The sequence below is a fragment of the Antechinus flavipes genome, chromosome 1 (assembly GCF_016432865.1).
Source record: "Antechinus flavipes isolate AdamAnt ecotype Samford, QLD, Australia chromosome 1, AdamAnt_v2, whole genome shotgun sequence".
Lineage (NCBI taxonomy): Eukaryota > Metazoa > Chordata > Mammalia > Dasyuromorphia > Dasyuridae > Antechinus > Antechinus flavipes.
The window spans coordinates 666767570-666839658 of record NC_067398.1 but is presented as its reverse complement, the minus strand read 5'-3'; the positions used below and the strand labels follow the sequence as shown (position 1 = coordinate 666839658).

The following is a 72089-nucleotide window of genomic DNA, read 5'->3' as shown; positions in this document are numbered from 1 at the left end:
TTTGTTTTGTTCTGTTTTGCTTTTTAACTTTTCTTTGTATCCCTAGCACTTAGCATTGTGATAGGCACAAAGGTGCTTAATAATGCTTATTGGCTTGATTTCCTACTTTTCAGAGAGTCATTCTTTGTAATGAAAACTTTTTTTAAAGAAAAAGAAAAAAATCAGCTCAACCAATGAATACAAGAAAATTATATTATATGTCATCTACACTCAGTGACTCTCATCTCAACAAAGAAATGGAGGAAAATGTCCTTTTCTATTTTTTCTGGAGAAGATCTTATTTTTTGGTAATTTTTCAGCATTCACATTTGATTATTTTAAGGTTGCTATTTTTCCATTTGTATTGTAGCAATTTTAATATAATTTTCCTAGCTTATTTTACTCATTCATATGGGTGTCATAAAAGTCTTTCCAGGAATCTCTGTATTCTTTGTTTTTTACAGTACAGTAATAGTCCATTGCATTCATGTTCTATCATTTGTTTATCTTATGTGGTATTTGCAATATCAGTAGGAAGTTACTTAAAAGATCCTTGTTAATTGGTGCTAGAGAAATGATTCAGTAAAGATTAGATTTTATGATCTTTCAAGTTCACTAAATGGAGGATATTCTGTAACTTTTCTAAGTGGGGACCTAGAAATTGAAATTACTCATAATTATACTGATAAAGAGTGACCAAAGATGCATTCTCACCTAACTCATAGAATAATAAAATGTCAGACATGAAATGATCCTTGAAAATAATCTTATTTTTCCTACATTTTATTTAATTAATTTTAATTTTTCCTTGATCTTATACTTTGAAATGATGAGGGGAGCCCCAAAACTCTCTCACTCTCTCTCTCTCGGACTTTGAGGGAATACTTGAGAAACTCCTTGAACTCTTCCTTGAGAGACCTGCCATAAGGAATCAAGATAAAGTGGTTTCATTCTGTTATCTGGGTGGAACTAGTTGAGTCCAGAACCATTCCTACTTAGCCAGAGCTGGAGATCTAGGTTTCCACCTCTATTGAGTTGGAGATTACTCCAGGGACACTCATTCACATGGAAAATTTCTATTCAATTTCTGAATTCTCTGTCTGATTTCAACTCAAACTGCCCCACCTCAGCCTCTAGCCAAAGTTTTTTTCTTTCTTTCTTTCTTTCTTTCTTTCTTTCTTTCTTTCTTTCTTTCTTTCTTTCTTTCTTTCTTTCTTTCTTTCTTTCTTTCTTCTTTCTTTCTTTCTTTCTTTCTTTCTTTTTTTCTTTTTTTTTGTTGAATGTAGTTTTTATTTTTTTTTATTATTTTTTTAAAATAACTTTTTATTGACAGAACCCATACCAGAGTAATTTTTTACAGCATTATCCCTTGCACTCACTTCTGTTCCGATTTTCCCCCTCCCTCCCTCCACCCCTCCTCCAAATGGCAAGCAGTCCTTTACATGTTAAATAGATTACAGTATATTCTAGATACAATATATGTGTACAGAACCGAAAAGTTTTTTTGTTGCACAGGGAGAATTGGATTCAGAAGGTATAAATAACCCAGGAAGAAAAACAAAAATGCAAGCAGTTTATATTCATTTCCCAGTGTTCTTTCTCTGGGTGTAGCTGCTTCTGTCCATCCTTGATCAATTGAAATTGAATTAGCTCTCTTTATTGAAGAGAGCCGCTTCCATCAGAATACATCCTCAAACAGTATCATTGTTGAGGTATATAATGATCTCCTGGTTCTGCTCATTTCACTTAGCATCAGTTCATGTAAGTCTCATCAGTCCTCTCTGTATTCATCTTGCTGGTCATTCCTTACAGAGCAATAATATTCCATAACGTTCATATACTACAATTTACTCAAACATTCTCCAATTGATAGGCATCCATTCATTTTCCAGCTTCTAGCCACTACAAACAGGGCTGCCACAAACAATTTGGCACATACAGGTCCTTTTCCCTTCTTTAGTATCTCTTTGTAGAAACACTGCTGGATCAAAGGATATGCACAGCTTGATAACTTTTTGAGCATAGTTCCAAATTGCTCTCCAGAATGGCTGGATGTGTTTACAATTCCACCAACAATGTATCAGTGTCTCTGTTTTCCCAGATCCCCTCCAACATTTTGCATTATCTTTCCCTGTCATTCTAGCCAATCTGACAGGTGTGTAGTGGTATCTCAGAGTTGTCTTAATTTGCATTTCTCTGATTAGTAATGATTTGGAGCATATTTTCATATGGCTATAAATAGTTTTAATTTCTTTGTCTGAAAATTGTCTGTTCATATCCTTTGACCATTTATCAATTGGAGAGTGTCTAGCCAAAGTTTCAATTATAAAAAGACGCAACTTGGGATTCATTCCTTGCAGAGAGGGCAAAAGCAGCAATCATGCCAGGCCAAGGGACCTTCCGTGGCATAGCTAACTGCAGGGACTCTCTGCCCACTGAAATGACATTCTCTTTTTCAGCATTAACCTCTATCTCTCTCTCTCATCCAATTTCCCTAACAGGACCTTACCTCTCTTTACCTCTCTGTTGGGATTTCTCTGCTAGTGCTTTACTTCTCTGTCAGGACTTTGCCACTAAGTAAGTCAGTCTGCAAAAGCTGACTTCTCAGTGCTAATAAACTTCTTTTGCCAATCTAACTTTTTGGGTTCGTAAATTAATTTACAAAGGACCTGTGCTAACCAGAAGGGATTCCCACAACTTTCTGCCCTGCATTGAACCTCATCATTTTTGGTTCCCTGACTGGGAGTCGAGGGGAGCTGAATCTCATAATTTTCACTTTAATTTCTAGTTTTAATCTTTTATTCATTAAGATTTCCCTCGAAAGTAAGAGAAAACCCTAAATACTTCATTTTGCTTCTGGTTCTGTTTCTGATCTTCAGAACTTTCCTAGTGACTCAACTGCTCTCTCTCCGTGGAGCTTCCTTCAGAATATTTGGCTTTTTTTCCCTAGGAGATCACTCTGCTCCTGCCATCATCATCCTATTAGTAAGTGCCTTCTAAAATCTATAGTGATCAAGACTAGCAAGGCTTCATTATCCTTCCAGTTGTGTTTCTTACTCTCAGAATGTGGCCAAATGCTCCCCTCTTCCCCCCAAGCAGATATACTCACTAGTCTTTTGCCTCCTTTTTATGCTTTGCTTCCCACATGAGTACTGAAATTGTTCTCCTCTGATTCCTTTTTCTGATCACACTCTATTAGCATTCCACTTCTTCCTCTTCCTTCTTATACCAAAACCTGTACTTCATCTACATTGACAAGACAAACTCTCAGGTGTTCTTAAATCTGTTAATCTTTAAACTCTTTTAACAATTTTTCTTTAATCTCCTTTATCTTTAAACCATCAAAATCTACTAAGATGTTTTTAGCAATTCAGGTTTTTTTCTTTTTATCCTAATCTCCTACTGAAAATTTAAAGTGGGAGTTAGTATTGCTTACTGGTACAGAGAGTTTGTCATTAATGTCTCAAGTATGAAACTTTATTAATATTCCCCTGCATACTTAATTCTTTTCATTCTTTCTGGATGTCTGCATTTTCCCTTTAGAAATATTTCAAGGTTGCAAAATCTACAAACAACACTAAACATGATAAAAGAAAAAGATTTTCCTGCATTTTCTAAGAAACAAAACCACCAATATAAAGACATACTTGTTTGCCTTATTGCCTACTGAAAGAAAAAAATCTTTTAATTTGCCATAAATATTTCATCAGTAAAGAATTCCTTCAGTTAAAGATTAACCAGCATTTTCTTTGAAGTTTTTATAAAAGATTATTGTCCAGGGAATCAGAGTTCTAATTCAACCAGCTTTGGCTTGTCAAATCCTGTAATGGGGTGGAAGTAGGAAATCTGAAATGTGTTAAGAAATAAAGTTTGAGCTTCTAATTAATTAATTTATTAAGTAGTGTATATTAATTGCATAACAGATTGAGACTAGATTTTCTTCCCCTTGTCACTGGACCTAAATATAAAGGGAGATGGAATTTTATGCATATATAACAATAAACAGGATAAAAAATAGGACATATAATTAGATAATCTGATTTTTCATTTAAGGAAAGATGAGGGTCTTTCTGAATTGAGAGGGGGAAAGTAAACATGATATTCCCAGAAATCAGAGAAAAAAGTGTCTTAATACCCTCCAAGTATCTCTTTTCAATCAAACACATGGAAACAATAACTGATTGATACAGCATGGGGCTAGTTTTCACATGAGACATATATATGGTTTGAGATGTATGATGGTGAGAAAATTATCAATTTTGGGATCTGACTAGGTTTCTGATCAGCACAACCCATGTCCTTAGAGAAGCATGTCTGAGCAATAGGGACAGGTGGTTGAGCTTCTCAGTCTTACAGGGTTAGGTTTAAATAACGTAGAAACATTTCCCTACAATTCCCCTAATTGAATACAATTTCCTCATAAGACAGAAATTGGGCTATATGTATAATTAAATAGAGAGAAAACTGAACTCGATCCAGAATTGAGTCATAAAGTAGTATTTCTTGTTCAATTCCCATAATTCTCTCGTAAAAAAAGCACTTGAACCAGGAATCCTGAGATTAGTTCCAGTTCTCTCTTCTTCATGTCATAAGATCAAGAAGGGAATTGATTGACTTCATGTGACCCTAGAGAAGACTCACTGAAAATCTTCTCCCACAGCACTGGAGTTGTTATCTAAGATACAGGGACCAAAGTTCAGGAACATTTCTCAAAGTCTTAGAGTAAATCCTGGTTTCCTAGTGATGAGCATTCTCAAGGCTTTTTTCATGTCCTTGTTCCTTAGGCTATAGATGAATGGGTTCAGCATGGGGGTGACTACTGTGTACATCACAGCTGCTGCTGTATCTTTTTGGGTTATATTGGTGGATGTGGGGATGAAATACACCCCAATAATTGTCCCATAGAAGAGACAGACCACAGTGAGGTGGGATCCACAGGTGGAGAAAACTTTCTTCTTCCCACTCATAGAGGAGATCTTCATTACAGCCATGAAAATGTGTGCATAGGAAATGAGGATTCCAATGAAGGGGAGAATTGTTGTAAGTCCTCCCAATGTATAGACAATCAAGTCATTGATGAAGGTATCTGAACAGGCCAACTTTAGCAGGAAACTGAGGTCACAGAAAAAATGAGGGATTTCATTGTGGTCACAGAATGACAATTGAGTCAGCAAGATAGTGTGTGTCAGGGAATTAGTATAAGCCCAGAACCAAGAAACTAATACTAGAAAGATACAGACCTTTGGAGTCATGATAGTGCTGTAGTGCAGTGGGGCACAAATAGCCACATAGCGGTCATAAGCCATGGTGGCAAGGAGGACAGTATCAATCCCTCCAAACCAAATGAAGAAGAATGCTTGTGACAGGCACCCAGAATAAGGGATTGTTCTGTTTTTGGATATGTGGTTGTGCAACATCTTGGGAATGGTGGTGGAGGTGAAGCAGATGTCAACTAGGGACAAGTTACTGAGGAAGAAGTACATGGGGGTGTGAAGGTGGGGGTCAAAGCTAATAGCCAGAATGATGAGCAAGTTCCCTAGTCCTGTGATTAAGTACATAAGGAAGAACAGGCAGAACAGGAGCATTTGTTGTTCTGGCTGGTCTGAAAGGCCCAGGAGTATGAACTCTGAGATTGCAGACTGATTTCCTCCTTCCATGTGTCTGTTTGAAGCAAATATAGAAAAAATGAAATAATTTACATTATCGCCCTCATAACTGATTTAAAAGTTTGTGCTGAATAAAATCAGTAAAAACAGAATTAGAATAGAAATGAAAGAGTAGGTTACTATGAAATGTCACTATTTATAGTCTGAGAGCTAAAGTAAACAAAAAATTAATAGCAATATATTGACTATCTCCAAATGATACATCAGAAGATATGAACAAAAAGTTTTCAGGAGTATTATAAGCCATTAATGATCTCATGTAAACATGCTATAAATAAATACAAGAGATAGAAATGCAAATGAAATGAACTCTGACATTCTGAAAGTTGGCAGAGACCAGCAAAAACAGGCATGGTCAGTAGTGGAGAGATGTGAAAACAAGGATGAGAAAGCATTGTTAGTGGGATGTGTTTCAAACATGGTTGTTTTCAATTTGGAATCATGTAAGGAAAAGGGTAAGAAAAGGTAAAATTATGAAGAGATTTGAATACCAAAGAGTTTATACACGTTGCTGGCTATAATAGGAGGCCTCTGGAACTAATTGATCGGGGGATGTCATTGTCATATTTGTACTTTACAGAAATAACATTGGTGAGAATAGTACACATTCCAGCAGCTTTGCTCTGTGTATGATATTAATTAATTATTTTTCTTTATCCAAAATCAATATTCAATCTGAAGGGATGAATTCAGAAGTGATTGTAATGTTAATATTGTTATCTCTCTATCTTTCTATGTATACAATCCATTCATCCACCCATATATATATGCATATATATGTATATATATACGCATATATATACATATATATATATATACATATATATATATATTTAGAAAATTGTTTTCAAGTCCCATTTTATAAAGTTTACCATGGACATACAAAATCTTTAAGGCCCTGTTGGGTTCTCAAAGACTTAGTGTGCAGAGTGAACACTCTAATATTTTCAAGGTGAAAAAACTTCAATTGTAAGAAAGAAATTCTTAAAGTTTAAACAGTTCTGATGAGGTAGAAATGAGGTATATGTCTGAGGAGACCAAAAATGGTTCATGGGGAATTCATTAAATACCTCAGATTTTTAAAAGATCTGCTTAGAAGATGGAAAAAGGGTAGGGTATAGTTATTGAGTACAAAAGTATGTATCAGTTCCATAAGATTTTTGTTAGAAATGCTGATGCTTAGAATAAGTTGACCATAATGGTGTCATTCAAGAATAAAAAAGATTTTTTGAAGTCTTTTTTTGGAGAAGAAATTCAAAGAAGGAATTGGATGGCTATTCAGAGTGGATAGAATGATGGAAAATGAAGGATAGAGAAAAGGAAGAACTAATGAAATACATGATTTTTTTTCTCTTTCTGGCAAATTGCATGATCTTTAGTTAAGGAATTGGTTCTGTAGACTAGAAGAAACATTGTTAAAATGGAGCTAAAAGTTAAGAGAAGTGAGAGCAACTGGATGCCCTTAGTTAATTTCCTAGTGATCAGATTTGGATGAACTACATCCCAGGATTTGAAAATCCCTTGAGCATGTGATTATAGAACCACTAGAATTGATATTTGTGAAATTGTGGAGAATGGGAGAGATAACACAGAACTAGATTAAAAAAAAGTTCTGCTCATCAAATTAAGGAAGAAGATAGATTTTGAACACTAATGGATTTTGACCTTAACTTTAATTCCTCATCAAATTCTTAGGCGTGATTGAATAGGTGACTTATGAACATTCTGGAAGAGATGTTCTGAACTCATCAGAACTATTTAAACCTTAAGAATTTCATTCCTACAATTGAAGCTTTCCCATCTTGGAACTATCACTATTCACTCTGCTCACTGAGTCTTTGAGAACCCATCAGTGCCTTAAAGAGCATTTTGTGTGTCCATGGTAAACTTTATAAAATGTGCCTTGAAAACAACTTTTGGGAAAAAATATGTGTATATATATTTGTGTGTGCATGTGTATGTGCACATAAGTGTGTATGTATGTGTGTGTGTGTATGTATATAACATTAACTTAACACTACAGTCACTTCTGAATTTTGGAAGAGGGGTAGTACTCATTTAAGAGAGAGCCTAACTTCATGAACAATTCAGATCAAACTAAGCTCTAAATTTTTTGATTATATTAATAGGCAGACATATCATGCTACAGCTGCAAACTCAGAGTACCTAGGTATCATTAAAGGATTCAAAAAGTCTCTCTTGCTCTCATAGTGGACACTAGGAGAGTTGTTGACTAGATGACGGTACAATGTCATTATTTAGTTTTGGATGTGATGATCTCCCAAATGCTAAAAATGTCAAAATTTCAGTGGCTCCATAAAGTTTATCTTTTTAGGTTTAATCTTTTAAGAGATTTTTGAATCCTGATTCTGTCATCAGTAATTCTCTGAAATGTCTTATTATCCCTCAAATTGGTAAGTGTATCACCTCTGAGTTCATCTAATTGACAATAAACCAGGACATATTGTCAAGTATGTTGTAAAAAGGATTCCTTATAAAGGATAGATTAGACTACATGATTTCTTTGGAATACCCCCCTCTGAGCTTCTAATAGTGAACCCCATATCAATTGGGAAGAACCTGGATATCTTAGAATGGATGATTACTTGTATGGATATTGGAGGAGCTTCTTGCTTTAGAAAGGGGCTAGTTTATGGCCTTTAATGTTTCTCACACATCTGAGAAGCTTTAATAATAGAATCATTGCTCCAATATAACTTTGAAATGTGAGCAAGAGACTTTGCATCCTGAGATTCTGTTAATAGATATGAGATATCTTGTTTTACTTGGTTTCAAAACAACTCTAGGGTTAGTACTCCTGTGTTACTTTAGGTATTATAATCCCCATCTTACTTATGAGAAAATGACATTAAGAGGGTATGTAATTTTCTTCTCTAAAATAAGGTTTCTTAACATTTCTTGTATTTTAGTTTTTTTTTAAAGCAGTAAAATGAAGTCTTTGGATCCTTTTCATAATAAGGTTTTTTAATAAATCAAATAATTGAATATAATGCTAAATTTCAATTAGTGAAAATAAATATGCATTTTCTATTCAGGTTTAGAGTTGCCTTTGAACCTGCCCATGGATGCCTAGGTTAAAAATCCCTGCTATAAACACCTCACAATTTTGTCCTTTCTCCATTCACACACAGAGTTTCTATCCTGATTCAGATTCTCATTTCTTTTCTTTTCTGGTTTCTCTGATTCTAGTCTTTAGGAATTATTATTCCTAAAATGCCCATTTATTCATATCACTATTCTCTTAAAATAACCAATGGCTTAATTTCCCCATGACTGTGTCATCCAGTGAAAATAACCAATTGCTTTCTGTTTTCACTGGATGACACAGTCATGGGGAAATTATGTGGGGTAAGAATGTAAGATAAGATTTGAATTCATATTGTCCTGATTCCAAGCCCAGTGCTCCATTCACTATCAGTTGCATCTGTAAAGGTGCATTAGTCATGGCTCCATCGCCAATAAGTCTCTGAGGATTTGAATTCAGTCTTAGCAGTTTAAAGTCCAGCATTCTCTTTATTTTACTATATCAACTATAATAAGATCCTTTGAGTTGCAATGGTGGCATTCTTTCATTGCTTCCTCAAGATAATACACATGAGACAATTTTTGGATCATTAAGTTGGGATGAGATATGCTGGAAAAGTGAAAATCCCAATTGAAAATTATAAAAGGACAATTTCCCTGTTCCTGTACAGAAATTCTACTCTTCTCTAAAGCTTCATTTAGGGAAATAAAGACAAAATTGTGTCATGGAAAAAGATATGTATTATACATGAAAAGTAGATTTGAGCCCCAGATCTTAAAGGCTATGAGAACCAGATCAATTCATTTTTGCACATGATATTTGAGATGCTTTAAGGAACTGGTATCTAGGTCCTTTCCATGGTTGGTATTCTATTATATAAGTTTCTATCCACCTTTGATATTCAGTTTTAGAACATTTTTAAAGTACTTTCAAAATTATTAGAGATCAGTGTCCTCTGTACTTGCTGTCCTTCTCTCTGCTTTTTCTTTAATTTGTGTCTCTTTTAGGTTTCCTATTTTCCATTCTCAAGTCTCAGACCATGCTCTTAGATGCCTTCTATTTCTGTTCTTTGTTTTAAAGTTCCTTTCTGATCTAAATCCTTTGACTTTTGATTCAGTCCCATCATAAAATCTTTTACCTCATTTCTCCAACTAACAATTTTCTCACATATTGAATTCCATGTCCTTGTCTTCCTATGGTTAAGTCAGATCCAGCTCCTTTATGTCCAGAATTTCTGCAAATTCTGAATAGGGATGGCAATGGTTCATTTCATGCTAATCTTCCTTTCTATTACCAGAAGAGGGGGAAACAACTTGATTTTGGCATTTTATTCCTTAAAGGAATTTCTTAAAGAAAGAAATGATCACATTCCTTCATAAAGGAAATTAATAGCAAAGCACACATGATATGTATTTTTCACATTTCAGTGTCACATTTTCTGATTGCTCTTTCTGACGTGTATGATCCCTTATAATTTTTCTTTGGGGGCAGCTACATGGTGTAGTGGATAAAGAGCAGTGTCTGGAGGAAGGAAGACATCTTCCTGAATTCAATATAGCCTCAGATACTTACTGTATGAACCTGGGCAAGTCACTTATCCCTTTTTGTTTTAGTTTCCTCATTTGTAAAATAAGTAGGAGAAGAAAATGGCAAACCACTCCAGTATCTCTATCAAGAAAGCCCAAAATGGGATCCTGGAAAAGTAGAAATGACTGAATTCCAATATAACAACAACAATTTCCCCTTCTTTGTCCCTTTATATTGGCTATGTTTGTTGCCTAGAATGTTTTAACTCTTCCCTTCTTCCTCTTGGAATCCCTGGTTTCCTTCCAAACTCAGCTCAAACCAATTTTTACTTGCAGTTTTTCTTGATGGTCTCATCAGCAAATATTTTACTCTTTCCCAGATAATGGATGTTCATTTTGAAATTATTCTGTATATATATATATATATTTATATATGTAATTCTGCCTTCTGAGTCAGAATGGAAACTCCTTGAGGTAGGGGCCTTTTGATGTTTCTCTTCATATCTCCATCACTCAGCACACAGAAGCTGGCACACCATAACTTCTTAATAAATGTTGATTGATTCTAAGTCATCTTTCATTTTGAATATTTGTGTTTTATATTCTAAAGTCCCTTCTACTATCTGGGTGGCCCAGTACATAGGCAATTAGGTCTGGAGATAAAAAGATCTGACTTCAAATATAGACTCTGACCCTTTCTGACTGTGTGATGCTGGACAAGTCACCACTTCTGTCTCAGTTTCTTTGTTATAAAAAGAAGAAAATGACAACACTTACCTCAAAAGTTTCTTATGACAATTAAAGGAGATTCTATTTGTAAAGTGCTAGCACAGTGCCTGTCACATAGTAGATGTTATGGAAATGATTATTGCCTTCCATCTCCCATCTTACTCAACATTTGAAAATTTATATGCTAGTTTTTCTGAAATCTGACATTGTGTCTTCTTTGTCATAATATCCTTCTAATTTTGAACATATCTTTTAAGATACTATCTAGCCCTATGCCTCTCTGATGTTCTAGGTTTTAAATTATCTTTCATCTTGAATGTTTTATATTCCTTAAAATAGAAATCTTGATGTCTTTTCATTCTAATTTTTTTCTAAGTTCTTTCTCATGTGACATTCTATGGTCTATGTAGTCTTTTAGTTGTCCTTCTTTGTTCTTAAATCCTTTTTAGGATTAAATTTCTATGATTTCATGTTACTCAGTCACAACACTGTTTTGAGTGAGATTTCTTCCTTGAAATAAACAGTAAGTGCCGACTATAGATCTTCCTACTTGATTGTTTGGTCTCAGGTTTTTGTTTTGTTCCTGACTCAGCTTCCTTACCTCACCTGGTCTCCTCACAGCTCAGAGTTTCAATCAGGGAGCTAGCTCAAGCTGGGGATTGTTGCAGATGCAAGAGATATTGAGATTTTGGAGGAGGTTGTGTGCATGAAAATAGGCTTCAGCTCTATGTCCAAGGATGGGTGTATGAGGAATATTGTAGGTACTTTTCCAGGAAGTCCCTAGACTGAAGGATCTAATTCCCAGAGCTCCTTATTAGAGAGAAATGTAGAAGTAATTGTCCATTCTCTAGATCAGCCCCTTAGCACTGAAGCTTGTTTGAGGGAAGAAGTTGGCCCAAATTCAATGTATTTTCACAACACTGCTGTTAGAAATATAGAGATCTCTCTGTATTTTTAGATCATTTCTGAAGAAGAACCATTGGATTTCAGAGGCTAGAACATAATCACTGCATAATCACTGTGGTTACCCTTCCATCTTGGTACTTTTGTAATTCTTTTCATTTTCTGTGCAGCATTGATTTTCTTTTGGTGCATTCCTTTAGCAGCTTTAAGCAGGTGTGGCCAGTTAGTGTTGCCTGTTTTCTATTGATCCTGAGTCATGGTTCTTGTGCCTCTGATAATTTTCCAGAAGGTGGAAATAGTTCCTTTTCATAGAGGACTAGATCTCCATCTTGAGTCCATGATAGCCTTTCCAGACTTAAAATATAACTTCTGCCAATGAATGACTCAGCTTTTGTGTTGAGTTCTGTGACTTCTGAGTTGAAATGCATAAATTCTTCTGGGTTGGCAAAAAGTCCAGGAGAAATGATGTCCTCTAGTGTCTTCTAAGTGTTGTCTCTCCCCATTTTTGTTTTATCTTAGGGGAACTTTCATGTTTGATATCTGCTGTGTGATTTCTAAGTAAATGTTTCACTATAAACATGGAGCCTGAGTTAACAGCCCATATATAGAACTCTGCTTTTGTATTATAAACAGATAAATTTCCAGTTGTGCTTCTTTGTTTGTGTTTATATACATCAAGTGATAATTTCACTACATCCATTGTGTGGAAGCTTGGTAAAAAATAAAACTAGTGCTGATATATTTAGTATTGAATGCCTTTTTCACTGTCATAGTTTTTCATGTAACAAATGGGTTGATACAGCACTGATGACCAAAAATCAAAGTGGATAAACCTACTAAATCTTAGCAAGAATCAAGGCAGAGTTACCACACTGTATTAGTGGTCAAGATATTCTTCATCTTAATGCACTTCTTGGATAAAAAGGCAGTTTTGTTTAACAATGTCCTTGGTGGAGCAATAAAATGATTAGTTTTTTTTAAATCAAATTCTGGATCCTTTAGTATACATTTTTTTCCTTGTGATAAAATGGACATTATGCCCAAAGTATGAGGGCTATCTTGAGAAAACGTCCTTGTGCCATCAGTTGAAGTGTAAGCAGATTGAGGCACTTTTCCCTGGATGTCTTTGTTATCTGAAAAAAAAAAGTTAACCAACTAGAAAAGAAGATAGAGAGTCTGAAAGAAAAATGGAATTCTTTGAAAATTATAATTGGGCAAGAGGAAGCCAGTGAAGCTACAAAGAAACCAAGAAATAACAAAACAAAATATAAAGAATGAAAAAATAGAACATAATGTAAGACATCCTAAAAGAAAAACAATTGATATAGAGAACAGATTAAAAGGAGAAAATATAAGAATAATTGTAGTACCTCAAAGCTGTGACCAAAAAAAAAAAAAAGAACCTTCATACAACAATACAAGAAAATTGTCTTGGAGTGATAGAACATGAAGGGAAAGTAGAAATAGAAAATATCCACTGATCACCACATCAAAGAGCTCTTTTGTGGAAAACACATAGGAATATTAATGCCCAATTTAGAAACCCTCAGATCAAAGAAAAACATTTGCGAGAAATGAGAAAAACCAATTATAATTGTACAGTATTTATCAGCAGTCACAATAAAAAGTTATAGATTCTAGAATCATATATACTGGCAATCAAAAGAACTAGGCCTATGCCAAAAATATCATATCCAGCAAAATTAAACATAATATGGAATGGAAAAAATGGATATTCAATAAACTTTCAGATTTTAAGGACTTTCTCTCAATCAAACCCAAACTTAATTAAAAAATTAATATCTAAGAGCCAATAACAAAGATTAATTTCAAGGAATTTAGCTTGGACAAATTTTAAAGTTTTTTACATGGAAATGTATACCATATGTTTAAGACTGACATCAGTAATTGGGTAGCTCAAAAGAAAGATTGGGGCAGAGTTGAGTATGCTCTGCCTCTAAAAAAGCATATCTGTCTATGAGTAGATAAAAATAGTAATTATGTTATACAAATGAGATTCAGGAAGACTAGACACAGAGGCATTAGAAGGGGAGGGAGGATTCATTGCTCTGAAAACCTATTAACAACGGGATAAATAGGCAACACTTCATATATACCATGAAGTTATAGCACCCTCCAAAAATTTATAAATAAAAAAAGGAGAGAGGGTGAAGCAAGAGGTGGGGGATGAAGACAAGGTAGAATACATTGGTATTCCTGGGCTGAATTTTTAAAGTTAAGCTATAGAATGATCTTTTCAGTGGCTTTTTGACAACTGTACTCTTCAATCACTCTTTTCCCTGTAGGCATTGGGCACTTGTTAGGATTCTTACAAGGTGGTAAGTAGGTTGTCTAATTTTAGCATCGTGCTTAGGAGTTGTTCACTAATGTATTTAGTATTCATTGGAGTTCTACAAGATTCACAAGTCCAGGAGATTCACAAGTCCAGGAGATTCACAAGTTCAGTGGAGGAGATTCACAAGTCACAGCTCCCACAATCCCACTCTCAGAGGAAGAGTCAACCTTTGAGTTCACATCTCTAAAAGAGCATATAAAAGGACAAGCCTCAGCCAGGAGTCAGTGGGGAATTCGGAAGAAGAGAACCTGAAGCTGGAAGAGGCAGAGGACTGTCAACAGGAGCTCTTGGAACCAAGGATAGAGATAGGTCTCTAAGAAAGCTAACTGGGCTATTTTGGAAGAGACAATAAAGCACTGAATTTTTAACAATTGGCTGCATTTGAGGTGATTATTACACTGAACTGAACCTAAGGCTGCCTCCAGAAGCCCCCAAGAAACCTGCTCACAGAGAACATTATATTTTAGAGAAGAGAACATTACAGGCGCCTGACTCAGCAACTCCATAATTTAAAAGATACTTGCCAAGGTTGAAAAAATTCATTTCTAAGGATCACTTGATGATCATTCAGTGAAGGAATTAGGGATATTTGGAAGAAGACAGTGAAAGAATTGAGGTTCATTTCAGTGCAGTTTCATGGTTAGTCAGGCATTACCTGACTGAGTCCACAAGAGTTGGCAAAATGCCAAGAATTATCCCTTTCCTTTAATTGCCTTCATTGCTTGAGGTTAATTGTTTTGGTGTTGTCTGTCTCCTCAACAGAGACATTGCTTCATTTCATTTGAGGTCATATTCTAAAGGAAAAAAATTACCTTTCTCCACAGGAGGAGAGTGAACCTCTTCCGAGAAGTGGGTTGAAGAATGTATATAATGCATGATATGTTAGTTATTGAATATAGTTTTATTTTTATACAGTAAAATAATTTGTTAGCAATGCAAAATGATAGTATCATATCATAGTATGTTGTTATTACTAGAAGTAGTTGAGATATTAAAATTTACTCTATCCCTCCTTAAAAGTCTGTTTTGTTTCTGGTCACTGCCTTCTTTTATGAACTTTGCCTCTTATCATCTTTTCCTTTTCCAATGTATTATATGTTCTACATGGCCAAGGATGAGTAATCAGTCAAAAGTGATGACTTTTTTTGTATATGTTTTTCCATATGATAGAATGTAAGTTCCTTGAAGATAGGGATACAATTTCATTTTTTGTGTCAGTTTCCATGCCACTTACAAAAACTTGACATACATTAAGTAATAAATGATTAGTAAATGCTTGTTGAATGAATGAATTATTGATTGGTGCTGTTTCAGAGATTTCTGCTACACTATGCATTATATCACATTCTCCAAAGTACTTGAAAGTACTTTTGTTATTCTATGTAGCCCCAGAGAAATTAAATAATTTTCCCACAGCTAGAAGTAATTAAAAGAGCACTTTATCCTACATTGTAGAATTATACAATGTCAAGAATGAAAGAGACCTTTAAGCTTCTTAACATTTTCCCATTTGTGGCCCCTTTTCACCAGAGAAATTTTTATGTGACTTTGGCTATATGGACATATAAAATGAGTGTCCAAATCAAAGTTACTCATCATAAATTATAATTTAATGATCCCCACATTCAGTAATGTGCTCCCTTATGGATTTGTGACTCACAGTTTAAAAAACTTTGATCTAAACTATATCTCATTGTATTTGTTTTAAAATTTTATTGACAATTTTTTCTTAATTTTACTTACTGAATATATCTGTTTTTTTTCCAGCAAATAATCTTTTGCAAAAAAAGGAAAATAAAAAGAAAGAGAACAAAGTTGTTTAGCAAAATCAATCAATCCATCAACTGACAATATGTCCACTACCATATAATCATAAGCCCTCACCTCCACAAAGCAAAGAGAAAGGTATGTTTTCTCAAATATTTTCAGCTCCAAGATTGTTCATTAGAATTACACATCTTTAGGTGGGGCAGCTAGATGGCACAGTGGGTAGAGCACCTGAAGTCAGGAGGACCTGAGTTCAAATCTGATCTCAGATACAATACTTCCTAGCTATGTGACCCTGGGTAAGATATTTAACCCCAATTGCCTCAGCAAAAAAAAAAAAAGAAAAAAGAAAAAAGACAATTACACATTCTTCTTCCCTTCCCTTTTTTTGGTTGTTTCAATTTACATTATTGTAGTTATTGTGTTTATTTTTCTTTTCTTCAGTTTACTTCATTCTGATGAGTTCCTATAATTTTTCCCGTGCTTCTCTGAATTTTCTTGATATTTATCACTTTGTAAAAGGCAGCAATATTTTGTACTTCCTAACAGATTTCCTACTATAGAGAGCATATTCTAAGTGGGAAGTGTACGTCTTCCCTAATTTGTTACACTGATTTATCTTTTTCTTTTCATCAGTGCCAAATAGTTTTATTCATTAACACTTCATGAGTCTAGATTTCCTATTCCCCATTCATTGATATATTTTTAAAATAGAATTTTATTCTTGCATTCTGCTTTTCTATGAACTCAATTTCCTCCATGTCTCAAATTATTACAATAGCCATTCAGTTGTCAAACTGATCTTCCTAAAGCATTGATCTGACCATGGCACTCCCTTATAATTTATTTTGGCTTCCTATTGCTTTCAGGATCAAATATCAAATCCTATTTGGTATTCATAGCCCTTTATAACTCACTTCATTATTTTATCACTATAATGGTGCCAGTCTTCTTGCTTTTCTTCACATAAAATGCTTCAATTCCAAACTGAACATTTTTACTAGTTATTTCCTATTCCATTGTCTCCTTTTTCATCCCTACTCCTGGATTCCTTTGAGTCTTGAAGCAACAATCTCACTCTGTGGAACTGGGTGCTAGACTCCCCTCCCTTTACCCAAATTGACTACTCAGAGGCATATCCAGATACAAATAGAAAGCTTTTATTTAGTTCTTGTAAGAAGTGGTCCAAGCACATCAACTGGACAGTCCACATGGTGTATGGAACATGGCAGAAGTAGAGAATGGATTATATAGCAGAAAATACGTGGGTAAACACCCCTTTTCTATTGCTTTTTAAATTCATTATATGGATTGAAAAGGAAGTAGCCTTTGACCAATGGTCAACAATGCTGTCTACTTCTTGGAGGTCATGTGACTTTCTGAAGCTTAGATCTAGGGTTTGATCTTTTCTGCCCTAGAATCCTCTGAAAATAGGGATCATGTGGCTTCCTGAATTTAGGCCTAAGATCTGATCTAGTCTGAGAAATCTTCACCTATCCCATTCAAGCCCTCCTCTTTAGTTCATACTTTTGAAGATTTCTAGTACCAATTCTGATATATTTCTTCCATTGGGACATCCTTGTTATCTAGGCCTTTAGAATTGTCCCTCTCTTCAGTATCAACTGTAATCTACCGTCTATCATTTACAACCTGTACAGGGACATTATTGAATAAGTATGGGAAGAGTCCAGTGCAGGTATTATTTGAGACCTTTCTCTGTAAGGACACACAGTTGAAAGCATTGGCTCACTGTCTCCCTTAACAATGAATGAAAGACATGTCCAACATAAATTTAGGATAACCTTGATGAAGAATGCATGTAAGAGGAACAAGCCATCACTACTATGTTATTTATTACTCTATTATGATAAATACATTGTTACTCAGTTACTGCTGTTTATGCCTCTGTTATGATAAATATATTGTTATTATCAGTTACTGTTGTTCATGACTCTTTTATGATAGATACATTGTTAGTTAATGTCAAACTGAAGTGTTGAATTATGGTCTAAGCATTACCCCTGCAATGTACATAGTGCCACCTGGAAATAGCTAGTGTTAACACAACACTAGCTTAAAGAGTACATAAAGTCTGGCTCTCAAATTTATAAATGAAAATTGCTTCACAGATTTTCCACGTGGCTCATGCATATTCATCACACATATATTTCTCAATAGTCATTGGAGCTGGATTCCAACAAGAACCAACACTCGCATTAGTGGAAGCTTTTGCAAGATCATTTTAGCTAAGAGATCTTGAGCTATTCTAGTGAGTAGTTGCATCCTGCAAGATAAGCAAGCTGGTAATAGGATAATGCTGCTTAAGGCAATGAGTAGGTCCCAGAGCCCTTGTTTCCACCAACTCCCAACATTTGTTTTGGAAACCCTGTCATCATAGACCAATAGATTGGTATCTGGCAGCCAGTGTTATCCATGGAACTACAGCACTGTTGAGGCCTGGTGGCCTCCCACCATTCCCACCTCAAGCAGTCCAGATCCAAATTAACTTGTGACAAAGGGATGAAGGTCTCATCTTCTGGAACTGTTTCAGGCTGATAAGGGGCATAGACCTGACCCTGCCTAGTGGGGTCTAGACTGAGGAGGGGAGACCATGACTGAAGGTGGCATCAGCAGCTTCCAGGGGATGCTGAGTGTTAGAATCAGGTCTCAGGTGATTTCAGGTTGACCAGGTAGTTGGAATTTCATGGCTTGGAGTCTGGAAGAAACAACTCTCACAAATAGATTAAAAATGTAAGGACTGAAAATGAGCAATAAATAAATAAACAAATGAACAAACAAACAACAAAAGTGGAGTTAGTATGGGGATTACTAGGGACAATAACCAGGAACCCCACCCAGAGGAAGACAGAGGAATTCATAATTCCCTTATGAATATCTCACATCCAGGCAGTTTTTCCTAGAATAAATACCAAAAAACATTTTTCCCAAATTTTTGCTTTTGTTTTCTCAAAGGAGTAAGGACAATGAGTGGAACAGTGTGGTGCTATACAGTAAAAGGAATGCTCAGGTGGTCTGAAATGCAAACATCATAAAGTTTAAAAGGTTTTTAAAAAACTGTTAGGTAGAGAGGATAACATGAAGATTGGAGTTAATAATTAATCTTAAGTGGTTATTATCTTCTTTCTCATAAGGGAAGACTTTGACCCTATTAGTAAAGGTGTCGACAAAAAGCAAAAGCAGTTTGAAGTCCCTGAAAGGGAGCATATGTGTAAAATCCATCTGTCAGTCCTTCTCTAAGTATGTACTCCTCCTCTACACGGACTTCAGGCTGGAGGAGTTTAACAACTCCTTTAGGATTTACTTGGACACAAACTGGGCAGACCTTTCAGATCTGTTAAATTGTTTCTCCTAGCTTTTGACTACTGAAAATAGGATTCTCAAGTCATTGGAGAGTATTTATTTTCCAAATGAACAGCTTGATGTAGGCCAAAGAGAAATTTCCACTGGCTAACCTCTGGCATTAGAAGTTGGCTTGAATGTGTTTGGAACCACCCAGAAGGAGAAAGGCTGTACTCCCTTTCTTTAACAAGGGCTTGTTCCTGGGAGCTATATGAGGGAGTACAGGAGTTGGGAGATGGGAAATTAACAGTGCCATGGTCAGGGGCAAACAGGCAGCAGCACGGGCAACTGAATCTACAAGCCTGTTTCTCTTGACTTGAAGTGAATCACTCTTCTGTTGTTCTTTACAAAACATAACAGAAACCTTTCTAGATTCAGGGATGCTTACAGTAGTTGTTCCCTTGAATACTTAATGGAGGAATATTTGTCTGTCTAAAGAAATAAACAAATAAATCCCCCTTCACCCTCCCTTCCCCCCACGAATGTGCAAAACATGAAAGGCAGTATAGATATTCGCTCCCATTCCTTTCCCTAATTCTAAAGCTCTGGTGAGGGGAAAAATGCTCTGAACCTGGTGGAGAATTAGAATCTTCAATGATTGGTCTATGGTGAGCTTAGAGGTTTCCTAAATTATAAAGACTATGGCAGCTACTGCTCAAGGTAGGAGGGTCACCCCAAAGACACCAAGTTTATTTGAGAAGTAGTAAAAGGCTTTAAGTAGAGTTAAGGCTGGAGAAGAGGTCATTTTAACTTTCAAGATATTAAAAAACCTTGGCCTAATCAGGGCCTTGATTAAAATCATTGAGGTCTTTGGCAATAATCAAATTTAGATATCCATATTCTCAACAGCCATGCCCGGGAAAGTATGCAGTTGTTTCTTTCAGGAAGGATCTGGGAGTGATAACTTTGCTTCCTCTATGCAGTGAACAAAAGGTAGATGGGAGTTAATTCATGGCCCAAATACTTAATAGACTGACAGGCAGAGTGGGCCACTTGCTCTAATTATAGGAATTTTTTATAAGAGGAAAAAGCAGGGACATGATTATAATAGTGTCAAAACTGATTTTTCAGGATCTCAGCCTGAGAGCACATACATAATAGGAGAAAGCATCCTTAGCTCTGTTTGACAAACCTTCAGTAACAATTTCACCTCATAGTCAGATTCAGGAATAATCAGGTGGGAAAAAAAGAAACAGAACTGGAAAATTGGCTCAGAAGGATTTCACCTTAAGCAAAGGCTCAGATTCTCCTCTCAGATCTTGCCTAGGAAAAAAAAAACCCACCTGTGACAGTTCAGGAAGTCATCCCCCTGAGGAACTTATGGTATTTCTCTCAAATGGTGGATTGCTGACTTAATGATCCATCAGACATACTCAAATTCAAAACTCAAAAGAATATCAATTACAGTCCCAAAAGATTTTATCTCTAATAGCAAATTCTACTTATCACAGCTTATGGTTAGATACATTATTTTAGAAGTCTATCAGAACTTACACACATAGGAGAGTTTGTTTAACATATTTTTCTTCTCTTTTTCTTGAGTTTAAACTCATTGTGGTGCAAAGGATCAACCATTAAACAAGCTTATAGATTCTTAGTAAATACATTCCTTGTTTAGGAACTACATATCCTAAACAGGCTCACTTCTCAGGGCTGATAACCTTGCTTACCCTGATGGTAGTAGGGTTAAATAAGCTGAAAATTGAAAGGTGGAAAATTTATTTAATTCTACTAATCCAGTTTTATAATGCTTTATAAATATCCAAGATCTTAATTATTTTCACTTTTGCTAGAAAATTAAGAGGAAATTGCGGCTAAGACTATTTGCCTTTTACTTAGGGACATTGCATGGAAGAAGATTGTTTTGAAGAGGGTTGTGGCCCTTTAAGAAACTCTATTTCCTATTGATTTGTGATTCCTTTCAGATTGATCTGTGATTCCTTTCAGATTCCCAGCTTTTCCTGGCTGAGGCATATCAGTCCAAAGAAGCCTTTGATTCACAAATCCTGGTCAAAAGCACCCCTTTGAATTCCGATAAGAGATTCTGGCTTGTCTCAGCCCCAACCAGATCTGAACCAACTTGGGCTCTCTCAGCCCCCATTGGTTCTGATTTGCTCTGGTTGTCCCAGATGTCTGGTCAGAATGGGAGCTGACTTTTGGGTTTCCCAACCCCATCAAGACAAGCAATATAATGAGCTTCCATCAACTAAGGTTTTTGCAGATGGACTTCAATGGCTTACTCAGCTAGTTCTGCCCACTGAGAACTGCATTCTCAGTGAAAAACTCCATTTTCCATAGATCTGCCCACTGGAATAATATTCTTTTCCAGTGCCATCCTTTCTTTATCCTCACCTATTTCCCTAACCAGTTTTTATGCTTCCAATCCTCATAATAAACCTTTTTTTTTTTTTTTTATCAATCTAGGTTTTTGGGTCTGTAAATTCCTTTATAGAGAACCTCTGTGCTGCTAGAAGAGAGTCCCCAAAACTCCCTATCCTTGTGCTGAATCCCAAGAGGTTTCAGGGGAGCCAAACATCTTCATTTGGTTCCCTGAATCCTGAACCTGCCACTAGACCTTATCATTTAACTCCCTGACCACCAGAACCCTAATTTCATTGTGAAATTCCCTAAATCTAAACCTCATCATTTGGTTCCCTGACCAAGTCCCTGAAAAATAGACATCAGTTTCATCCTCACATAAAACAGCAATATCTCATTATTTTAGCTTTCTTTTTATAATTTGGTAATTCATATTTTAGATTTTTGTTCCAGAAGATGTGGGTTTGGGCTGCTCCTTCTCCTTTCCCTTTTGGGGAAAGAAGCTCCAGTTTAATGATTTATGATCCTGTAAATTACAGAGCCAACTTCTTGATTGGATCCCCAAGTCTGTCAGGGTCATTCCTATTAAGCAGTCACCCAGAATGCTCCTCCTCTGTGCCATTTGTCAGGACTTCTTTCTAAAAGCTTACTAGGTGCCACTCCTTTCCTTGAATCACCACGCATGATCCTAGGATCTTATTCACTCTTAGGCTAGCCCAAGGGTACAGGCAGTGCTTATACAAAGTACCTACCCCTGGATCATGCAGGCATAAGTTAGCTGACTGTTCTCTTGCCTTCAGACTTCTTTGGTGACTTTACTTCTGCTTTCTATTTTTATAGAGTGCCTCAGGCCCATACTTCACAGAGAGGGAGGCTGGGAGTCTGATCTCAAGGATGGTTGGACACAGTTTCTCAACTGGTGCCAGCCCTCATATCAGAACTCCCAATTGTCTCTCTGGGAAGTCACCCAATCCTGGATGAGCCCCCATAAACTGTGTGGCATGGGATCCTAGAACCCCCTTACCCAAAAAGACTACTCAGAGGCATTAGAAGATACAAACAAAAAGCATTTATTCAGTTCTCACAAGAAGTGGTCCAAGTACATCAATTGGACAGTGCAGCAAGGTGTGTGGCAAATGGCAGAAACAGAGAATGGACTACATAGCAGAAAAAAAAATGAGGGTACACTCCCATCTGTTCCTGTTGATTTTTAAATTCATTGGATGGACTAAAAGTAAGTAATCATTGACCAACGCTCAACAATGCTATCTATTTTCTGGGAGTCACATGACTTCCTGCAATTTAGTCTTAGGGTCAGACAGTCTGAGAAATCTTTATCTGTCCCATTTACCACTGTCTGCAAGAGTCCTGCCCTGTTCTTTCTTAATGCTGGTGCTTCCCTCCTGCTGATTATTTGCAATTCATTCTTTTAATATATTTTGCTTATCTATGATTGGTTGCATGTTAGAATATGATTTTAGACCCTATTTGATTGTGAGTTTCTTAAAAGAAGTGACTGACTGTTTTTTTTTTTTTTTGCCATTCTTTGTGTCCATAGCACTTAACATAATGTTAAGCACATAGGTGCTTAATAAATGCTTGTTGACTTAACTTGACTTTCCTTCTCTCAGAGAGTCATCCCTTATAATAAAGGTGTTTTTTTAAGAGAAAGAGAAAAAAAATCAGCACAACCAATCAATACAAGAAAATTATTTATATTATGTGCCATCTTTCACACCCATTGAACCTGAACCTCATTAAAGAAGTGGGCAAAAATATCTTTTGCGTTTTTCTTGGAGTTGATTTTGTTCTTTTTGTGATTTCTCAGCATCCATTTTTGATTATTTTGAGGTTTTATTTTTCCCATTCACATTGCTGTAGCAATTTGAATATTGTTTCCTTATCTTGTTTTCATTATATATTTGTTCATATAAGCATTTACTGGCATTTCTGTATTCATTGCTTCTTACAATACAGTAATATTCCATTATAATCATTTCTCAGTTTATTGAGTATGTGGTACATACTGTACATATGGCATTTAAGAGATATCATTAATTGGTGCTCTCTTTTTCATTGTCTCTTATCATCCAGATGCATTCTGCCACTATTTCCCTTTCCATTGCTCTCTTATATGATGAAGTGACCCTTTGCCTTGACAAAGTCAACCCCTTTATGTGCATAAGAAATTCCATTCCAACCCTTCTTTATTAGAATATTTCTCTCTCTACCATCCTTGCTCTTTAACTTATCTTCAAGCTTTCTATGTCTATTAGGTCATTAAAAAATTCTTGTTTCCTGATGCCTGGAAAACAAAAATTTTTTTTTGATGAAATCAATCAATATACTTATGATTTCATCTATCTACAATATTCCACAACCAAAATATTCCATTTTTATAAAGAAGAGAGGGTGGTAGATTTCCCTAATTCTTTCTTTCTTTTTTTAAAAAGGTTTTTATTTTCAAAATATATGCGTAGATACTTTTTAGCTTTCATCCTTACAAAACCTTGTGTTCCAATTTTTTCTCCCTTTCTTCTCTCCAACCCCTTCCATTAGGTGTTAGATATTCCAATATATGTTAAAGACGTGCAGTTCTTCTATATGTTTTCATAATTATTATGCTGCACAAGAAAAATCAGATCAAAAAGAAAAAAAATGAGAAAGAAAACCAAAAGAAGAAACAACAACAAAAAGTGAAAATACTATGTTGTGATTCATGCTCAGTTCCCACAGTCCTCTCTCTGGGTACAAATGGTTTCCACTTCTTTCTTATAATTACACAAAATTCAGGTTTCCCACCCTCATTTACATGATTAGAATAAGTATATATTATTCTCTTGCTTCTACTTTGCTCTGCATTACTTCTTAAGAGGCTTCCTATATTTGGCTAAACTCTTTAGTATCAGCTTTTTTTAGAGCAGCATAGAAAATAGATGACTATGTCTTGAAATCAGGAAAGCTGGGGTTCAAGGTCGCCTCTTACAATGGAGACTATTTAGTGATCCAGGAAAGGAAGCCTGTAAGTTGCAGAATTTCATTTTGTCTAGGTCTATAAAGTAGACACTCTGTAGTTGCTCCTTCATTTCTCAGATGAAGAAACGGAGGCACAGGAAACTGGGTGATTGCTCATTAAGAAGTAGATAGAACAAGGAGAAGCAAAGCTCCTATGACCTTTTTTTTTTTTTTTTTTTTTTTTTTATCTCAGTACATCACTACTTGTGTAGGTAAGAAGTGAGCAACTAGTTTATTAATTACACTTGGGAAGTTTTATTGAAAATTTATTAAATCATTGGATAGTTATTTGAGACACAGGCAGCCAGACCCAGCAGATGTCTACAGTCAGAGGCAGAGATATGGTTTTCTGCTGAAAAGCATTCTCAAGGCTCTTTTCATATCATTGTTCCTTACACTGTAAATGAAAGGGTTCAGCATGGGGGTGACTATAGTGTACATCACAGCTGATGCAGTGTCCTTTTGGGCTGTGTGGGTGGATGTGGGGTTGAAGTACACTCCAATGACTGTTCCATAGAAGAGACAGACCACAGCAAGGTGGGACCCACAAGTGTTGAAAGCTTTCTTTTTCCCATGAGTGGATGGGATCTTCAGCACATTAATGAAAATTCACATGTAGGAGATGAGGATGTAGATAAAGGGTATAACAGCTGTCAGACTTCCTACTGTGTAGACCAACAAGTCATTGAGTAAGGTATCTGAGCAGGCCAATTTTGTGATCATACTGAGTTCACAGAAGAAATGAAGGATTTCATTGTGGCCACAGAATGAAAGCCGGGTCAGAGAGACAGTATGAATCAGGGCAGCAATATAGGCCACAAACCAGCACACTGCTATTAGAGAGGCACAGACTTTTTGGGTCATGATCATGGTGTAGTGTAATGGGGCACAGATGGCCACATAACGGTCATAGGCCATGGAAGCAAGGATGACACTATCTATTCCTCCAAACCCTATGAAGAAGAACATTTGTGTCAGACACCCAACATAAGAAATTGCTTTATTTCCAGATACGTAGTTAACTAACATCTTGGGGATAGTGGTGGATGTGAAGCAGATGTCAACGAGGGACAGATTGGTAAGGAAGAAGTACATGGGAGTGTGAAGATGAGAGTCAATTCTAATTGCTAGAATGATGAGCAGGTTCCATAGCACTGTGATCAGGTACATAACCAGGAATAGGAAAAATAGAAGTCTCTCCTGTTCAGGCTTGTTTGAAAGGCCCAGAAGGATGAACTCAGAGATGCTTGTTCGATTTCCTCTTTCCATGGGTCATGTTAAGAAAGGAGATGAAATTAGAATAGCTCATTTTAAGTTCGTATGAATATTTTTGTATGAATAAAATCAATAAAGATATATTGGGAAACAAATGGGATAGTGGTAAAGCATTTGATTGTATTGAAGAAAACATCATTGCTAAAAGTCTGAGATACAAAATATTTAGGGAATTGAGAAGAAGTATATAACACAAGGGACATTCTCCAAAAATTTCATTCAAAGGATGAAAACAACAATAATTTCCCTTAAGAAAGCATGTTTCAAATCATGATCCAGTACTTTGCAGTTTCATCTTTTACACTGAAAATGTGGAAGAATTTTGGGAGTTAGGTATGGGATTTCCCTGTTGATAGAGTTTCAAAGGAATCCAAAAATAGTGGTTTACTCTTTGTGGAAAAAGGGAGAAGAGAATAAGCATTTATTAAGGACCTACTATTGTTCCATTGTGTTATACATTTTACAAATATTACTTCATTTGATCTTAACTTGAAGGACAAAATAGTTACATGGGAGATGGATGTATAGTACTGTATATTTAAACAATATTTTTAGGGGAGGCAGCTAATGGAAATATAGTGGATTTAATGATCATCTCAATGAAAATGATTCTCAATTTATTTACCTCTAATTGCTCCCTTCATCCCTAGGCTTATATTTCCAATTGCCTACTGAAAATCTCAAACACGTCCGAAGCTGAATTTGTTATCTTTCTCCTAAAAACTTCTTTTCTTCCCAACTTTGTGATTACTGTTGAAGATATCATTTTGTCAGTTTTATAATCTAGGTTACATCCTCTACTTTCTGTCACCCCCAGCCCCATATACAATGTTTTGCCAAGTCCTGTTGATTTTATATTCATAAAATGAATCTTTCACATTGCCTTTTCTTCTCTGGGATAAAAATATAACTTATAAACTTAGATGTCTGCTGCAGGATATAGAATTCTGGACTTGGGAGACAGGAAGATTTCGAGTTCCAGTCCTTTCCCAGACACTTATTGGTGTGTGACTCTTGGAAAATCATTTAATCTTTCTGTGCCTCAGTTGTTTCATTTGTAAAATGGGGATAATAGCATCTTTTTTGCAATTTTTTTTGCGAGAATCAAAAGTGCTTCATAAATCTTGAAATATGATATAAACACTAGCTCTTATATTAATTAATTCAAATAACTTTGTTTAGAAAGAATTGAAGAATTGGGAATTAAGGTACTTTGAGATGGAAGGAATAACTTTTATTCCCAGATGATCCTTCCTTTGCTGGGCTTTTCTATATTAGCTTCTAGACATCAGAAACCTTTAGAAAGGATTATTATTTTCATATAAGGGCAGAGTACCCTTACATACTACAGGATTACACAGTTGATTATAAGTTCTTAAATGTGACTCATATTTATGAATACAATACTCCCGTTTGTAAATTCCTGATGATGATGGACTATTCAGAACAATAATCAAGTACAACTGAATTGGAGAGAAAAGATTCTATCAAAAGAACAATGAAATATCAGAAATTGGGGAAAATATATTTTAATCTCTCAATGAGCAAAAGCATTAGGAAGCATTGATATTAATTCATAGAACACAAGAAACCTGGCTGACTATGGATACAGATCGAAGAGGAAAATAAAATTATTTCTTCTCCCGAGTAACAATTTAATTTTAATCTGTTTTAAAGGAAACTTTAAAGGTACTTTATTGCACAGTTAATTCTTCTTCTACTGAAATGCCCCTTTTGTCCATTTTAAATCCAAACTGAATCAGTAGTGTTCAGCACACAATGTCAGCAATTATCTGAACTACTGTTTCCCAGCTACAGAACTTTGGTATCTCCCCATGCCCCTCAATGCCTTCACTCTACTGTGTTGGTAGCACAAAAGAAACTAGAGGCAATTACAATTGTACCTCAGCAAAGTTACTTGTAGGAATCTGGGAACTATACAACTTCCAATTAAGCCTGTGGATGATTCTTGAAAAGTCTAATCATTCTGATTGGTGAGCCCAACTGGAGGAAGAGGGGGTTAACCCAAGCTGCAAAGTGCTAAAGTATTAACAACTCAAGGCTAAGTAAATAGATATTAGTTTCTCTAGACCTACCCAAACTAAATTTTAGATCAGAATCCTGCTTACTCAGTGTATTTGCTCTGAATTAAGGAAATGAAAGTAAGAAATTGAAAGCAAAAGTAAATAAAACAAATAAAACAAAGTAAAACAAAACAATAAAACAAAATAAAAAACTCAATTATAAGAAATTTTTTTTAATTACAGAAATTATTCTTATGATTCCTTTAAGGACTCTAGCAAATGAACAACTAATTAGAAGTATATTTTATTATTTTCATTTTGAAAACAGTGAATATTAATATTAATCTTATCTGTGTGTATGCATATTTAATCCAAAATTGTTTTTGCAACTAATTAGCTTGGTACAATTACTTAGCAATTGTTCATTAGTCAATTTTACATCTGTGCTCCCTTTTGCTATACAAATGTTAGGCAAACATTTCAACAAGGTAGAAAGGAGTAATTTGTTATATAATGATGGCTTTGAATATTGGGGAAAGAGGAAAAGCATCTTACTATATCTAAATAATAATTTTAGGCTTTTGGATCAAAGAATGCATATGCATTTTTAATTATAATTTTTTAAGGTTACCACAACTTCAAAGTTGGCATTTTGGAACCTTCATCTATTACATATCTAATGTACAGCTATCATGTACTGTATCTGTACTATATGAGGTAAAAAGGATATGTAGTATGTTTGAAACCATATGAAAATGTTAAACTTGACAAATCTTCCATAGAATTAAAGTAGTGGTAGAAAATAGGATGAAACTGCCCCTCAAAGTTTAATGAGTGTGACAAGTTATTTTGGAAACCTATTAGTTTTGCTTAATTGCTCATGATTAACTAAATGAAATTAATGATAAATTGTTAGTTATAAATCAAAATATGTATAACTAATGATACTTCATTGGCGTTTTTGATTATTGAATATTTGGTGTCTAAAAACCTTTCTGATGGTGCCTGAGAAAAGAATTAAGTATTTACTTTAATCTCTTATTAACATCTTTAATTGCTCACATACACAAAGAATTTACATCTTTCTAGTGTGTTCCCTAAAAGAACTTAAAAAAACTGATCTCTATATGAAGATATTTTAATTTTTAGTCTGTCAGGAATTTGCATAACTTTGTTACTATGTTTACTGATTTTAGTGGACATATTTCCCTAATTAAGAAATTGTTGCTTGTTTCAAATTTTCTGTCAGCATCATGTTTCATACTTAGCAAGCACATCTCTCGAACATAGATGTTGTTATAGATCCTTTGAGAAATTTGGACATTTTGCCCTACTTCCCAGAAAATTTTAATTCTGTGTTCACTAAGTCTTAATATGATTAGTATTTTGGAAACAATTTCTTTTTCCCTTAAATTTCAGCCGAACTCTCAAATACTTAAGTAATCTTAAAGCTAAGTTGTCTATATGTTGAATATTTCATTACTATCAAAGCAAGATATTCGTGAAGGGTAACAAAAAGGTATTTAGTATTATGTTTGCCTCATGGAAACAGGAACTTTCCTTTATACATCTTTGATTAGATTATTTTTAACCTGATAAAATGGATTTTCATATGATTATTTATAAAAGAAGTATTATTATATATGTTGCATTATGATTAAAATAACTAAAATGTATTTGAGAAAAGATTCATTTTTGAATTTTAATTTTAGTAGATAAAATATTTTTTGAATGAATCATGGAAAGAGATTGAATGGGAAAAATATTTTGTAGTCTTATCAATAAAGTTAAAAGATAAAAGAAATGTAAAATTTCTAGGTTTCAATAAACAGAAGTTTATTGAAGAAATAAATTCTTCAATTTATTTGAAATTGTATGTTTCAGTTCTGGCTATCTACATACCGAAGTCCCTTGTAGCATGAAGTTTCTATGATTTTATGACTCATTCACCATAATCCTTTGTATGAGTTTTGTCTCTTGAGAAAACGCCTTCTGCAGATTCACTTACCTGAGTATTTGGTCAGAATCTTCTATTTTGTTCTTGAAGAACCCAGCTCTGGTGTCTTCCTGGGTTTCTTTCCCATAGAGTGATCAGGAAACTAGCCAAATCCATGAGTTCTTTCCAGAGAAAGGGGGCTTGTGATGTCAACTGAAGTGGCATGTATTGCAGCAAGAATCGGTCTGCTCATGAAAGGTGAGTAGGTATCATGGTAGGTGCTTTTAGATAGAGTCCGTGGGTCCAAGGCTCCAATTCCCTGAGGTCGTTGTTAGAAACTAACCCCAGGTAATTGTCCCCTATCCACTCCAGACTCTTTGGGCTTGGCTTCCTGTGGGGAAGAATTTGAAGGAAGTTGTCCAATTTATTTTAATAATGCTGCTTGATAGCAAGGCTAAGAACTCCCTATGTTTCTAGCTCTGCTCCAGAGAAGAAAATTTTAATCTTAGAGCTTTGAGCTGAAATACATTTTAACATATAGCCCAAAGAAAATCAGGGCTGAGAGAGAACTTAAGACATTGAGTCTATATAACTTTGATTCAGAGTTTCTTTTGGCACATAGCACTACACAACCACAAATTAGAGCTGGAAGAGATCTGAGACCATCTATCTAGTGTGAATCCCTTATTTCAGAATGGAAGAAATGGAATTTTTGGGCAGTTATGTGACTTACCCAAGTTCAGACAGGTATCAGAAATCGGTTGTAACCATGTTTAGGGAAATACGGTTTTCCTAAGTTACAGACATTGTCCACAGTTGCATTTTGTTCTCATTTTTGTGATTCATTTCTTTCACCCAGAGAAACTGGGAATTTCAATATCTAACAGCATCCCAGACACAGCACAGTGAAGCACCTTGTTAGTAATCAGGTGATTCTATGGCCTCATTTTACAATAGAATAAACAAGGGGCTTGCCCAGTCAGGGTCACAGAGCTTACAGTATGAGCTCAATTTCAACTTCAAGTCTTCTCTTTCTATACCCATGGCCCTTTGAATGGGCCATCCTAGGTAAAAGTGGATAGTCAGTCCATAATTCAGTCAGTCAGGCAATGTGCTAAGTGCTAGGATGCAAAGAGGGACCAAAGATAATTCCTGCCCTTAAGACGCTTACAATATAATGGCATAGAATACTGGGTCTAGAATCTGGAAAATTTGAGTTCACATCTGTCCTCTAATACTTCAAAGCTGTGTGAGTGTGGTAAAGTCACTTAAAATCTACCTCAATTTTTTCAACTGCAAAATGGGAATAATATTAGTATCTACCTCACAGGGCTATTTTGAGGATCAAATTGGATAATAACACAGCTGTGTATATTCCCTGTGGAAAGGTTGTAAAGGGCTTAGTGACCCTTTCATGTATGCTAGTGGAAGGCAACTGCCATCCTTTGCTACACCTGCTTCTCTCATTTCCCATTACCTGCAAAGAGAAGAGCACCCAGTGTAATGAAGGGCAATCTTTCCTCTAAATGTGAACCTTTAATCTCTTTCTGTGCCTCTTTTCTGAGGGAAGAGGATGAGGAAAATCAGAAGGCTATAGTTCTTAGGAAGTCTTCCTTTCCTCCATATGGATGCTGAAGTGATAATTCTGAAGCCCATATCTTACCATATATCCCATATCTTACCATTTTCAATGATCTCCAGTGACTTCTCTAAGATAAAGCACTTAACTAATCCAACCATTTTGTGGAATTCCACAATATGGAATTATGCCTAAAATGTTATTCTACTGCTCATAATTTTTGATCCAGCAATACCACTACTAAATTTATTTACAAAAAAGATTATGGAAGCAAAAAATAATCTATATGTTCTAAAATATTTATTGGAATTCTATTTGTAGGGCAAAGAACTGGAAAATGCAGAAATGGCCTTCAGTTTGAAAATGTCTAAAGGAGTTGTACATGACTGTGATGAAATTCTACTCCGTTATAAGAAACAATGAGCTCAATAACATGGACAGATGTGCATGAAATAATGAAGAGCGAAACGAGCAGCACCAAGAGAACATTGCATATACTAATAGCAATATTTTTTAAGTGTCACTTTGAGTGATTAAATCATTTTAATTATTATCAATAACCAAATTAACTACAACTTCTAAACAGAAGAATGTATAGAATGTTTTTTATATATTTGTGTCTATTGGTAGTCATCTCTAGCTCAGGGTGAGGGAGGGAAGAAACAAAGAGAAAAAAGTAATTTACATGATAAAATTTTTCATGCATTTAAAAGAAATAGCAAATATTTTAAATAACAGATTTGTGGTTTCTTTTTTTATCATTGTCCTCTCTAACTACTATAATATTATGGAAATGCTCATTTTATTCATAAATTAAATAAAAATTTTAAAAACAAATTCTTCAGCTATATTCATAGAAAATTAAATTTCCTCTGACTACCTGTGTGTTGTAATTTTGTGATTTTGAATAATCATTTTGAATAATGTAGTCATTCTATTTGAAGTGTTTATCCTTTAATTTGATCAGGTAATATAAAAATGCTTCTTGAGACCATGTGTGAAATTAATGCTATGAAATTCAGACTCACATAATATAAGTATGGCACGATGATAAATATTTAACAGCAGTATCTCTTAAGGGGGGGGAGGGGAATGTGCACCCAACCCACTTTTTAGTTTAATCTGTGTTTTCAATATTTTCTTCATCACTTTCTTAAGTCCAGACAATCTATGAAACAACACATCAAGTTCTGATTTGTAACAAAAGAGAGGATAAAACAAATATGCCTCCAGGTGACTAGTATAATTCTTAATTACCTAGCTCCACCTTACCTTTTTAGCTTTACATGTACTTTTGACACAATCACAGTGGAGTTCCTGGAAAGATACACAATCATTCTGGAGTTCCAGGCCTTTCTAAAATAAGCTTGTTCAAGACAATTTTCAGATGAAGAAATTGAAACTATTTCTAGCCATATGAAAAGATGCTCCAAGTCATCATTAATCAAAGAAATACAAATTAAGACATTAATTTGAGATACCAGTACACACCTCTCAGATTGGCTAGGATGACAGGAAAAGATAATGCTGAATGTTGGAAGGGATTTTGGAAAACTGGGACACTGATACATTGTTGGTGGAATTGTGAATACATCCAGCCATTCTGGAGAGCAATTTGGAACTATGCTCAAAAAGTAATCAAACTGTGCATACCCTTTGACTTAGCAGGGTTATTACTGGGCTTTTATCCTAAAGAGATTTTAAAGAAGGGAAAGAGACCAGATGTGCAAAAATGTCTGTGGCTGCCCTGTTTGTAGTGGCTAGAAACTGGAAATTGAATGGATGCCCATCAAATGGAGAATGGCTGAACAAATTGTGGTATATGAATGTTATGGAATATTATTGTTCTGTAAGAAGACCAGCAGGAAGATTTCAGAAAGGCCTGGAGAGACTTACATGAACTGATATGAGTGAAAAGAGCAGGACCAGGAGATCATTATATACTTCAACAACAACACTACATGATGATCAATTCTGATGGACACGGCTCTTTTCAACAATGAGATGAACCAAATCAATTCCATTTGTTCAATAATGAATAGAACCAGCTACATCCAGCAAAAGAACTCTGGGAAATGAGTGTGAACCACTACATAGCATTTCCAATCCCTCTGTTTTTGTCTGCTTGCTTTTTTGATTTCCTTCTTAGGTTAATTTTACATTATTTCAAAGTCTGATTCTTGTTGTGCAGCAAAATAACTGTATGGATATGTATACATATATTGTATTTAACATATATTTTAACATATTTAACATGTATTGGTCTACCTGCCATCTGGGGGAGGGAGTGGGGGAAGGAGGGGAAAAGTTGGAACAGGAGTTTTTGCAAGGGTCAATGCTGAAAAATTACCCATGCATATATCTTGTAAATAAAAAGCTATAATAAAAAAGTTTTAAAAATCCATTCTTGTTCTATTAAAAAAATAAAAGCAGCTTGTTCATCATTTTTTATAGAACAATAATATTCCCTTAGTTTCATATACATAAGTTTTTCAGTCATTCCCCAAATCATAAACATGTGCTCTTTTTCCAATTCTTTGCCACTTTTTCATTTTTTCATATGTGGGTCTTTTCTCCTCCTTTATGCTTTTCTTGGGATGCAGACCCAGTAGTGGTACTGCTGGGTTAAAGGGAATACAGTGGTTATGGCCTTTTGAGCATAGTTCCACATTGCTCTCCAGAATTGTTGGATCATTTCACAAGAGAGTTGTTTTCTTTAGTAATTTGTTGATGCCTTTTTTTCAATCAGGTTAGTCCTGTTTTTTTTTAAAGTTGTTATTTACTTCAGTATTTTTTTTTCCTTTTGGTGCCTCTTCTATCAAGCCAGTGTTTTTCTTTTCATAATTTTCCTGGACTCACTCTAATTTCTTTGCACTGTGTTCTCTCTTATTCTCTCTTATCTTTTTTCTTTAATGCTTCCAAATATTTTTGCAGGCATTGAGGTCAGCTAGAGTTTTACTTTGAGATTTTGATTGTACCTATTTTTATATTATTGTTTTCAAAATTTATGAAGGGAACACTCTGGAAAGATGGAGGAATAGGTCAGTAATTTTCAAGGCCTCCAGATTCCCTCCCTCTCTTCCTTCCCTTCCCCTCTTTTCTCCTCTCCCCTTCCTCCCCTCCCCCGCTGCCCCACAGAATAAATTTTCATTTCAATGTTAACATGGACTGGTAAAAAATCAAGAAGACTTGGTGCAGAACAAGAATTCTTCCAGTACAACCCAATAAGATCTGAAGAAAGACTCTAGGCCAGAGATTAACTAGTCTGAAGTGCAAACACTTCCAGGCTAGTTCCAGAGAAACACCATGTGGGGTCCTCTTTGGCTGAATGGGCTTGGCTAGCATCTCAGGAGGAACCACAGAAACTTTTCTCCTCCCAGATAGCAAGGGGAGTTACAGTCTAAGTCTGGTAAGACAGAGCGAACCTTGGCTGATTAGGAATGGCAGGTCCAACTGTCTGGAGAGACTCAGACTTTGGTGAAAGGACACCAGCAAATTCTGTTAGTGCAGAACCAGTGGGACAGGGATCCTGCAGACGTTGGACCCTTGTAGGGGAGTGGAGCATTTAATATGGGGTTTCAGGTCATAAAGCAGAGCTGAAGTGAGGCTAGAAGCACCACTTCACAATCAGAAGTAATACTAACTAATTATAATACTAACACTAATACCTCTCATTAAAAAAAAAAAAAAGGAATTGATAAAGAAGAAAGAACCCTGCCATAGAAACTTACTATGGGAATAGGGAAGACCCGTGTTCATCATCAGAGGGCACTGAAGTAAAAAGAGCTTCTACTCCAAAGAGTAATGTTAAATGGCTCTCTGCCTAGAGAGAATTTATATAAGAACTTTAAACAAAGTAAAGCTCAATTGCGGGAAATTAAGAAAGAAATCCCCCCAAAAGAAGATTATGGTAAAAAGTTAACCAACTTAGAAAAGGAGACACAGAATCTTAGAGATGAAAATAACTATTGGGGAATGACTGAATATGTTATGGTATATGAAGGTAATGGAATATTATTATTCTATAAAAATGATGAACAAGCTGATTTTAGAAAGGCCTGGAAAGGTTTAAATGAACTGATGCTGAGTGAAACAAGCAGAACCAGTAATACATTGTACATAAAAACAACAAGTATGTTCGATGATGGTGTATGAAAGACTATTTTTTTATTGGCAGTTAAATGATCCAAAGCAATCCCAAGAGGCTTTGAATAGAAAATATCATCTATATCCAGAAAAAGAACTATGGAGATTGAATATGAATGAAAACATATTATATTCACTTCTTTTTTTTTCCATTTTTTTCTTCTCCCATGGCTTTTTACTTTTGTTCTGATGTGTACTCTCATTAATGTTTTTGTCTTGAATGAAATTATGGAAAGTTTCTGTGATTTGTTTTTTGACCCACTAACTTTTTTGAATTGTATTACTTAATTTCCAATTGGTTTTATTCTATCTTTCCCTGGTCTTTTATTGAATATAATTTTTATTGCCTTGTGGTATAAATTGATAGTGAGGTTTTTGTACCCCAATACATGGTCAGTTTTTGTGTAGGTGCCATGTACTGCCAAGAAAATCATGTATTCTTTTCTTTCTCTATTCACTTTTCTTCAGATGTCTATCATATCTCAGGTTTTCTAAGACCTTATTACATTCCCTAATTTCTTTTTTGTTTATTTTGTTGTTAGATTCTTCTGATTCTGAGAGGGAAAAGTTGAGGTTCATCACTAGTATAGTTTGGCTGTCTATTTCTTCCTGTAACTGGCTTAATATATTCTGTAGAAATTTGTATGGTTTACTACTTGGTGCATATAAATTGAATCTATCTATATATATATGCATATATATGTATAATCTATATCTATATAGATCGAATCATGAATACATCATTGTTTATGGTATCCTTTATCAAGATGTACTTTCCTTCCTTATCTCTTTTAATTAGATCCATTTTTACTTTTGCTTTATTTGAAATCAGAATTGCTATCCTGGGTTTCTTTACTTCAGCTGAAGTATAAAAAATTCTGTTCCAGCCTTCTAATTTACTTTGTATGTGTCTCTCTATGTCAAATATGTTTCTTGTAAATAACATATTGTAGGATTCTGTTTTTTAATCCATTCTGCTATTTTCCTGTTTTATGGGAGAGTTCATCCTATTAACAGTCAGTTATAATTACAAGCTCTATATTTCCCTCCCACCTATTTTTCTCCCCTGGTCTTTTGTTCTCTTACCACCCTTTTATCAGTAATGTTTTTTTTTTTTTTAATCTATCCCACTCACTACCTTATCTTGTATCACCACTCATTTCTTCTTTAATCTTTTTCCCCCTAGTGTTTCTGTCCTCCCTTCTAGCCAGCCTATCCCTTTTCTTTCCTCTTTTTCCCCTACTTCTTGATTAAATTATTTCCTCTTAGAGTGAAAACTGAAGATATCAAACTTCAGACAATGTTCATCTCTCTCCTTTTCCCTCCTATATTTTAACAGGTCTTTTGTGTCTCTTCATATGATCTAATTTGTCCCATTATACATCCCATTTCCTCTTCTTCCAATATAGATTTCTTTCCACCATTTAATGTCTTTTTCCTCACATCAGAGACCAATCCCAAACATACCTTCTCTTCATGGTATGCTCCTTTCTGCAAGATTCTCAAGAGTTGCAGATATAATTTTCCCACCTAAAGATGTAAACAGTTTAACTTTTAAATAAGATATATATTTTCTCCTGTTTACCTTTCTATGCTTTTCTTGAGTCCTGTGTTTGTAGATTAAATTTTTTGTTTAGTTCTTTTTTTTTAATAGAAATCATTAAAAGTATCTTATTTCATTGAAGATGCATCACCTCCCCTGAAAGATAATGCTCATTCTCTCTGAGTAATCAATTCTTGATGGTAATCCCAGGTGCTTTGCCTTCCCTGAATATGGTGCTCCAGGTCCTCTGAACCTTTATTGTAGAAGCTGCCAGATCCTGGGAAATCTTGAGTGTTGCTCCTTGATATTTGAATTATTTTTGTCTGGCAGCTTGCAGTATTTTTTCTTTGAGGTTGTAGTTATGGATTTTTGCAACAATGTTTCTTTGAGTTTTTCTTGTGGGATGTCTTTGTAATGGTGATTGATGGATTCTTTCAATGAGTATTTCCTTTTCTGTTTCTAAAGTAACTGGACAGTTTTCCTTAAAGATCTCTGAAAAAATGCTACCCAGGATCTAATTTTGATCATAGTCTTCAGGTAGACCAATAATTTTAAAATTGTTTCTCCTGGATTTATTTTCCAGGTCACCTGTTTTCCCATGAAGTATTTTCTTTCTTTCTTTCTTTTTTTTCATTCTTTTTAGTTTGTATGACTGAGTCTTCAAATCTCATAGAGTCATTGTTTTTAATTTGCTCCTTCTGTTTTTTAATGTGTGATTTTCTTCAGTTAGTTTTTAAAAAATCTTTTACCATTTTGTTAATTATGGTTTTTAAGTTGACACTCTCTTGAATACCTCTCATTTTTCTCATTTTTTATTATTTTATATTTTTCTTATTTTCTTTTAAAAATCTTTCATGATCCCTACCAAAAGACTCTTTGGGCTTGAAACCATATCATATCTATCTTTGAGATTTTCTCTGTAGTCATTTTGTCTTTGTCTGAGTTGGTGTTTTGTTCTTCCCTATCACCAGAGTAGCTTTCTACGGTCAAAATTCTTTTGTTTCTTGTCATTTTCTTTCCTTTTCTTTTGGTATTTTTTTCTTTTCTTTTTTCTTTTTTTTTAGTTTTATGGTTGAACTCTGCTCTTGGGGTAAAGTGGATGCTTTCCTAAGCTTCCTGTGCAGATCTGACCCTGGCTTTGAGCACAGTGATCCTTGTGTTTGTAGGGTGTAACTTTGCCTTCTTTTTTCAGGAAATGGTCTGGTTTCTCAGAGTTTGCTTTCTGAGTTGGGACTAGAGGCTTTCCCACTGATCTGCTCTTCTACTGAGCTGAGTTATTGTTATTAAGGCATTCTCATCAGCTGGGCTGAACACTCTTTTCACTCCAGTGAGACTGACTTTTTCTGAAGTTTTTTGAATCTGTCTTGAACTGGAGAGTGGTTTCATTCCATCAGACTCTATTCAGCAACTTGGTTTCATGTAGTTTTCAAGGGAAATTGAGAGAACTGGAACAGTTTCTTGGCTTAACTCTGCCATCTTGGCCACACTCCTAGAAGTACTCTCTTACTAGGTTAGTTTTGATTGCAAAACTTATGCCAGGTACATGGCATTCCCATAAAACATGCACCCATCATTTCAGTGTAGTTCCATGGCTAGCCAAACTTTACCTGATGAATCCATTCCAAGGACAATCCCTTGAATCCCCCAAGAATATACATGATGCATGATATAAATTGGTTATTGAATTTAGTTTTATTTTTGCACAGTAAAATAATGTGTTAGCAATGCAAAATGTTAATAACAGAATGTAGTAAGTTATCATAGCTCCAAGCAGATGAGATAGTAATATTCACTCTATCCATCTTTAAAAGTCTTTTTTTGTTTCTGGCCATTGCCTCCTCTTATACACCTTCCCTCTTATCATCTTTTCCCTTTCCCATGTATTATACTTTCCACATGGCCAAGGAGGAATAATCAGTCAAAAGTGATGACTTATTTTTGTATGTTTTGTCCCATCTGATAGAATATAAGTTCCTTGAAGGCAGTGATACAATTTCATTTTTTTGAGTCAGTTTACATAGCACTTCCAAAGACCTGGAATACATAAAGTAAGAAATGATTAGTAGTAAATGCTTGTTGAATGAATGAATTATTGATTTGTGCTGTTTCAGAGATTTCTGCTGCTCTCTGTTTATATCACATGATCTTCAAAGTACTTGAAAGTACTTTTACTGTTCTATGAAATGTAGCCCTAGAGAAGTTCAATAACTTGCCCATAACTTGCCCACAGCTAGAAAGTAATGAAAGGAGCATTTAATCCTATATTGTAGAATAATACATTGCCAGGAATGAAAGAGACCTTTAAGATGATCTAAATTAGGGCTTCTTAACCTTTTCCCACTTGTAACCCCTTTTCACCAGGGATATTTTTATGTGAATCTGGCTATATGGATATATAAAATAAGTGTGCCAAACAAATATTTATTGGTAGTAAATCATAATTTAATGATGTGATCCCTCATGGGGTTGCAACTCATAGTTTAAAACATTTGATATAGACAATATCTCCTTGTATTTGTTTTAAAATTTTATTGACAATTTTTTCTTCATTTTACTTACTGAGTATATCTCTTTTTGTTCCCAGCAAATGATCTCTTAAAAAAAAGAAAGAGGGAAAAACTCGTTTAGCAAAATCAACTAATTTTCAACTATTTTCAAAATATATCCATAATCACTCATAAAGAAAAAAGGTAGATACATTTTCTCAAACTTTTTTAGCTCCAAGATTGTTCATTAGAATTACACATCATTCTTCCCTTTGCTACCCTTTTTTGTTCTTTTAATATATATTATTATATCATTATGTTCATTTTTCTTCTGTTCAGTTTACTTTAATCTGATTAATTCCTACAATCTTTCCTGTGCTTTGTTGAATTTTCTTTATACACATCATTTTTTAAAAGGCAGCAATATTTTGTATTTCATAGCAGATTTCCCAATATAGAGAGTGGATTCTAAATGATAAGTATATATTCTTCCTTATCTAATTTGTTATATTGGTTTATCTTTTTACTTTCATCAGTGCCAAATAGTTTTGTTCATTAACACTTCATGAGTCTAGAATTCCTATTCCCCCTTCACTGATGTAGTTTTAAAAATATAATTTTACTCTTGTATTTTCTTTTTCTATGATTTCAATTTCCTTCTATATTCCAAACCATTACAGTAGTCTGTTGCCTATTCTTTCTTCTTCAAGTTTTTTTTCCACTTCAATTCATCTTCCAATCAGTTCCACTTGTCAAATTGCTCTTCCTAAAGCATAAATGTGACCATGACACCCCCTTATAATTTCTTTTGCCTTTCCATTGTTTTCAGGATCAAATATAAAATCCTGTTTGGCAGTTAAAATCCCTTATAACCTGTTGCATTACCTTACCAGTGCTGTTAGACTATACTTGTCCCCACCTCTCATGTATTCTGTAAAACATTGGCACCATTCTCTTTGCTTCTCTTCACATAAGACACTTTAACTCCGGACTGAACGTTTTTACTGGCCATTCCTTGTTCCATTGTGTCTTTCTTCATCCCACCTTCTGGTTTCCTTTGCATCTTGTCTACAATCTCACTTTCTGCAAGAGTCCCATCTTTGTCTCCTTTAATGCTAGTGCTACTCTCCTGCTAATTATGGGCATTTTATCCTTTCTATATATTTTACTTGTCCATAGATGTTTGTGTAGTAGAATGTGATGTTAGAAACCATTAGATTGTGAGATTCCTGAGTGTAGGGAATTATTGTTGTTTTTGTTTGTTTGTTTGTTTGTTTGTTTTTGCCTTTCTGTATCCCAGATCTTAACATAATGCTAAGCACATAGGTGCTTAATTAATGCTTATTGACTTAACTTGACTTTCCACCCCTAAGTGAGTCATCCCTTGTAATGAAGGCTTTTTTGTAAGAAAAAGAGAAAAAAAATCAGCATAACTAATCAATACAAGAAAATTATCTGATATTTTATGCCAGATTTCACACCCATTGACTCATCACCTGAATAAAGTGGGCAAAAATGTCTTCTATTTTTTTCTTGGAATTGATTTTTTTTTTGATAATTTCTCAACATTCACTTTGTATTATATTGAGATTGTCTTTCCCCCCCATGTATAGCAAATTTCATTTTGTTTTTTTAATTCACTTTTACTATGTATTTGTTTATGTAAGCCTTTCCAGGCATCTCTGTAGTCATTGCCTCTTACAATACAGTAATATTCCATTACATTCATTTCCCACAGTTTATCCAGTACATGGTACATAGTGTACATAAGATATTTAAGAGATTCTATTGACTGGTGCTCCCTTTCTCATTGTCTCCCATCATCAAGATGTATTCTGCTCTTATTTTGCCTTTCACTGCTATCTCATATAATTATATGACCCACTGCTTTGACAAAGCCAACCCCTTTATGTGCACAAGTAATCCATCCCATCTTCATCAGCATAGTGTGCTCTCTATTATCCCTGCTAGGTCACTTATCTTCAAGCTATGTCTACTAGATAATGCCTTCAGAGTAAGTGTTTAATAAATACTTGTTTCCTATTGCCTGGACAATTAAAAAGTTTTAGGAAAGCAACTAAATACATGATGACTTAAGATGGTACCTATAGCATTCCACATCCAATTTTTCTCATGTATGTAAAGAAGACGGGGTGGTACATTTTCCCAATTCTTTCTTATAATTATATAGAATGCAGATCCTTACCTCATTTACATGGTTAAAGTAATTGTGCATATAATATTATCCTGCTTTTACTTATCTTGCTTTGCATTAGTTCCTATGTTTATCTAAACTCTTTATTGTCAACTTTCCTTAGAGCATCAGTGTGGCATAGTAAATAGAGATGTAGATTTTGAAACCAGGAAGGCCATGATTCAAGTCCATCTTTCCTAACAGAGACTATTCCAGGAAAATAACCCTTTAAGTTGTAGAATTTCACTTTGTCTAGCTCTGTAAAGTGTTTCCCAATTATCTGTCCCTTCATTTCGCAAATGAGGAAACTGAGGCATTACAATATTATAATAGTGTGTTGCCTATTTTTCCTCTTGCAAGTCTTTTTCCATTCCAATTCATCTTCCACTCAGCTATTAAATTGATCTTCCTAAAGCATAGATTGGACCATGACATATAAATTCTTTTGGATTCCTGTTGTTTTCAGGATCAAATATCAAATGTTTTTTGATAGTCAAAGCACTTTATAACCTGCCCCACTACTTTACATTGTTGTTAGACTTTACTTGTCCCCACCTCTCATGTACTCTGTAATACAATGGCACCATCCTTTTTGCTTCTCTTCACACAAAACACTTCACCTCCAGACTGAACATTTTTTACTGGTTATTCTCTGTTCTATTATCTCTTCATTTCCATTTCCTTGCTTACTTTCAGTTTTGGCTTCAATCTCACCTTCTGCAGTAGTCCGTCCTGATCTCCCTTAATGCTAGTGCTTCCCTCCTGCTGATTATCTGCAATTTATTCTTTCTATATTTTGCTTGTCCATAGTTTGTATGTTAGAATGTGATTTTAGAACTCATTAGATTGTGAGCTTCTTGAGAGCAGAGACTTTTTTTTTTTGGTTGGTTTTCTTTTCTGTGTGTGTGTGTGTGTGTGTGTGTGTGTGTGTGTGTTTGTGTGTATGTGTGTGTGTGTAGCACTTAACATAATGCCAGGCACATAGGTGTTTAATAAATACTTGGTGACTTAACTTGACTTTCCACCCTTCAGAGAATTATCCTTGTAATAAAGCCTTTTTTTTAAGAAAAAGAGAAAAAAAATTCAGCACAACCTATCAATACAAGAAAATCATCTGAAATTATGTGCCATGTTCCATATCCATTAACTCTTCACTTCAGTACAGAAGTGGGTAAAAATATCTTCTATCTTTTTATATATATATTTATATATATATTTTTTTCCTGTTTACCTTTCTATACTTTTCTTGAGTCCTGTGTTTGTAGATTAAAATTTTTGTTTAGTTCTGATTTTTAAATAGAAATTATTGAAACTATCTTATTTCATTGAAGATGCATCACCTCCCCTGAAAGATGATGCTCATTCTCCCTGGATAATTAATTTTTGTTTTCAATTCCACGTACTTTGCTTTCCCAGAATATGGTATTCCAGGTCCTCTGAACCTTTATTGTAGAAGCTGCCAGATCCCAGGTAATCCTGAGTGTTGCTCCTTGATATTTGAATTATTTTTGTCTGGCCACTTGCAGTATTTTTCCCTTGAGGTTGTAGTTATGGAGTTTTGTAACAATGTTTCTTTGAGTTTTTCTTGTGGGATGTCTTTTCAATGGTGATTGATGGATTCTTTCAATGAGTATTTCCTTTTTTGCTTCTAGACTATCTGGACAGTTTTCCTTGAAGATCTCTGGGAGAATGCTATCCAAGCTCTATTTGTGGTCACATCTTCAGGTAGACCAATAATTTTTATATTGTCTCTCCTGGATGTGTTTTCCAAGTTACCTATTGTCCAATGAGGTTTTTTCTTTCATTTTTTCTTTCTTTTTAGTTTGTTTCACTTAGTCTTTATGTCTCATAAAGCCATTGACTTCAATTTGCTCTATTCTAGTTTTTAATGTGTGATTTTCTTCAATTAACTTTTTAAAAATCTCTTTTTCCATTTTGTTAATTCTACTTTTTAAGGTGTTGTTTTCTTCAGTGAATTTTTTTTTTTATTTGACCAATTGTATTTTTTAAGAAATTGCCTTCCTTTCCAACCTGTTGACACTCTTTTGCATACCTCTGGTTTTTTCTCATTTTTTATATTTTTCTTATTTTCTTTTAAAAATCTTTCATGATCCCTACCAAAAGACTCTTTGGGCTTGAGACCATGTCATATCTGTCTTTGAGATTTCCTCTGTAGTCATTTTGTCTTTGTCTGAATTGGTGTTTTCTTCTTCCCTTTCACCAGAGTAGCTTTCTATGGTCAAAATTCTTTTGTGTTTCTTATCACTTTCTTTCCTTTTCTTTTGGTATTTTCTTTTTCTTTTTTTTTAATTTTATGGTTGAGCTCTGCTCTTGGGGTAAAGTGGATGCTTTCTCAAGCTTCCTGTGCAGATCTGACCTTGGCTTTGAGCACAGGGATCCTTGTATTTGTAGGGTATAACTTTGCTTTCTTTTTTTTAGGAAACAGCCTGGTTTCTCAGAGTTTGCTTTCTGAGTTGGGACTAGAGGCTTTCTCACTGATCTGCTCTTCTCCTAAGCCAGAAAAGAGAGTTTTAATTGCTGATTTACTGTTATTAAGGCACTCTTATCAGCTGAAATTTTCTGAATCTGTCTTGAACTGGAGAGTGGTTTCATTCCATCAGACTCTTTTCAGCAACTTGGTTTCATGTGGTTTTCAAGAGAAATTGAGAGAGCTGGAATAGCTTCCTGGCTTAACTCTGCCATCTTGGCCACACTTCTAGAAATATTCTCTGACTAGATTAGCTTTGATTGTAAAACTTATGCCAAGTTCATGGCATTCCCATAAAACATGCATCCAGGTCTGGGTTTGGCAAGTTGGCTTTGATTTGACTGAATTTTTTTTTCACCCAGGACTATAATTTGAATGTGCTAACTGCTGAGCTTCCTTATAAGAAGAGCTATGTGATTTTTTTTGGTCTACTGGGTTTTATATTGTCCATAAGCATGCATGAATACCATTTTGTGTTTGACTGTAGCATAGCATGCCCTTCTGCCATGGCAAGCATGTCAGGATTAGATTATGTAAAATGGAAAATTTTTAGGATACCTTTTCTAGCCTCTTTCTCATGCCTGGATAGTCCTTAGAAAGGTTGCTCAGATACCAGGGCACTCTTGAATACCACTACTGCTTCAGTCTAGTAAGAAGATGACTCTATGGTCTAAGCTACCTTTGTTCAGTGTATTGATTACAGCTTCTAGTGTATCTTTATCTGTTGCTTCATCACTTTTCTTTCACCACAGGACTTTGAAATAGCTAAAAATGGTAAAAAAAAAGATAGGGGATATCTTTTGACTTATGCATAAACTGCATTTAAGTGAGGCAAAGTTGTAGGAAGGAGTCCTTCTTTTAGACTCATCAAAATCCAGTGGTAATATAAAAGTCAAGACTACTGAAATGGCTCAGTTATCTTTTATTTCTTTTTTTTAAATAACTTTTTATTGATAGAACCCATGCCAGGGTAATTTTTTATAGCATTATCCCTTGCACTCACTTCTGTTCTGATATTTCCCCTCCCTCCCTCCACCCCCTCCTCCAGATGGCAAGCAGTCCTTTACATGTTGAATAGGTTACAGTATATCCTAGATACAATATATGTGTGCAGAACCGAACAGTTTTCTTATTGCACAGGGAGAATTGGATTCAGAAGGTATAAATAACCCGGGAAGAAAAACAAAAATGCAAGCAGTTTATATTCATTTCCCAGTGTTCTTTCTCTGGGTGTAGCTGCTTCTGTCCATCTTTGATCAATTAAAGCTCTCTTTATCAAAGAGATCCACTTCCATCAGAATATATCCTCAAATAGTATTGTTGTTGAGGTATATAATGATCTCCTGGTTCTGCTCATTTCACTTAGCATCAGTTCATGTAAGTCTCGCCAGTCCTCTCTGTATTCATCCTGCTGGTCATTCCTTACAGAACAATAATATTCCATAACATTCATATACCACAATTTACTCAACCATTCTCCAATTGATGGGCATCCTTTCATTTTCCGGCTTCTAGCCACTACAAACAGGGCTGAATGGCTCAGTTTTCAATGGATGACTTTGGTTTCTTGTATTTGTAACAAAGCTCTTAAATTTTCTACAGAATCTGCTTCAGCTGTCTTTACAACTATTGGAACAAATTATTCTCATCAATTCTCATCAATATCCTGACTAAATAGTCAGGATAAATTTTCCCATGCTTGGTGTAGACAACCCACTAATTCACCAATGGGTTTGAGACCCCTAAGTTATCATCAACCTGATTTAGCCTGTCTGCTGAATATGCTACAGAGTCTTGAAGATAAAAGAGAGAACTTGATCAATTATGCGGACACTGAAGGTGGAAAGCAGCCTTCAAAAGAGCTAGACATCCACCACACCAAATGTACTAATATTCTCTGAATAAGCTTTTACTCCTCTAGTAAATTACTGTTGATACACAGACAATTGTTTTTTTTTCTCCACCTTGAAAAATTTACAAGATTCAAAGTCCTCAATGCATGGATAAATTAAGAAATCAAAAAATATCTCGAATCATTTGTTGTATTCATCGTACTTGCCCTATAAAAGTAATGTCAGCTTGATGGTATATGCAGATATTTCAGATTCACCTGATACTTGCTTTGTATAATCCAGCTCCAAGTTCCAGCTCTCTTGACAATCCCTGGGGTGACTTTCTTAAGTTCCCAAGCTATAGGATGATCCTTCCAGTAACTATTTTTTTGACAAGTGTACTCTTAAAATCACTCTTTTCCCTGTGAGCATCTGACACTTGACTCAGCAACTTCATAATTTAGATGATAGCTGTCAATGCTAGAAAAAAATTCTCCGTTACTTGTTGATGATCATTCAGTGAAGGAATTAGGTATATATAGAAGAAGATCATTAGGGAATTGTGGTTCATTTCAGTGTAGTTCCATGGCTAGCCAAACTTTACCATGCCAAGGACAATCCCTTGACTCTCCCAGGAATATACACGATGCATGATATAAATTGATTATTGAATGTAGTTTTATTTTTACACAGTAAAATAATGTTAGCAATTCAAAGTGTTAGTAACAGAGAACATAGTAAGTTATGATAGCTGCAAGCAGATGAGATATTAATATTTATTCTATTGCTCCTTGAAAGTCTGTTTCATTTCTGGCCACTGCCTCCTTTTATACATCTTCCCTCTTATCATCTTTTCCCTTTCCCATGTATTATACTTTCCACATGGCCAAGGATGAATAATCAGTCAAAAGTGATGACTTATTTTTGTATGTTTTGTCCCATCTGATAGAATGTAAGTTCCTTGAAGGCAGCGATACAATTTCATTTTTTTGAGTCAGTTTACATAGCACTTCCAAAGACCTGACATACATAAAGTAAGAAATGATTAGTAATAAATGCTTGTTGAATGAATGAATTATTGATTTGTGCTGTTTCAGAGATTTTTGCTGCTCTCTGCTTATATCACATGATCTTCAAAGTACTTGAAAGCACTTTTACTATTCTATGAAATGTAGCCCCAGAGAAGTTCAATAACTTGCCCACAGCTAGAAAGTAATGAAAGGGGCATTTATAATCCTATATTGTGGAATAATACATTGCTAGGAATGAAAGAGACCTTTAAGATGATCTAAATTAGAGCTTCTTAACATTTTCCCACTTGTAACTCCTTTTTCCCAAGGATATTTTTATGTGCATCTGGCTACATGGATATATAAAATAAGTATGCAAATCAAATATTTACTGGTAATAAATCACAATTTAATGATGTGATCCCTCATGAGATAACAACTCATATTTTAAAACATTTGACATAGACAGTATCTCATTGTATTTTATTGACAATTTTTCTCAATTTTATTTACTGAATATATCTCTTATATTAGAATAGTCTGTTGCCGATTTCCCCCCCTCCAAGTCTTTTTCCATTCCAATTCATCTTCCACTCAGCTGTTAAATTGATCTTCCTAAAGCATAGATTGGACCTTGGCATATAAGTTCTTTTGGATTCCTTTTGCTTTCAGGATCAAATATCAATTGCTTTTTGATAGTCAAAACACTTTATAACCTGCCCCACTACTTTACCAGTGTTGTTAGACTTTACTTGTCCTTACCTCTCATGTACTCTGCAATACAATGGCATCATCCTTCTTGCTTCTCCTTACACAAAACACTTCATCTCCAGACTGAACATTTTTTTACTGGTTATTCTCTGTTCTATTGTCTCCTTCTTCATTTCCATTTCCTTGCTTCCTTTCAGTTTTGGCTACAATCTCACCTTCTGCAACAGTCCTGTTCTGGTCTCCCTAAATGCTAGTGCTTCCCTCCTGCTGATTATCTGCAATTTATTCTTTCTATATGTTTTGCTTGTCCATAGTTGTTTACTTGTTAGAATGTGATTTTATACCCTATTACATTGTGAGCTCCTTGAAAGTACGGACTAGGTTTTTTTTTTTTTTTTTGTGGTTGTTGTTGGTTTTCTTTTTTGTTTTGTTTTTGTTTTTGTATCTATAACACTTAACCTATGCCAGGCACATAGGTGTTTAATAAATGCTTGGTGACTTAACTTGACTGACCCCTCAGAGAGTCATCCTTGTAATAAAACCTTTTTTAAGAAAAAAGAGAAAAAAATCAGCACAACCTACAAGAAAATACAATACAATACAATACAAGAAAATCATCTGATATTATATGCCATGTTCCACATCTATTAACTCTTCCCCTTAGTAAAGTGGAGGGTAAAAACACGTTCTATGTATTTCTTGCGGTTTATCTTATTTTTTGTAATTTCTCAGAATCCATTTTTGATTATTTTGAGGTTGTCATTTTTTTCCATTCGCATTGTTGTAGCAATTTTACTATTGTTTCCTTGTCACATTTTTACTATGTATGTGCTCATGTGAGTCTTTATGAGCACCTTTCTATTCATTAATTCTTACAATACATTAATATTTCATTGTATCCCACTGTTTATCTAGCAATGAACATATGTATGTATAGTATTTGAGAGATTCTATTAACTGGTGCCATCTCTCTCATTGTCTCATATCATCTAGATACATTCTGCCTCTATTTCCCCTTTCACTGTTATCTCACATGATGAGGTGACCTTTTATTTTGACTGTCAGCCTCTTTATATGCACAAGAAATCCCATTCCAATCCTTCTTCATTAGCGTATTTCTCCCTTTACCAACCCTGCTCTGTCATTTATCTTCAAATTTTCTTTGTCTACTAGATCATTCCTTCATAAAAAGTACTTTAAAAATGCTTGTTTCTTGTTACCTGGAAAGTTTTGTTAAAAAATTTAATGAAAACAACCAATACATGGATGATTTCATCTATCTACAATATTTCACATACAAAGTATTCCATATATGTAAAGAATTCAGGGCAGTCCATTTCTCCAATTCTTTTTTTCTTTTTCAAAAAGGTTTTATTTTCAAAATATCTGCATAAATAGTTTTCAATATTCACCCTTGAAAAACCTTTTGTTCCATTTTTTTCCTCCTTCCCTTTGCTCCCACCCCATGCATTAGACAGTGGGCAATCCGATATATGTTAAACATGTACAGTTCTATATATATTTCTGCAATTATCATGCTGCAAAAGAAAAATCAGATTAAAAAGGGAAAAAAGGAGAAAAATACCCCCAAAGCAAGCAAGCAACAACTAAAAAGTATAAATACTATGTTGTATTCTATGCTTGGTCCCCACAGTCCTCTCTCTGAGTGCAGGTGGCTCCCAATTCTTTCTAATAATTACACAAAATTCAGGATGCCCACCCTCCTTTGCATGATTAGAATAATGTATATATTATTCTCCTGCTTCTACTTATTTTGTTCTGCATTAATTCCTAAGAGCCTTCCTATGTTTGGCTAAACACTTTATTGTCAGCTTTTCTTAGAGCAGCAGAGACAGAAAATAGATGGGTATGTCTTGAAATCAGGAAGGCTGGGGTTCAAGGCCTCCTCTTATAATGGAGGCAATTCAGTGATCCAGGAAAGCAAGTGTCTAAATTGCAGAATTTCATTTTGTCTAGCTCTATAAGGTACTCCCTATGTACTTGCCCCTTCATTCCTCAGATGAGGAAAATGAGGCACAGGACATTAGATGATTGCTGAGCTAAAGAGTGGATAGAACCAGAAGGAGAAGCAAATCTCCTATAGCCTTTTTATCTTAGTACATGCCCACTAGTGTAGGGTAAGAGGTGAGCAACTAACTTTATTAATTACACTTGGCAAGTTTAATTAAAATTTTGTTAAACTATTGGATAGTTGTTTGAGACAAAGGCAGCGAGACCCAGCAAATATCTATAATCACAGGGAGAGATCTGGTTTTCTGCTGAAAAGCAGCCTCAGGGCTCTTTTCATATCTTTGTTCCTTAAGCTGTAGATGAAAGGGTTCAGCATGGGCGTGACTATAGTGTACATCACAGCTGATGTTGTGTCCTTTTGGGCAGTATGGGTGGATGTGGGGTTGAAATAAACTTCAATGATTGTTCCATAGAAGAGACAGACCACAGCTAGGTGGGACCCACAAGTATTGAAAGCTTTCTTTTTCCCATGAGTGGATGGGATCTTCAGGACAGCAATGAAAATGCATATGTAGGAGATGAGAATGCAGATAAAGGGTATAACAACTGTCAGGCTTCCTACTATGTAGATCATCAAGTCATTGAGTAAAGTATCTGAGCAGGCCAACCTTATGACCACACTGAGTTCACAGAAGAAATGAGGGATTTCATTGTGGCCACAGAATGAAAGTCGTGTCAGAGAGACAATGTGAATCAAGGCTTCAATACAGGCCCAACACCAGCACACTGCTACTAGAGAAGCACAGACTTTTTGGCTCATAATCATATTATAGTGTAATGGGGCACAGATGGCCACATAACGGTCATAGGCCATGGGAGCAAGGATGACACTATCTATTCCTCCAAATAAGAGGTAGAAGAACATTTGTGTCAGACACCTGGTATAAGTAATTGTTTTATTTCCAGATAGGTAGTTAACCAACATCTTGGGGACAGTGCTGGATGTGAAGCAGATATCAATGAGGGATAAATTGGTAAGGAAGAAGTACATGGGGGTGTGAAGGTGGGAGTCAGTTCTAATGGCCAGAATGATGAGCAGGTTCCATAGCATTGTGATCAGGTACATAACCAGGAATAGGAAAAATAGAAGTCTCTCTTGTTCAGGTTGGCTTGAAAGGCCCAGGAGGATGAACTCAGAGATGCTTGTTTGATTTCTTCTTTCCATGGGTCTGTTGGGAAAGAAGATGAAATTAGAACAGCTCATTTCAAGTTTATTTGAATATTTTTGTATGAATAAAATCAATGAAGATAGATTGGAAGACAAATGGGATAGTGGGAAAGCATTTGATTGTATTAAAGAAAATGTTATTGCCAAAAGTCTGAGATATAAAATATTTATGGAATTGAGAAGAGATTTGTAACACAAGGGACATTCTCCAAAAAATTCATTCAAAGGATAAAAAGAAATAATAAATGACCTCAAGAAAACATTTTTCAAATTGTGACCCAATAATCTGAATTTTCACCTTGTAGTCTGAAAATCTGGAAGAATTTTGGAAAGTTAGTCTTGGATTTCCTTCTTGATAGAGCTGCAAAGGAATCCAAAAATAGTGGTTTATATTTTGTTGGAAAAGGGAGAAGAAAAAAAAAACATTTATTAAGAATCTACTATTGTCCCAGGCCCTGTCCTACACCCATCATAAATATTACTTCATTTGATCTTAACTTGAAAATTTATTCTTCACTTAAAAGGACAAAACAGATATATGATTGATGGATATATAGTACAGTATATTGAGATAATATTTTTAGGGGAGTCAGATTAAGGACGTATATTGGATTCAATTATCATCTCAATGCAAATAATTCTCAAATCCATTTATCTACTGCTAACTTTTCTCTAGGCTTATATTTCCCATTACCTATTGAAAATCTCAAACACATCCAAAGGTGAATTTGTTGTTTTTCTCCTAAAAACTTCCTTTTTACCCAACTCTGTGATTACTGTTGAAGGTATACCATTTTTTCAGTTTTATTACCTAGTTATCATCCTCTACTTTTTGTCACCCCAGCCTCATATTCAATGTTATGGCAATACCTGTTGATTTTACATTCACAAAATGTCTCTTTCACACTGCTTTTCTTCTCTGACCCTTATACCTTCTGCTGAAGTCTTTAGTCACTTCATACTTTTACTTGCTTGTTGGTTTCTCCATCTTACTTATATTCTGTTCATCTTTCACTGAGCTATCAAATTGATCTTCCTAAATACCATATCTTCCCCTTATTTAACAAACTCATGTGTCTTCCTATCACTTCTGGGAAAAAATAGAAATCATCTGTTTGGTATTCAACGTCCTTTATAATATGTACTTTCCATCTTTCTAGTCTTCTTAACCATACTTCCCCCATATATCCTATGGCGCAGTGACTCCAGCCATCTTGCTGTTCTCTCCCTCCTTATTTCCATCTTTTGGCTTCCTCTGCTCCTTCAAGTCTTAGCTAATATCCTATCTTTTACATGAATATATTCCCTCCCTTTCCCCTTCCCTCAGTTGATTATGTACAATTTATTCTTTATTCTATCTGGTTTGTATATAGTTCTTTTCATATTGTCCTTTGATTAGACTCTGAGTTCTTGGAGAACAGAAACTTTTAAAAATATTTTTTGGTATCTCTAGCATTTAACAAGATGGATACTAAATGGTCATTTGCTAAGGATCAATGCAAAGAGAAAGAGAAACAGTACTCTTTCAATAGTTCATTATAGATTATCTACCAAATGGGAATAAATACATCAAGGATTTGGGAAAGTGATCACAAGCTTGGTAGAGCTACATGAAAAGGTAATAATTTTCCAGGGAAGTTGACAAACTTTGTCTGTCCAAAGCACAAAACAATGTCCCTGATACATTGCTTTTTTGGCTTATTATAATAGTAATTTTGTTTTAAAAGAGAATTTCAAGATGTATGATTCTGAATATGAGTATCATCAACATGAAGAAAACAGTTTTTGAAATAGTAATTATGGATAGTAATCTTGAATTGATGTCCACCATTCTAAATTAAAATTAATGAAGAAGGACAATGAAAGCACTATCTGATTCATACTCTAGATCTTGAACAAGCAGATTTCAAAGGGTTCAGAAAGATGATTTGCATCCCATGGCTTATTATGCTACAGGGCAAGGAGGAATGGGAATCACTCAAGAATTAAAATTTTAAAATACAAACATTTGTTAGTGATATATAAGAATGCTGATGACTTATGTGGGTTTATTTTATATCCTGCAACTTTGCTGAAGGTGTGGATTGTTTCTAATAACTTTTTGGTAGAGTCTCTGGGGTTCTCTAAGTATACCATCATATCATCAGCAAAGAGTGATAATTTGGTTTCCTCATTGCCTATTCTTATTCCTTTAATCTATTTCTCAACTCTTATTGCCAAAGCTAGCATTTCTAATACAATATTAAATAGTAATGGTGATAGTGGGCAACCTTGTTTTACTCTTGATCTTATTGGGAATGGTTGCAGTTTGTCCCCATTACATATGATGCTTACTGCTGGTTTTAAATAGATGCTACTAATACAAACATTAGTTAAGAGAAAGAGAAGAAATAATTCTGTAAAGAAACAAACCAAAAAAAAGGTATACAGCAAAGGCACTGATTACTATAGATTGAGGAAATATTTTTTCAGAAGATAAAAGCACGATCAAGTAATGGAAGATGAATATAAATATGTGCCCCAGGTCCCTGAAAACATTTTATTTGGAATGCCAGAGAGTAGAATGATCTGAGTGTGGTGTTGATATCCGATAATGAATTCTAGTTCAATTATTTGCAGTTGTGTTTAACTCTTGGTGACCTCATTTGTATTTTTTTTTTTTTTTGGTTAAATATGCTGTAGTGATTTGCTATTTCCTTCTCTAGATTATTTTACAAGGCAAACAGGGTAAAATGAATTGTACATGCTAACACAAATTGTATCTGAGGCTGGATTTGAAGTCAGGATTTTGTTACTCTATTCCTGGGGCTCCATGCACTATGCTGCCTCAGTACTTCCCCCCAAAAAATGAAAAATAACTTTTAAAATCTTTTGGGGTAAAGAGGAAGACTAAATCAAGGATAGACAAGTCTTTCAAGGTAGATGGAATAATGAAAATGTCTGGTTGGTTGTAACAATGTCTTCAATTCTTGAAAAGGATCAAAATGGTTCCACTATGCTGGGGTCAAATTATAGTCATGTCCCACTGTGGCAATCAAAGAAATATGAGCTCAGAAGCTTATGTATCAGACGTCCAACAGAAATAATGCATATGAACATTTGGAGCCAAAATGAAAATGCACAAGGCATTCACACATTAAGGAAGTAAGTAGGACTTTTGAAATCTTTATTAACTTTTGTTTTTTCTGCTAAATGGTTTTCAACTGAGGACAAAGTTCAAAAGACTAGAACAAGCATGTTCAATATACAAATGTGAGTCAAGGTAAATGAAGGGATGGGAAGAGAGCACTTGACTGACCCTCGTGAATTTTCTAGTCAACCAGACTGCATGTACTATATCACAGAGTCATGAAAGTGCAAGAAAATGTGAGTGTTGAGCCACTAGCAGCAATTTCTGAAAGATCGTGAAGAAAGGGAGAGGTATCACAGGATATAATAAGAAAAATAATTATGAATTTGAGTTTAGGTTTATCTAACTCCAGATCTAGTGCTACATGCAATGCCCTACCTAGCTACTCATTATTGGGTTACTAGTTGACTAATATTCTCATCTTTGTTTTTTTCTAGGGAAATTATTTGGACATATCTGTATACAGTTGTTTTTTGGAACAAAGGAATAGAGTTTTCTATGAATTAATAGGAAATTTCATTATTATGCATACAAGTAAATTGTTAGTATATTTCTTCTCATTATATTCTCTTTTCAAATGTTCTATGAATCCTAATTGTTATGAACATAGATTCTATTTCTCCGAAACTTCTTGCCATACTTACACCTACAAGAATACTATTTCTGAGTCCAGCCAGAGACAAGTTTCATACTGTAGAGATGGAGGCTCTTGTGTGAGAAATGTAAAAGTAGCCAGTTTCCTTAGATTAGAGAGTACTTAGTAAGAAGGCAGATAAGATAAGAATGGGTCATTCAAGAAGGTTATAAAGTCAAACAGTGATTTTATATTTGATAGTAGATGTATTTGGGAGGCTTTGTATTTTGTCAAATTGGGGATGGAGGTTATATGGTTAGATTTATGCTAAAGGAAAATGAGTTGAACTGCTGATTGGAGGTTGGACTGGAGTAAGGAGAGCATTGGAACTGGGAGAACCAATAGTTGATTATTTTTAGCCCTTTACAACTCTAAAGTTCCATGTCCCAAGTTTCTTTTGAGTTTGAACATTTTAATAGCTAGGGAAATCCTCTTGTCTAGTTATGTATCAAGTTTTTTGTGATTTTGAATTCTAAATTCTGTTGAATCCTTCCTCGTCCTCTTCCTCTTTCTCCTTGTCCTTTTTCTCTCTTGCCTATATTTCCTCCTCCTATAGGAAGTTTTCCCTTTTCCCTCAGCCTTCTAATTTGCTAACTACTTCCCACAGTCCACTGTTCTGGGTCCAGAAGTCCTTGAAATGGTTTTATATGGTTCCCTTCATGTCTCATCAGTGACTAGTGCTTTGACCAATCTTCTCTTCATCAGCTACCAAAAGACGGCAAGGAACTCATCGGACATAGAGATGGTGCTGTCTCATGTAGGTCTGGAGAATTCTTACTCTTGTGGGAGTTTGAAGATTAAAGTCTTTCAGAATGAATCCTAGAGCTTACAACTTTGTTTAAAGATGATATAATCAGCATAAAGGAACCATTCCTAAGTAGAATGTGATTCTTGGATGAAAATATAGCTTATAAACTTTGATGTCTGCTGCAAGGTATAGAATTCTAGACTTGGGAGACAGCAAGATTTTGAGTTCCAGTCCCTTTCCAGATACTTACTAGTGTGCGACTCTTTGGAAATTACTTAATCTTTCAGTGTCTTACACATTGTTTCATGTGTTTTTTTAACAACATTATCCCTTGCACTCACTTCTGTTCTTATTTTTCCCCTCCTTCCCTCCACTCCCTCCCCTAGATGGCAAGCAGTCCTAAATATGTTAAATAATGTTGCATTAACAATGTTAAATATTGTTAAATATGATAGGCAATCATTTCAACCAGATAGAAGGGATCAAGTTGTTCTATAATGATGGCTTTGAATACTGGGAAACGAGGAAAAGTATCTTATAATATTTAAATAATTATTTTAGGCTTTTGGATCAATGTGCATTTTAAATTTTAATTTCTTTAAAGTTATGGCAACTTCCAAGTTGGCATTTTGGAAGCTTCAGCTATTCCTTATCTCACGTCCAACTATCAAATATATGAGGTATACAAGAATGTTGGGTTCATTTATTTAGGAAATGATGTTTATCCCAAACATTCCCCATGCATTTTTCATCACTTAATAAAATGCATGTGAATGTTTGTGAATGAATGTGCATTATGCTTGAAATCATATGAAAAGGCTAAAGTTTATGAACCTTCCATAGAATTAAAGTAGTGGTAAAAAAATAAGATGAGACTGCCCTTCTGATTTTAATGAGTATGACAAATTACCTCACAGAATTATTGGTTCTGCTAAATTGCTCATGGTTAATCAATTGAAATTAATGAGTATTGCTAGATGTACAATCAAAAGATGTATACAAATGATACTTCACTGGCTCTTTTGATTATCGAACATTTGGTGATCTAAAAATCCTTCTGATGGTGCCTGAGAAAAGAATTAACATTTACTTTAATCTCTTATTAACATCTCTGATTGCTCACACAAAGAAATAGTTTATATCTTTCCACTGTGTCCCCTAAAAGAACTTTTTTTATGAATCATTCACCATATTCCTTTGTATAAGTTTTATCTCTTGAGATAAATGGAAAGCATCTTCTGCAGATTCACCTACCTGAGTATTTGGTCAGAATCTTCTATTCTGTTCTTGAAGAACCCAGCTCTGGTGTCTTCTTGAGTTTCTTTCCCATAGAGTGATCAGGAAACTAGCCAAATCCATGAGTTCTTCCCCGAGAAAGGGGGCTTGTGATGTCAACTGAAGTGGCATATATTGCAGTAAGAAGGTGAGTAGGTATCATGGTAGGTGCTTTTAGATAGAGTCCTTGGGTCCAAGGCTCTAATTCCCTGAGGTCTTTGTTAGAAACTAACCCCAAGTAATTGTCCCCTATCCACTCCAGACTCTTTGGACTTGGTTTCCTGTGGGGAAGAATTTGAAGGAAGGTGTCCAATTTATTTTAATAATGCTGCTTGATAGCAATGCTAAGAACTCCCTATGTTTCTAGCTCTGCTCCAGGGAAGAAAATTGTAATCTTAGAGCTTTGAGCTGAAATACATTTTAACATATAGCCCAAAGAAAATCAGGGCTGAGAGAGAACTTAAGACATTGAGTCTATATAACTTTGATTCAGAGTTTCTTTTGGCACATAGCACTACACAACCACAAATTAGAGCTGGAAGAGATCTGAGACCATCTGTCTAGTGTGAATCCCTTATTTCAGAATGGAAGAAATGGAATTTTTGGGCAGTTATGTGACTTGCCCAAGTTCAGACAGGTATCAGAAATTGGTTGTAACCATGTTTAGGGAAATACAGTTTTCCTAAGTTACAGACATTGTCCACAGTTGCATTTTGTTCTCACTTTTGTGATTCATTTCTTTCACCCAGAGAAACTGGGAATTTCAATATCTAACAGCATCCCAGACACAGCACAGTGAAGCACCTTGTTAGTAATCAGGTGATTCTATGGCCTCATTTTACAATAGAATAAACAGGGGGCTTGCCCAGTCAGGGTCACAGAGCTTGCAGTATGAGCTCAATTTCAACTTCAAGTCTTCTCTTTCTATACCCATGGCCCTTTGAATGGGTCATCCTAGGTAAAAGTGGATAGTCAGTCAATAATTCAGTCAGTCAGGCAGTGTGCTAAGTGCTAGGATACAAAGAGGGACCAAAGGTAATTCCTGCCCTTAAGACGTTTACAATGTAATGGCATAGAATACTGGGTCTAGAATCTGGAAAATTTGAGTTCACATCTGTCCTCTAATACTTCAAAGCTGTGTGAGTGTGGTAAAGTCACTTAAAATCTACCTCAATTTTTTCAACTGCAAAATGGGAATAATATTAGTATCTACCTCACAGGGCTATTTTGAGGATCAAATTGGATAATAACACAGCTGTGTATATTCCCTGTGGAAAGGTTGTAAAGGGCTTAGTGACCCTTTCATGTGTGCCAATGGAAGACAACTTCTACCCTTTGGTAAACCTATTCCTCTCATTTCCCATTACCTGCAATGAGAAGAGTACCGAGTGTAATGCAGGGCAATCTTTCCTCTAAATGTGGACCTTTAATCTCTTGCTGTGCATGTTTTCTGAGGGAAGAAGATGAGGAAAGTTGATAGGGTGTAGGGAATAGAAAGTTTTTCTTTCTTCTATATGGATGCTGAAGTGATAATTCTGAAGCCCACATCTTACCATAAGACCTATATCTTAACATTTTCAATAATCCCCAGTGACTTCTCTGAGATAAAGCACTTTTGAAGTAATCCAATTATTTTGTGGAATTCTACAATGTGGAATTAGACCTAAAATGTTATTAAACTGTCCACACTTTTTGATCCAGCAATACCACTACTAACTCTATTTCCAAAAATGATTATGGAATCAAAATAATAATATGTTTAAAATATTTATAGGAGTTCTATTTGTAGTGGCGAAGAGGTGGAAACTGCAGAAATGTCCATCAATTGGAAAAAGTCTAAGCAAGTTTTACTTGACTGTGATGAAATACTACTGTGTTATAAGAAACAATGAGCTCAATAATCTTAGAAAAACATGGACAAGTGTGAATGAAATAATGGAGAGTGAAATGAGCAGCACCAAGAGAACACTGCATGTAGTAACAGCAATATTTTTTAAGTGCCACTTTGAGTGATTGTCATTTTAATTATTATCAATAACCAAATTAATTACAACTTCTAAGTAGAAGAATGTATAGCATGATTTTATATATTTGTGTTTAATGGTAGTCATCTCTAGCTCAGGGTGTGGGAGGGAAGAAAACAAAAGAAAAAAGGATTTACATGATAACTTTTTCATGCTTTTAAAAGAAATAGCAAATATTTTAAGTAACAGATTTGTGGTTCCTTTTTTTTTTCATTTTTCCCTCTATATATAGAGGAAATGCTCATTTTATTCATAAATTAAATAGATAGAAATTTTAAAAACATTTTTCAGTTATGTTCATAGCAATTTAAATTTCCTCTGACTACCTGTCTGTTGCAATTTTGTGATTTTGAATAATCATTTTGAATAATGTAGTCATTCTATTTGAAATGTTTATCCTTTAGTTTGATCAGAAAATATAAAAATGCTTCTTGAGACCATGTGTGAAATGAATGGTATGAAATTCAGACTCACATAATGTAAGTATGATATGGTGATAAATGTTTAACAGCAGGATCTCTTGGTAGAGGGTGGGGTGGGGAGGGAGGGGGGAGGAATGTGCACACAACTGAATTTTTAGTTTCATTTGTATTTTCAGTTTTTTTCTCCAGCACTTTCTTCAGTCCAGACAATCAAATGAAACAACACATCAAGTCTGATTTGTAGCAAAAGAGAGGATAAAACAAATATCCCTCCAAATGGCTATTATAATTCTTAATTATCTAGCTTCAATCTACCTTTCTAGCTTTCCATGTATTTTTGACACAATCACAGTGCAGTTCCTAGACAGAGACATGATCATACTGGAGTTCCAGGCCTTTCTAAAATCAGCTTGTTCATCATTTTTTATAGAACAATAATATTCCATTAATTTCATATACCATAACTTTTTCAACCATTCCCCAATCAATGAATATGTACTCTTTTCCCAATTCTTTGCCACTGGAAAAAGAGCTGCTACAAACATTTTTTCATATGTGGGTCTTTTCTCTTCCTTTATGATTTTCTTGGGATGCAGACCCAGTAGTGGCCCTGCTGGGTCAAAGAGAATGCAGTGGTTATGGCCTTTTGAGAATAATTCCAAATTGCTCTCCAGAATTGGATCATTTCACAAGAGAGTTGTTTTCTTTAGTAACTTGTTGGTGCCCCCACCCCCTCTCCCTCCCCCTTTTTTAAAATCAGATTAGTCCTGGTTTTTTATTTTTTTTTGGTTATTATTTACTTCAGTATTTTTTTTTCCCTTTTGGTGCCTCTTCTATCAAGCCAGTATTTTTCTTTTCATAATTTTCCTGGACTCACTCTAATTTCTTTGCACTGTGTTTGTTTTCTCACTCTTATGCTTTTTTTCTTTAATGCTTCCAGATATTTTTGCAGGCATTGAGGTCAGCTAGAGTTTTTCTTTGAGATTTTGATTTTACCTATTTTTATAATGTTGTTTTTAAAAATTTATGGAGGGAGCATTCTGGGAAGATGGAGGTCAGTAAATTTCAAGGTTTCCAGATTCCCCTCCCCTCCCCGAATAAATTTTCATTTCAGTGTTAACATGGACTGGTAAAAAAAATCAAGAAGACTTGTTTCAGAACAAGAATTCTTCTGGTACAACTCAAGAAGTTCTGAAGAAAGACTCTAGGCCAGGGATTAACTAGTCTGAAGTGCAAACACCTTCAGGCTAGTTCCAGAGAAACACCATGTGGGGTCCTCTTTGGCTGAATGGGCTTGGCTAGCGTCTCAGGAGTAACCACAGAAACTGTTCTCCTCCCAGATAGCAAGGGGAGTCATGCTCTGTCTGGTAAGACAGAGGGAACCTTGGCTGATTAGGAATTGCAGGCCCAGTTGTGTTCAAGAGACTTGGCCTTTGGTGAAAGGGCACCAGCACATTCTGTTAGTGGGACAGGGATTCTGCTGATTTTGGACACTTGGAAGAGGGTGGAGTTTTTAATCTGGGACTTCAGGTCATAGGGCAGAGCAGAGGAAGATTGAGGAAGAAATCCCACAAAATCAAGATTATGGAAAAAAGTTAATTAGCTTAGGAAAGGAGACAGTCTTAAAGATGAAAATAACTATTGGGGAATGACTGAATATATTATGGCATATGAAGGTAATGGAATATTATTGTTATATAAATATGATGAACAAGATAATTTTAGAAAGGCCTGGAAAGTTTTAAATGAACTGATGTTGGGTTAAACAAATAGAACCAGGAATACTTGGTACATAATAACAAGTATGTTCGATGATGAAGTATGAAAGACTATGTTCTTATTGGAAGTTAAAGTAATCCAAGGCAACCCCAGGAGGCTTTGAATAGAAAATGCCATCTGTATGCAGAAAAAGAACTATGGAGATTGAATATAAATCAAAACATGCTATGTTCACTTCTTCCCCCTTCCCCTCCCCTTTTTTTTTCTCTCTCTCCCATAGCTTTTTGTTTTTGTTCTGATATGTATTCTCATTACTGTCATTCTCTTGAATGAAATTATGGATAGTTTCTGTGATTTGTTTTTTGATCCACTAACTTTTTAGAATTGTATTATTTAATTTCCCATTGGTGTTATTCTATCTTTCCCTGGTCTTTTATTGAATATAATTTTTATTGCATTGTGGTCTAAATTGATAGTGAGGTTTTTGTACCCCAATACATGGTCAGTTTTTGTGTAGGTGCCATGTGCTGTCAAGAAAATCATGTATTCTTTTCTTTCTCTATTCATTTTTCTCCAGATGTCTATCATATCTCAGGTTTTCTAGGATATTATTAAACTGCCTATTTTTTTTCTTGTTTATTTTGTTGTTAGATTCATCTGATTCTAAGAGGGAAAAATCAAGGTTCTTCGCTAATATAGTTTTGTTGTCTATTTTTCCCTGTAACTGGCTTAATATATTCTGTAGGAATTTGTATGCTCCACTACTTGGTGCATATAGATTTAATATTGTTAATACTTCATTGTTTATGGTACCCTTTATCAAAATGTACTTTCCTTTCTTATCTCTTTTAATTATATCTATTTTTACTTTTGCTTTATCTGAGATTAAAATTGCTACCCTGACTTTTCTTTGCTTCAGCCAAAGCATAATATATTCTATTCCAGTCTTTTACCTTTACTTTGCATGTGTCTCTCTATGTCAAATATATTTCTTGTAAATAACATATTATAGGATTCTATTTTTAATCTATTCTGCTATTTGCTTCTGTTTTATGGGAGAGTTCATCCTATCACATTCTGTTATGATTATAGGCTCTGTATTTCCCTCCATCCTATTTTCTCCCCAGTTCTTTTGTTCTTTTACCACCTTCTCCTCAGTAGTGTTTTGGTTGTTGTTGTTGTTGTTGTTGTTTTATTTTGATCGACCCCACTCACTACCTTATCTTGTATCACCACTTCCTTCTTCTTTAACCATTTTTTCCCCCCTACTGTTTCTGCCCTCCCTTCTGTCCAGCCCATCCCTTTTCTTTCCTCTTTATTTCCTACTTCTTTTTGGGTTTTATATATTTCTATATCCAAATGAATGATTAAGTTATTTTCTCTTAGAGTCAAAACTGATGAGATCAAACTTCAGACAATGCTCATCTCCCTCTCTTGCCCTCCTAGAGTTTAATAGGTCTTTTGTGTCTCTTCATGTGATCTAATTTGTCCCATTATACATCCCATTTCCTCTTCCAATACAGTTCTCTTTCCACCCCTCAATGTTTTTTTCTTTGATATCCTCACATCAAAGTCCAGACCCAACCATACCTTCTGTCCATGTGATGCCCCCTTCTGTCTGCCTCTGTAACAGATACAATTCTCAAGAGTTGCAGATATCATTGTCCCACATAGGGATGTAAACAGTTTAACCTTTAAATAAAAAATATATTTTTCCTGTTTACCTTTCTATGCTTTTCTTGAGTCCTATGTTTGTAGATTAAAATTTCTGTTTAGTTCTGTTTTTTAAATAGAAATTATTGAAACTATTTTATTTCATTGAAGATGCATCACCTCCCCTGAAAGATGATGCTCATTCTCCCTGGGTAATTAATTCTTGTTTTCAATTCCAGGTACTTTGCCTTCCCAGAATATGGTATTCCAGGTCCTCTGAACCTTTATTGTAGAAGCTGGCAGATCCTAGGTAATCCTGAGTGTTGCTCCTTGATATTTGAATTATTTTTGTCTGGCCACTTGCAGTATTTTTCCCTTGAGGTTGTAGTTATGGAGTTTTGTAACAATGTTTCTTTGAGTTTTTCTTGTGGGATGTCTTTGCAATGGTGATTGATGGATTCTTTCAACGAGTATTTCCTTTTTTGTTTCTAGACTATCTGGACAGTTTTTCTTGAAGATCTCTGGAAGAATGCTATCCAAGTTCTATTTTGGTCACATCTTCAGGTAGACTGATAATTTTTCTATTTTCTCCTGGATGTGTTTTCCAAGTTACCTATTGTCCAATGAGGTATTTTCTTTCATTTTTTCTTTCTTTTTAGTTTGTTTCACTGAATCTTCATGTCTCATAAAGTCATTGGCTTCAATTTGCCCTATTCTAGTTTTTAATGTGTGATTTTCTTCAGTTAGCTTTTTAAAAATCTCTTTTTCCATTTTGTTAATTCTACTTTTTAAGGTGTTGTTTTCTTCAGTGGATTTTTTTTTTATTTGACCAATTGTATTTTTTAAGAAATTACCTTCCTTTCGAACCTGTTGACACTTTCTTGCATACCTCTCATTTTTTCTCATTTTTTATATTTTTCTTATTTTCTTTTAAAAATCTTTCATGATCCCTACCAAAAGACTCTTTGGGCTTGAGACCATGTCATATCTGTCTTTGAGATTTCCTCTGTAGTCATTTTGTCTTTGTCTGAATTGGTGTTTTCTTCTTCCCTTTCACCAGAGTAGCTTTCTATGGTCAAAATTCTTTTGTGTTTCTTATCACTTTCTTTCCTTTTCTTTTGGTATTTTCTTTCTTTCTTTTTTTAATTTTATGGTTGAGCTCTGCTCTTGGGGTAAAGTGGATGCTTTCTCAAGCTTCCTGTGCAGATCTGACCTTGGCTTTGAGCACATTTGCCTTCTTTTTTTCAGGAAGCATCGTGGTTTCTCATAGTTTGCTTTCTGAGTTGGGACTAGAGGCTTTCCCACTGATCTGCTCTTCTACTGAGCCAGAAAAGAGAGTTTTAATTGCTGCTTTACTGTTATTAAGACACTCTTATCAGCTGAAATTTTTTTGAATCTGTCTTGAACTAGAGAGTGGTTTCATTCCATCAGAGTCTTTTCAGCAACTTGGTTTCATGTGATTTTCAAGAGAACTTGAGAGAGCTGGATCAGCTTCCTGGCTTAACTCTGCCATCTTGGCCACACTTCTAGAAATACTCTCTGACTAGATTAGTTTTGATTGCAAAACTTATGCCAGGTTCATGGCATTCCTATAAAACCTGCATCCAAGTCTGAGTTTGGCAAACTGGCTTTGATTTGATTGAATTTTTTTTTTCACTCAGAACTAAAATTTGAATGTGCTAACTGCTGAGCTTCCTTATTAGAAGAGCTGTGTGATTTTTTTGGTCTACTGGATTTTATATTGTCCATAAATGCCATTTTGTGTTTGACTGTAGCATAGCATGCCCTTCTGCCATGGCAAGCATGTCAGGATTGGATTAGGTAAAATGGACAATTTTTAAGATACATTTTCTAGCCTCTTTCTCATGTCTGGTCAGCAGTATAGTCCTTAGTAGGGTTGCTCAGATACCCAGGGCACTCCCACTACTGCTTTCAGTCTAGTAAGAAGATGACCCTATACTCCAGGCCACCTTTGTTCAATGTATTGATTACAGCTTCTAGTGTATCTTTATCTGTTGCTTCATCACTTGTCTTTTACCACAGGACTTTGAAATAGCTAAATGGTAAAAAAAAAAAAAAAAGATAGTCAGGATAAATTTTCCCCTGCTTGGTGTAGAAAGCCCACTAATTCACCAATGGGTTTGAGACTCCTAAGTTATCATCAATCTGATTTAGCCTGTCTGCTGAATATGCTACAGATTCTTGAAGGTAAAGGAGAGAACTTGGTGAGTTATGTGGACAATGAAGGAGGAAAGCAGCCTTCAAAAGAGCTAGACATCCACTATACCAAAAGTACTAATATTTCCCGAATAAGCTTATACTCCTCTAATAAATTACTGTTGATACACAGACAATTGTTTTTTACCCACACCTTGAAAAATTTACAAGATTCAAAGCCTTCAATGCATGGATAAATTGAGAAATAAAAATATATCTCAAATCATTTGTTGTATTCGTCATACTTGCCTTATAAAAGTAATGTCAGCTTGATAGCATATGCAGATATTGCAAATTCACCTGATATTTGCTTTGTGTGATCCAACCCCAAGTTCCAGCTCTCTTGGCTGTCCCTGGGCTGATTTTCTTAAATTCCCAAGCTATAGGATGATCCTTCCAGGGCCTATCTTTTTGACAAGTGCACTCTTACAATCACTCTTTTCCCTCTGAGCATCTGGCACTTGACTCAGCAACTCCATAATTTAGAAGATAGCTGTCAATGTTGGAAAAAAATTATTTCTGTCACTTGTTGATGATTATTCAATGAAGGAATTAGATATATATAGAAGAAGATCATTAGGGAATTGTGGTTCATTTCAGTGTAGTTCCATGGCTTGCCAAACTTTACCTGATGAATCCATGCCAAGGACAATCCCTTGACTCTCCCAGGAATATACACGATGCATGATATAAATTGATTATTGAATGTAATTTTATTTTTACACAGTAAAATAATGTTAGCAATTCAAAGTGTTAGTAACAGAGAACATAGTAAGTTATGATAGCTGCAAGCAGATGAGATATTAATATTTATTCTATTGCTCCTTGAAAGTCTGTTTCATTTCTGGCCACTGCCTCCTTTTATACACCTTCCCTCTTATCATCTTTTCCTTTTCCCATGTATTATACTTTCCACATGGCCAAGGATGAATAATCAGTCAAAAGTGATGACTTATTTTTGTATGTTTTGTCCCATCTGATAGAATGTAAGTTCCTTGAAGGCAGCGATACAATTTCATTTTTTTGAGTCAGTTTACATAGCATTTCCAAAGACCTGGAATACATAAAATAAGAAATGATTAGTAGTAAATGCTTGTTGAATGAATGAATTATTGATTTGTGCTGTTCCAGAGATTTCTGCTGATCTCTGTTTATATCACATGATCTTCAAAGTACTTGAAAGTACTTTTACTGTTCTATGAAATGTAGCCCTAGAGAAGTTCAATAACTTGCCCATAACTTGCCCATAGCTAGAAAGTAATGAAAGGAGCATTTAATCCTATATTGTGGAATAATACATTGCTAGGAATGAAAGAGACCTTTAAGATGATCTAAATTAGAGCTTCTTAACTTTTTCCCACTTGTAACCCCTTTTCACCAGGGATATTTATTTTTATGTGGATTTATAAAATAAGCTTGCAAATCAAATATTTACTGATAATAAATTACAATTTAGTGATGTGATCCCTCATGGGATTGCCACTCATAGTTTAAAACATTTGATATAGACAGTAGCTCGTTGTATTTGTGTTAAAATTTTATCGACAATTTTTTCTCTATTTTACTTACTGAATATATCTCTTATATTATAATAGTCTGTTGCCTATTTTCCCACTTCCAAGTATTTTTCTATTCCAATTCATCTTCTACATTGGTCTTCCTAAAGTATAGATTGGACCATGGCATATAAGTTTCTTTGGATTCCTGTTGCTTTCAGGATCAAATATCAAATGCGTTTTAATAGTCAAAGCACTTTATAACCTGCCCCACTACTTTACCACTGTTGTTAGACCTTACTTGTCCCCACCTCTCATGTACTCTGTAATATAATGGTGCCATCCTTCTTGCTTCTCCTCACATAAAACACTTTGCCTCCAGACTGAACATATTTTTACTGGTTATTCTTTGTTCTATTGTCTCCTACTTCATTTCCATTTCCTTGCTTCCTTTCAGTTTTGGCTACAATCTCACCTTCTGCAATAGTCCTGCTCTGGTCTCCCTCAATGCTAGTGTGTTGGAATCTTTACAAAGTGCTAACTCATTAGAGTTGATCTGATCTTACAAGAAGATGTTTTGGGCCAGAACCTGAAACAAGGTACTAAGTAGAACTATTTGATACAATGCTTGTGTTTACACCTTTACTCATTGGAATTCACAAGTATGGGAGATTCACAAAGTTAACTGTGTAACTTTGTGAATTCACACCTCCCTTGAAGCTCTTAGGGCCAGAAAGCACTATGGGAGAAAACCCATAATTCCTCTCTCTGGTATATAAGAAGAAAGCAGAGGCCCAGTGGGGGGAATTCAGCCAAATTACATGGATAGGGGAGCATCAAGTCAGAAGAAGCCACGAGTCGGAGTTGAGCTAGAGCCAGGAGAGAATTACTTCGGAAGGCAAGAGAGACAGATTCATCTTTGTGCTGGCTGGAGGCTGAAGGGAACAGAGGCAAAGGACAAAGCTGCAGGAGTTCTCAGAACCCAGAGAAAGATAGGCCTTTAAGAATCTAGCTATCCAGGCCCAAGGAAAGAGACAAGACTTGGAAGGAGAAATAAACATTTGTATTTTTACCAGCTGGCTGCATTTGGGATAATTATTGATCTGAACTGATACTAAGGCTGCCTCCAGAAAACCTCCCTGAGAAACCTGCTGTCCTCCAGAAAGAATCATTTTATTTTATATATTTTAAAGAAGAAAAAGAACATCACACTAGTGTTTCCCTCCTGCTGATTATCTGCAATTTATTCTTTCTATATGTTTTGCTTGTCCATAGTTGTTTGCTTGTTAATAGTTGTTTGCTCGTTAGAATGTGATTTGAGACCCCATTACCTAGTGAGCTTCTTGAGAATAGAGAGTAAGGTTTTTTTGGTTGTTGTTTGTGTGGTTGTTAGTTTTCTTTTTTGTTTTGTTTTGTTTTTGTTTTTGTATCTATAGCATTTAATGTATGCCAGGCACATAGGTGTTTAATAAATTTTTGGTGACTTAACTTGACTTTCCACCCCTCAGAGAGTCATCCTTGTGATAAAACCTTTTTTAAGAAAAAAGAGAAAAAAAATCAGCACAACCTACAAGAAAATACAATACAATGCAATACAAGAAAATCATCTGATATTATGTGCCATGTTCCACATTTATTAACCCTTTACTTTAATAAAGTGGTAGGTAAAAATACTTTTTTGGTTTTTCTTGAGGTTGGTCTTGTTTTTTGTAATTTCTCAGAATCCATTTTTGATTATTTTGAGGTTGTCATTTTTTCCATTCACATTATTGTAGCAATTTTGCTATTGTTTCCTTGTCTCATTTTTACTATGTGTGTGTTCATGTAAGCCTTTACAAGCACCTTTCTATTCATTAATTCTTACAATACATTAATATTCCATTGTATTCATTTCCCACTGTTTATCTAGTAATGGAACATACTGTATGTATAGTATTTGAGAGATTCTATTAACTGGTGCTATCTCTCTCTCTCATGGTCTCATATCATCTAGATACATTCTGCCACTATTTCCCCTTTCACTGTTATCTCACATGATGAGGTGACCTTTTACTTTAACAAAGTCAGCCCCTTTATGCACATAAGAAATCCCATTCCAACCCTCCTTCATTAGCATATTTCTCCCTCTACCATCCCTGCTTTTCCACTTATCTTCAAATTTTCTTTGTCTATTTGATCATTCCTTCATAAAAAGTGCTTAAAAATGCTTGTTTCTTGTTACCTGGAAAGTTTTGTTAAAAAATTTAATGAAAACAATCAATACATGCATGACTTCATCTATCTACAATATTTCACATACAAAGTATTCCATGTATGAAAAGAATGCAGGGTAGTCCATTTCCCTAATTATTTCTTTCTTTTTCAAAAAGGTTTTATTTTAAAAATATCTGCATAGATAGTTTTCAATATTCACTCTTGAAAAACCTTTTGTTCCAATTTTTTTCTCCTTCCCTTTGCTCCTACCCCATCCCTTAGATAGTGAGAAATCTGATATAGGTTAAACACGTATAGTTCTTCTAATATATTTCCAAAATTATCATGCTGCAAAAGAAAAATCAGATTAAAAAGGGAAAAATGAGAAAAACCCCCAAAGCAAGCAAGCAACAACAACAAAATATAAATACTATGTTGTGTTCTATGCTCGGTCCCCACAATCCTCTCTCTGGGTGCAGGTGGCTCCCAATTCTTTCTAATGATTACACAAAATTTAGGATTCCCACCCTCCTTTGCACGATTAGAATAATGTATATATTATTCTCCTGTTTTTACTTCTTTTGTTCTGCATTAATTCCTAAGAGCCTTCCTATGTTTGGCTAAACACTTTATTGTCAGCTTTTCTTAGAGCCGTAGGGACATAGAAAATAGATAGGTATGTCTTGAAATCCGGAAGGCTGGGGTTCAAGGCCTCCTCTTACAATGGAGGCAATTCAGTGATCCAGGAAAGCAAGTGTCTAAATTGCAGAATTTCATTTTGTCTAGCTCTATAAGGTACTCCCTATGTACTTGCCCCTTCATTCCTCAGATGAGGAAAATGAGGCACAGGACATTAGATGATTGCTGAGCTAAAGAGTGGATAGAACCAGAAGGAGAAGCAAATCTCCTATAGCCTTTTTATCTTAGTACATGCCCACTAGTGTAGGGTAAGAGGTGAGCAACTAACTTTATTAATTACACTTGGCAAGTTTAATTAAAATTTTGTTAAACTATTGGATAGTTGTTTGAGACAAAGGCAGCAAGACCCAGCAAATATCTACAATCACAGGGAGAGATCTGGTTTTCTGCTGAAAAGCAGCCTCAGGGCTCTTTTCATATCTTTGTTCCTTAAGCTGTAGATGAAAGGGTTCAGCATGGGCGTGACTATAGTGTACATCACAGCTGCTGCAGTGTCCTTTTGGGCAGTGTGGGTAGATGTGGGGTTGAAATAAACTTCAATGATTGTTCCATAGAAGAGACAGACCACAGCTAGGTGGGACCCACAAGTGTTGAAAGCTTTCTTTTTCCCATGAGTCGATGGGATCTTCAGGACAGCAATGAAAATGAACATGTAGGAGATGAGGATGCAGATAAAGGGTATAACAATTGTCAGGCTTCCTACTGTGTAGACCATCAAGTCATTGAATAAGGTATCTGAGCAGGCCAACCTTATGACCACACTGAGTTCACAGAAGAAATGAGGGATTTCATTGTGGCCACAAAATGAAAGTTGGGTCAGAGAGACAGTGTGAATCAGGGCATCAATACAGGCCCAACACCAGCACACTGCTACTAGAGAAGCACAAACTTTTTGGCTCATAATCATATTATAGTGTAATGGGGCACAGATGGCCACATAACGGTCATAGGCCATGGAAGCAAGGATGATACTATCTATTCCTCCAAATAAGAGGAAGAAGAATATTTGTGTCAGACACCTGGTATAAGTAATTGCTTTATTTCCAGATAGGTAGTTAACCAACATCTTGGGGACAGTGCTGGATGTGAAGCAGATATCAATGAGGGATAAATTGGTAAGGAAGAAGTACATAGGAGTGTGTAGGTGGGAGTCAGTTCTAATGGCCAGAATGATGAGAAGATTCCATAGCACTGTGATCAGGTACATAACCAGGAATAGGAAAAATAGAAGTCTCTCCTGTTCAGGCTGGTTTGAAAGGCCCAGGAGGATGAACTCAGAGATGCTTGTTCGATTTCTTCTTTCCATGGGTCTATTGGGAAAGAAGATGAAATTAGAACAGCTCATTTCAAGTTCGTTTGAATATTTTTGTATGAATAAAATCAATGAAGATAGATTGGAAGACAAATGGGATAGTGGGAAAACATTTGATTGTATTAAAGACAATGTCATTGCTAAAAGTCTGAGATATAAAATATTTAGGGGATTGAGAAGAGATTTATAACACAAGGGACATTCTTAAAAAAATTCATTCCAAGGATGGAAACAAACAATAAATGAACTCAAGAAAACATTCTTCAAATCGTAGTCCAATACTCTGAATTTTCACCTTGTAGTGGGAAAATCTGGGAGAATTTTGGAAAGTTAGTCTTGGATTTCCTTCTTGATAGAGCTGCAAAGGAATCCAAAAATAGTGGTTTACATTTTGTTGGAAAAGGGAGAAGGAAAAAAAGCATTTATTAAGAATTTACTATTGTCTCAGGCCCTGTCCTACACCCATTATAAATATTACTTCATTTGATCTTAACTTGAAAATTTATTCTTCACTTAAGAGGACAAAACAGATACATGATTAATGGATATATAGTATAGTATATTGAGATAGTATTTTTAGGAGAGTCAGATTAAGGACTTATGTTGGATTCCATTATCATCTCAATGCAAATAATTCTCAAATCTATTTATCTACTGCTAACTTTTCCCTAGGCTTATATTTCTAATTGCCTATTGAAAATCTCAAACACATCCAAAGGTGAATTTGTTGTTTTTCTCCTAAAAACTTCCTTTTTATCCAACTCTGTGATTACTGTTGAAGGTATACCATTTTTTCAGTTTTATAACCTAGTTATCATCCTCTACTTTTTTCCCCAGCCTCATATTCAATGTTATGGCAATACCTGTTGATTTTACATTCACAAAATGTCTCTTTCACACTGCTTTTCTTCTCTGACCCTTATACCATCTGCTGAAGTCTTTAGTCACTTCATACTTTTACTTGCTTGTTGGTTTCTCCATCTTATTTATATTCTGTTCATCTTTCACTGAGCTATCAAATTGATCTTCCTAAATACCATATCTTCCCCTTATTTAACAAACTCATGTGTCTTCCTATCACTTCTGGGAAAAATAGAAATCATCTGTTTGGTATTCAACATCGTTTATAATATGTACCTTCCATCTTTCTAGTCTTCTTAACCATACTTCCCCCATATATCCTATAGTGCAGTGACTCCAGCCAGCTTGCTGTTCTCTCCCTCCTTATTTCCATCTTTTGGCTTCCTTTGCTCCTTCAAGTCTTAGCTAATATCCTATCTTTTACATGAATTTATTCCCTTCTTTTTCCCTTCCCTCAGTTGATTATGTACAATTTATTCTTTATTCTATCTGGTTTGTATATAGTTCTTTTCATATTGTACTTTGATTAGACTCCGAGTTCTTGGAGAACAGAAACTTTTAAAAATATTTTTTGGTATCTCTAGCATTTAACAAGATGGATACTAAATGGTCATTTG

The 72089-nt window shown here is 35.1% G+C and overlaps 4 protein-coding genes across 4 annotated transcripts; all 4 read right to left on the bottom strand.

Moving 5' to 3' along the window:
- Positions 1-4688: 4688 nt before the first annotated feature.
- On the bottom strand, positions 4689-5636 carry LOC127545040 (olfactory receptor 1361-like). Its single transcript, XM_051972061.1, has one exon. It carries the CDS (start codon positions 5634-5636, stop codon positions 4689-4691), a length of 948 nt encoding a protein of 315 aa, XP_051828021.1.
- A 19357-nt stretch (positions 5637-24993) lies between these two features.
- Positions 24994-25935, bottom strand: LOC127543441 (olfactory receptor 1361-like). Its single transcript, XM_051969544.1, is given in 1 exon segment — positions 24994-25935. A coding segment is annotated over 1 exon segment (942 nt).
- A 24209-nt stretch (positions 25936-50144) lies between these two features.
- On the bottom strand, positions 50145-51140 carry LOC127543433 (olfactory receptor 1M1-like). The gene has a single exon (XM_051969531.1). The coding sequence runs from the start codon at positions 51123-51125 to the stop codon at positions 50145-50147; it is 981 nt and encodes a 326-aa protein (XP_051825491.1). The 5' UTR covers positions 51126-51140.
- Positions 51141-69663: 18523 nt separating this feature from the next.
- Positions 69664-70605, bottom strand: LOC127543425 (olfactory receptor 1361-like). The gene has a single exon (XM_051969519.1). The coding sequence runs from the start codon at positions 70603-70605 to the stop codon at positions 69664-69666; it is 942 nt and encodes a 313-aa protein (XP_051825479.1).
- Between the last annotated feature and the right edge of the window lie 1484 nt (positions 70606-72089).

Coding starts and splice junctions, on each gene's coding strand:
- LOC127545040 (XM_051972061.1), bottom strand. CDS start 5,636: ATGGAAGGAGGAAATCAGTCTGCAATCTCAGAGTTCATACTCCTGGGC.
- LOC127543433 (XM_051969531.1), bottom strand. CDS start 51,125: ATGAGCTGTTCTAATTTCATCTTCTTTCCCAACAGACCCATGGAAAGA.
- LOC127543425 (XM_051969519.1), bottom strand. CDS start 70,605: ATGGAAAGAAGAAATCGAACAAGCATCTCTGAGTTCATCCTCCTGGGC.